Here is a 72,089-nt window from a genome sequence, read left to right as displayed (position 1 = left end):
ACTGCTTTTGCACATTGAAAAAGGAAGCCACACATTGTTGATAATTTAACTTTTTACTCAAAGCACATTCACATGTGCGTTTAAAAATTTTTTGTGGTGCCAATTTTGCCAATTTCAACAATCTCTCCTTCCTCCTCCTCCTCTGCTTCTGGTGTTGGTATTTCCCCTTCTTTGGGAGGTGTGGGATCCCTGGTGTCCTCAGACGTCCCGAGTCTTCTCTCCCCTATGAGAATGTAAAAAAGGAATACTTAGCATACAGAGGGCAGAAATAGGAATATGAAACATTGCTTGGAAGTGTCATAAAATTGTGTTCTTTGGCAGAGTTCAAAGGTGAAAACATTATTTTTGACACTTTCTAAAGCTGGAATACTTACCTGTAGTGTGAACAAATGTAGTCAAGTGCAAGTTGGCAAAACATCGTTTTTGGAGTGGGCTAACGAACAATGTTTATTACGAACGGTTGAACCCATGAACATGGAAGTGGCCATTTTAAACTGTACAACATTAAATTAAAGCACATAGAGCAGTATGCAAGCAATAATAATAATATGAACACACAACTACTTACTTTTTTTAAGAACTCGCTTCATCCTTCTGTGCTGATCGTGCTCCCTCAGTTTCAGGTCTGACCAGCATTTTCTCAGTTGAAACCCAAAATTCTTCTGAAGACTCTTCACAACTTTAGTCATGATCTTGGCCTTTCTGATATTTGGGTTTGGGTAAGGTCCATACTTCCCATCCTGGTCGTTCCTCTTCAATATGTCCACCATCTCCAACATCTCAACAAAAGACATATTTGAGGCCTTAAATCTTCTCCTCCGGGACGTTTCTGGCTTTGGGCATTCCTCGTCCTCCTCCTCGTTAGTGGAATTATTATTGCGCACCTGCTGTGTCTCCGCCATGTGCTCTCCCCACTGCGCCGAAAGAGAAGGGGCGGGGAATAGTCTAGAAAGAATGTCAGAATGTCAGGGGCGAGTGGAGTTTCACGCATGCGCACTAAATATAAAACGCAACACGCGTGTGTTGTATGTATGATCTGTGAGCAGAGTGAGGAGCTGACGCGCCGATCATGCAAACAAAGGTACAATTTTTAACTTGGTACATCACTAGTCTATACTGCTTAGATTAGGAGAGTTTAGCATGGCATTATTATTAGGGTTTGTCTTGTGTTGTGTCTTGCAGACAAGATGGACCACTTCCAAAAATCGCATTTTATGGGGCTATTCATTGATCTGCTCAGGGAGCTGTCCTGCCTATGGCAGATGAACAACCCCTTTTATAATGACCTAAGCAAGAGGAAGGCAGCGCTCGAGAAACTGCTTGGTTTTGTAAAGACCATGGTCCCCACGGCAGACATGACCTATGTGAAGGCCAAAGTTGGTGCATATCTCAGGGAGCTCAAGAAGTACCAGGATTCCCTGAGATCAGGAGATCCAGATGCCATTTATATCCCCAGAATGGTGTACTATGAGAGGCTACATTTTCTGGCAGACCAGGGGGAACCCAGGCCACCACTCTACAGTCTTCCTTCAAGGCTTACTTCACCCCCAGCTGAGGCTTCCAACATCCAACCTGGGCCTTCCAGGCAGCAACATGTGGAGGGGCCCAGCTTGAGATAGGTATAGCATTGTTGAACATATTTCTTGTTGTACATTTAATGATGTTAACTAGATGTTATTATTGATCAGTAAGTTGTGATTTAAAGTGGTTTACATATGAATATACAGTAGTGACCAAAAATGATTGGGACAAGAATGAAAAATGCTGGGCTCAGAATGTTAGTCTGTTCTATTTGGTAACATTCAATTTGCAACAGTCTTGAGCACAAAATTGTGTGATTGATGACCAAAAAACTAAAACTATGTCCCATTTTCATACACAGGAAGACCTCAGGCGGGAAGAGGCTGTGGCAAGCGGCAGCCCGGAGGTCGACCATCGCCCTCCTCCTCCTGCCACAACTATAGGAGCCGAGCCCCAGTCTGGAAGGAAGCCTGGAGGGAAGTGCCCAAGGAAGACCAAAGAGTGATGGCCTGGGTTCAGTCTGGTCTGACAGAAGATGCAGCCTCTTGTAGGACCACAGCCTGGGGACATAGATGGCATCTGCTCTTCCTGATCTCTTGAACTTCTGGACCAGACTGCTCTCCCTGAGATACATACTCCTCAGGCCACCAATTTAGCATTTTCAAATTAGTTCATGTCTGCCCTGGGGGTCAAAGGCTTCACCAAATTGACCAGTTTCTCCAGCGTTGTCTTCCTGTTTATTTGTTTGACACCTAAATCAAGTTTTTTTTTTAGTTGAAGAAATACTTGCGTATGTGTTTTACTTCAAAAAGGACAGTTTATTTGTGAGTAGGCAGGTACATTTCAAAAATACAAAGTCAAATTACGGTAATAACAAGGGGCACCAACACCAAACAAACTCCTCTAGATTAAAAAGGAAAACAATAAAATAAAAAGATAATAATGGTGGTAAGTTGACACACAAAACACAATAAAAAACCTGCGAAGATGATGAACAAACTGTCAAAAAACCAACCACCAAATAAAAAATAAAAAAATTATTGGGGAGATGTGACGAATTAAAATATTGTATTCATGAAATGAGTAAAAAGAATAAAGAAATAAGTTTGGGAGAAGTGTGTGTGAATATGAGCAGCAAAACAACTTAATGCTTGTAGCATTGTAAAGAAAAAGAGAATGCGCTGCATTAAAGAATTTTTAACATTGCAGCATGACGAATGTGCTATATCGATCACGAGCGGTAGTTTTACCTAACCGAGCGCTTCTATCTCAGAATTTTACTGTGAGCATGCATGGCACCTTGCCCGTCGGACTAGGCTACACACGATTGGAACTGACGCGATCGGATCATGTTGTTGGAAAATTTTATAGCCAAGTTCTCAAACTTAGTCCGTCGGATATTCCGACGGAAACAGTGCGATGGAGCCCACACACTGTTGGATTATCCGACAACACGGTCCGATCGAACATTTTCCATCGGAATATCCGACTGTGTGTACAAGGGCTAAGACATTTTACACATATTATTCCAGGCTATATAATATGCCAACATAGCAATGCTGTATGAATTTGGAAGAGAGTCTAAATAAAATACCTCAATATATTTAAGGAAATGGCATTGCCTGTTTTCCCAAGGTGGAAATAACAGAAGAATTGGAAAGAGATTTTTCATTAGTGGAAATACAAATGTTTATATCCACACTAGTCCCCGGCAAACGTTTTTTCAGTAAGCTCTGATTCCTATCCTTAATAGGATGTTTAATTCTATTTCTGCCTCTCAACCCTTTTCCCCACAAAGTATGGAAGCACATTTATCACATATTCCTAAATCTAAAAAAGATCATACGATATGTAATAACTATCAACCAATTTCTCTTAAAAACATAGATTTGCGTCTCTACTCAAAAATTGTGGCAAATAGCCTTACGCCCATTTTGCCAACATATATTCATTTAGATCAAGTTGGCTTTACAATGGGTTGGGAGGCAAGAGACAACACAATAAAGACATTTAAATTAATGGAATATGCCCAGAAGCCTTCCATCCAATCATGCTTTTTTTGGCATCTACTGATAAAAGACATTTGATAGAATGGGATGGTGCTTCCTTGAAGAAGCTCTGAAACAGTTGGGGGTGGGACCCCAAATTTTTCAGTGGCTTATGGCCTTGTATTCCAATCCAAAAACAAAAATATGTACACATGGAATGCTTTGATATCTTTATAGAATCCGAAACGGTACCTGACAAGGGTTTCCCTTGTTTCCTCTTTTATATAGTAGTAATGAAACATCTAATCACAGTTATTTGCAATAAGTTGGATATTGAAAGGATTCGAATCAAAGGAAAAGAATATACAATGTCAGTATATGCAGATGATTAATATAGCTTACCAACCCGATAGTGACACTACCAAATCGTAAGCCCCATACACACTATTATATTCCCTGCATATTTTTTTCTTCAGATTTAACAAAACCATATATTATGAGGTCAAACCTTAAGAGTTTCAATTTGTATGCAATCAGGCAGCCCTTCGCACTACATGGTTTTGATAACTCTAAAGACAAAAATCTGCAGAAAATATAATAGTGTGTATGGGGTCTTATACATGAATTTAAATGCTTTGGTGTAGTAAGACATTTTAAAGTTAATTATGATAAGTCAGAGGTGTTAAATATATCATTATCAAATAAAGGGAAAAAACTCTTCAAGAAAACTTTTCTTTCAAATGGTAAGAAATAACAATTAAATATTTGGGGGTATAAATTCCAAGGGGCAAATTACAATTAAAGTTAAATTATTCTCTGATAATACGTAATGTTATAAGATTACTTCAACGGTTAATCCAACGGATAGATCGGTTTACTCATGGATTGGGAGTAGGGATGAGCTTCGTGTTCGAGTCGAACATACGTTCGACTCGAACATCGGCTGTTCGCCCGTTCGGCGAATTCCGAACGTTATGGGCCGTTCACGCCAAATTCGTGTGGCGCTCACGGCCCACAATGCACTGCGATGGCGCAGTGCATTGCTGGCTCATGATTGGCCAAGCATGCACTGTGACCCCGCATGCCTGGCCAATCACAGCGCCGGCAGCGAGGAGAGCCATGATTGGCCACAGGCAGGATGCCTGTGGCCAATCATAGCTCAGGCTGTGTAGTACACGCCCCACACTATATAAGGCCGCCAGCTTGGCGGCCTTGTGTAGTGTGTTGGTGTCTGAAGCAGTTAGTGGGTGTTCTGTGTACCTTCAACACAGTATACACCGATCGTTATCGGCCGATTTTTCGATCTTGCTCTTCTGTAGTGGTTGTTGTCTGCGTGCCCTGACCGCAGTATACACCGCTATATTCACCTCACCTATATAGCTAGCGATATATCTATCTTTTATAATAGAGCTTGCAGTCAGTGTTAGGAGCTTGTGCGTGCTGTCTGCGTGCTCTGTACCCAGTACACACCGCTATATCCACCTACATAGCTCTTCTCTATTTGAGCCATCTGCCATCTGCAGGAGTTATTGGAAGTTGTGTGTGCCTCCAGCACAGCACAGTATACATCTGTATATACCCCTTTATTGCTGGTGTTCTATAATAAAGGCATCTCCAGGAGTTAGTGGGTGTTGTGTGCCTCCAGCACAATATACACCTGTATCTACCCTTTATTGCTGTTCTCTAATAGAGCCATCTGCAGGGCTTAGTGGGTGTTGTGTGCCTCCAGTACAGTATACCCCTTTATCTACCCTTTATTGCTGGTGTTCTATAATAAAGGCATCTGCAGGAGTTAGTGGGTGTTGTGTGCCTCCAGCACAATATACACTACCCAATTGCTGTTTTACCCAACTCCCTTCAGGCCATTACCATGTCTGGAAGGCCAGCAAGGAGAGGCAGACAGGCGCGAGCAGATAAAAGAGAGCAAGCAGGCTCTGTGTCTAGAGACAACAGTGCTGGTCGTGGACGCGGTGCATTGTTATCAGCACGTGGCCATGGGACACGCTTGTCCTTCTTTTCGGCAGCTGGACATGTTGAGCCGCAACATGCCAACGACTTGGTAGAGTGGATGACCAAGCCCTCTTCATCCTCCTCATCCTCTCTCACCCAGTCTCAGGGTACTAGCAAAGCAGCTGCCAACGCATCGTCTTCCCTCGTCTCAATGTCATCATCAGTGACTCCTTCCCTAGACCCACCACGTCCTCCTGAGGAGTCTCCTGAACTCTTTGAGCACAGTGTTGGGTACATGCTCCAGGAGGATGCCCAGTGTTTTGTAGGCTCTGATGATGACACTCAGCTAGAGGAAGGCAGTAGCATGAATGTAGAGAGAGGGGATGCTCAAGAAGGACAGCAATCTGGCAGTCATGTTCCACAAGCTGCAGCATACTGCCAGGTTTGCTACAGCGATGAAGAGGGAGGGGGATGATGAGGGCACGGACTCCACGTGGGTGCCTGGTAGGAGAGAGGAGGAGGAGGAGGAGGCACATGTCCAATGAGGCAGGATGCCCTCCGGGGGCCAGCTTAGGGGCAGCACACCAACTGAATCACACCGCAGAGCTCCGCCTGTGCAGGGCGCTGCCTCTGCGAGTTATTCTAAAAGTTCTTTGGTGTGGGCCTTTTTTGAGACGAGTGCATCAGATCGCACCGCTGCTATTTGCAACATATGTCTCAAGCGTATCTCGTGTGGCCAAAACATCAGCCGCTTGGGCACCACATGCTTGACCAGACATATGTTGACCTGCCATGCAACTCATTGGCAAGCGTACCTCAAAGACCCACACCAAAGAACAAAGCGGACCTCTCCTTGCTCCTCATCAGCTGGGATCTCCAACCCCACTAGACCTTCAGTCCTCTCTGAAACCTGTTCTGAGAGCAATGAAGGTGTAGAATTAGGTGTGTCACAGCCAAGTGCTTCCGGGCACTCTGCTAGCAGTACACCCACGTCCGATTATAGCAGGCAAATGTCCCTGCCCCAGCTGCTGGACCGGCGAAAGAAGTTTACTCCCAGCCATTCACATGTCCAGCGGTTGAATGCTAGCTTGGCTAAATTGCTAGCACTTCAACTGCTGCCTTTTCAGTTGGTAGACTCAGCCCCCTTCCGTGAGTTTGTACAATGTGTGGTTCCTCAGTGGCAGGTCCCCAAACGCCACTTTTTCTCAAGAAGGCGATTCCGGCTCTCTACCGGCATGTGGAAGGCAATGTCCTTGCCTCGCTGGACAGGGCGGTCAGCGGTAAGGTGCATATTACCAGACTAAGATTGGGGGGCGTGACCGGATGGTGATGGCGGCGGCGTGTGAGGAGTGAGTGTGAGAGAGATGTGTGCTCTCACTGCACGCTGACGGGAGCTGGTATCAGCGGCGCCTGTGACATCCCCGTTTGATCTCCCTAACGAGAAGGCTCTGGCTCGGTGTGCTGGGGAGACCTGTGGTGCCCAGCAGTGGTTGGTGACGGTCGGGAGAGGCAGAGTGTGGCGGAGCGGTGGGATCTTTTGAGCACCGGCGGTGTGTGGAGGAGGGTGAACGGAGATCTCTCAGCTCAGCCCCTGAAGGTGAAATCCCGTGAGATCCGCTCGAGAGAGGAGCCACATCACTGAGACTGGGGAGGAGGCACAGCCACTTCCAGGTAAAAGCCAGCTAAACCCAGCGAAGAAATTTAAAGGCATAGATATATTATATATTGTTATGCAGTGACTGTGGAGAGACGTTTTATTTCAAGCCAGATCCCCCCCATCATTGCCCCGTTTGAGTTGATTTAAAGGAGAAATAAGAGGGGAGTTGTTGTGAACGTTGTATTATCCTTGGGGAAAGTGTTGCAGTAAGAAAGAAATATATAAATACATATACTGGAAAAAATAGCTCCTGCTGCTGCTTTCCCTTTAAGAAATTAGTTCAAATCAAATCCACTCATGTTTAAAGTTCTGGACCGACTGCGGAGTAGCTGAAGCCGACCTCTCCTCCTTTTTTTGCCTTGGCCTAGGGAAATTTACCCCCCTTCAAAAAACGTTAATTTTTTTTTTTTTTTTTTTTTTTCTTCCCGGGGACACTTACGGATCTGAACGATGTCTGCAAGGAGGAGGGGGGAGGAGCATGTCAGGCAGGAAAATGTGGGGGCGCAATCTTTGAGATCTGCCAAAGAAAAAGATAAAGAAAAAGATCCCCAGTTCACTGCAACAACAGCTGGGATAGCTGCTGCGGCCAAGTTGGAAAAATATGCCCATGCTCATACTCCCGATAATACGCCAACCAAGGGGGGACAGGGGAGTCTAGTAAAACCTCCAACGGATAGAAAGAGTCAAGGGCAACTGTCACAAACAGGCGTAAAACAAATAAATAACAAAAATACGGGTGCAATTGGAAGATCAGAGTCAGATCCCATGCTGGTACACCCAATAAATGGTGAAGAAGAGCCGACGCTGAAGGAGGTCCTTGGGGCTGTTAACGTTTGCAAACAATCATTATTGGAGCTATGCGATCAAACAAGAAGTATTAAAGAAGAGCTGGCCTTTATACGGCAGGAACTTCAGTTAACGGTTGACAGATTAACAGCAGCAGAAGGTAGAATTTCTCAGATTGAAGATGAGGTGTATCCATTAAATCAAGAGGTCAAAGATTTAAAAATACAGATGGGCAAATATGAAGGGAAACTGGATGAATTGGAAAACAGACTCCGCAGGGACAATATAAGACTGGTAGGCCTCCCCGAGAAGTGTGAAGGCTCTGACACAGCTGAGTTTCTGGAAAAATGGCTTGTTGAAATGTTTGGCAGAGAGTCTTTCTCCCAACAATTTGCTATTGAAAGGGCACATAGAGTTCCGCCTAGAATTATGCATCGGGGGGGTCAGCCTAGATCTGTACTAATCAAATTTTTGAACTTCCGGGATAAGGTTGTTTTGCTTCGGAGGGCCAGGGAGATGGGGAGTGTCAGCTACAAGGGCGCTAAAATCTCGTTTTACTCTGACTTTTCCCCTGATTTGCAGAAGCGCAGAGCTGAGTTTATAGAAGTCAAGCGTAGACTCCAGAAATTGGACATTACATATGCTCTGCTCTATCCGTCAAGGTTACGGGTAGTAGCATTGGGAGAGACTTTATTTTTTGATACGCCGGCAAGGGTAGAAGCATGGATGCAGGAGAAGGGAGATCAGTTATTGAAGAAATGATGTGTTTTTCTTTTTTATATATGCATGTGTATGACCCCCTTTTCACTTCATTTTTCCTTTCTTTTCTTTTTTTTTCTTTTTTTTTTTTTTTTCCCTTTCCCCTCCCTCTTTTATCGGGAGAGGGGAAGATTAGCGAAGGGGGGATGTAATGGGTGCACTGTAAATGAAGTAAGGGAAGATGATACACTAAAGTCAGGGTGCAGAGAATGACACACAATATAGTAAGAATTTATGCTTGAGGAAGGGGAGGGTCAAAAGGGGGGGTTGTTGAGTATTGGGGGGGAGTGGGAGGTGGGTGGGGATGGAAGCATGAGAGAAGGAGTGGGGAGGGGGAGCATGAGGGTATGTGTGGGAGTGTAGTGGTCACGGTAAAAACCCCTAGGGGTAACCTAGATAGGTATGGAGAGGGTAGGGGGGAGGGAACAGGGAAGATGGAAGCATACAAAATTCAGGAAAAGGAAATAGGTAATACTTGCACAGTCATAGATGTTAATTTAAAAGTAATGAGTAAATACGGGGTAATGGTGTGTGTAGATAGAAGGTTTGGATCTCACGTTCACAAGAGGAAACTGAGAAGGGATGACACTAGGGAGTATAAAAGATGGTATAGCTTTATTAAAGTACTCACTAAGTGGGATTGCACTATTCTTTTTACATCCCCCCATTGCATTCGCCTCTTCGGCATGAACTATAGAGGGAGAAGCAGGGATTATTTCTGCTCAACGTCAGGGAATTCAAATGTTAATTTTGAGCCTTCAGGTTTTACTCTTTTCTCGCTCTTCTTTTTTCTTTTTCCACACTTCCTAGAGTTATGCAGTCCAGAGTTTTGAATATTGGCTCTTGGAATGTCCGAGGGCTGGGAGCCTCTGTAAAAAGAGCAGTAGTGTTCGACACCTTGGAAAAGTGTGGAGTAGGATTGATCTGCCTACAGGAGACACACCTAAGTAAAGAAACTATATTAAAAACTCAGAGTAGGAAATTTCAAGTCCAGTACCATTCAGTCCACACCTCTTACTCGAGGGGAGTGGCCGTGTTGGTAAGGAGAGAGGTGGCGTTCTCCTGTCGGCAGATCAATATAGATAAAGAAGGGCGGTTTATCTTTTTACACTGTGTAATTGAAAATCAGGAGTATGTTTTTGCAAATGTTTACATTCCCCCCCCATTTAAAATGGAAGTTTTATATTATTTGATGGAATTTATAGCGGACAAATCGGGGATTCCTGTTATAGTAATGGGAGACTTTAATGAGGTTATAAATAAAAGCCAGGATAGGTTTCCACCAGGAATATATATGCAAACGGAGGCTGAAACCCGGCTGTCTCGATTTTTGCTGGAGGGGGGCCTGTCTGATATATGGAGAAAGCGTAACCCGGACCAGTTACAATATTCATGTTTCTCAAGCTCATACTCCTCACTCTCAAGGATAGATTTAGTCCTTGGGAATGAGGAGGCAAGCCGTGTAGTAAAGGAAATAGTTTATCAACCTAGAGGGGTGTCAGATCACTCGCTAGTGACAGTTTCGGTAAATCTAGGAGGGATAAAGCCCCCAAGAGTATGGAATATGAATCCAGTGTGGTTTGAGCTAATTGGGGACCCCGAGAGGGTGCTGTCCAGTGTGGCAGAGTTTGTGGAGTTTAACAGCGGGTCTGCAGAGATTGGAGTAATATGGGATGCATTGAAGGCCTATCTTAGGGGTATTCTTATCCAACAGGTAGCGAATGTTAAGAAAACATCTAATGAATGGGAGAATAGGGTTGAAAGGGATCTAGTAATAGCAGAGAGAGCCTATATAGAAAACCCCACCCCAGAGAAAAAAAAAACATGGTTAGAGAAACAACGGGAACACAAGGCAGTGGTTATTAGGAAAATAGAGAATAAAAAACTGTTCCAGAAACAAGTGGAATATGGGGAAGGGGAAAAAGTAGGAAAGATGTTGGCACAGATTGTAAGAAGTAACTCCTCGCCATCCACTGTCCCAGTAATAAGGACTGAGAAAGGAGAAATATCAGCACAGAGCTCAGTGATTACTGATACCTTTAGGGTATTCTATGCCAAACTGTATTCTTCACGGGGGACAGAGGTTGGCGAGGATATGGATAGGTTCTTTTCGAATATCAAAATGCCTTCCCTAACAAAGGAGGAGAATGAGATAATGGAAGCCCCATTAACAATTGAGGAAATCCAGTGCGCAGTAGCAGCAATGGCCAATAAGAAATCCCCAGGGCCAGATGGTCTTCCTTTGGAAACCTATAAATATTACAGTAAAATATTGCTTCCAGAGCTCCTGAAAGTATTTAACTGGGCAAAAAAAGAGGGGAGATTGCCAACTTCAATGACTGAGGCAACAATAATAGTCTTACACAAGGAGGGGAAGGACCCATTGGAAACACAGTCCTATCGACCCATTTCCCTTCTCTGTGCGGATGCTAAAATATTAGCCAAAGTATTAGCCATTAGATTGAATAAAATTATTTCCAGGCTGATACATCCCGACCAAACAGGTTTCATCCCGGGCAGAACTACAAGCACAAACATAAGAAGACTATATCTTAATATGCAGGTACCTATAGAGAATGATGGCAACAAGGCAATAATGGCTTTAGATGTAATCAAAGCCTTCGATAGTTTAGAATGGCCCTATATCTGGCGGGTACTGAGGGAATTTGGGTTTGGCCCTAATCTTATTGCATGGGTAAAAACTCTGTATAACGGCCCTAGTGCTAGAATTAGGGTCAATAATGAATATTCAGATAGGATTTTTCTAGAGAGGGGGACAAGACAGGGGTGCCCTTTGTCACCCCTGATCTTTGCCCTAGCAATAGAACCATTAGCTATTGCAATTAGATCCAGTAGGAATATGGTCGGTTTTCAAAGGAGGACGAGGGAAGAGAGGATAGCGCTATATGCGGACGATATTCTCCTCTTTCTGGGGGACACAGAGCAGTCCCTCAGACAAGGGATGAAACTTATTTCAGATTTCGGGAGGTTCTCTGGCCTGGAGATAAACTGGGAAAAATCAGTTCTTATGCCATTGGATAAAAGTAGGGCCCAAAGCCCAGGGACAGGCGCGCAGCTGGAAGTTGTGGAGCGCATGAAATACCTGGGGATACACATACAAAAAGATCCTAATAAATATATAAATGATAATTTGGTTCCATTAATAGCTAAATTCAAGAAGAAAATCGAAATCTGGAAAAGACTCCCATTATCGAATGCAGGGAGATGTAACTTGATTAAAATGGTATGGATGCCTCAGTTGTTGTATGTGTTACATAACTCTCCGATTTGGGTAGACATAATGTGGTTTAGGAAAATAGAGGTACTATTCCGAGAACTTATATGGAAAGGGGGAGTATCCAGGATAGCTCTACAAACCTTGCAATTACCTACAAGAAAAGGTGGAATGGCAGTTCCACATCCAAGGAGCTATTTTTTAGCTGCGCAATTACAACACCTGGACATGAGTGAGGAGATGGGTGGAGGAATTAATAAGGCCTTAATATTAACGGAGACACCCCATAAGAATATGGTAGAAGCTCTGGAGGCAAATTCATTTCCCCAAAAAAAAATACCCACAATAAAACTAGTAGTAAAGGTGTGGAAGGCAGTTAAGGCGATTAAAGGCCTGGGAGGCTTAACTCAGTACACCCCATTGTGGGACAACCGGAACCTGCAGGAAATTGAAGAAATAGGGGTATATAAAGACTGGGAAGTTAAAGGGATAGATAGGTTGGCCCAGTTATATACAGGGAAAATATTAAAAACATTTAGTGCTTTAAGATCAGAGTTTGATATACCCAAACAATCATTTTATAAATACCTTCAAATCAGACACGCCCTAGGGAAACAATTTAATAGGCAAGGTCCTGTGTGGAATAGCTCCCCTATTTTTACCAGATTAAAGGCCCCAGTGAGGACAAAAGGATTTATAGCGGATGTATATCCAGTTATATGTGAAGGAAGTATAGGAAGCCCAGAAGGGTTTAAATGCAGAAGGAAATGGGAGGAGGAGTTGGGAACATTCACGGATGAACAGTGGAGGAAAATATTGGAGGATGGTTACTCAATCTCAGTTTCGCCCGCCCAGAAGATGTCACACTTAATGCTGCTGCATAGGGCCTATTATACGCCAAAAAGACTGTTCAGCTTTGGACGTAGAGCAGATGATAGGTGCCCTAGATGTCAAGAGTCTGGAGACCTAGCTCACATGTTCTGGCGATGCCCAAAATTGTTTCGTTACTGGTCAGAGATTGTTACCACCTTGAATGAAACATTTGGTGTAACGATCAGAGGTGATCCCAGGATATGTGTGCTGGGTCTGGGTGAAGCAATAGGGAGATCGCGACATACCAATAAAGCAATACTGAGATGTTTGTTTCAGGCAAGAAGATTGTTAGCTCAAAGGTGGCAAGCAAAAAATGCTCCTTCAGTAGTGGACTGGCAGACAGCAACTATGGAGACAATATGGAAAGAGAGGGTGATATATTTGAGAAGAGGAAATTTTAAAGAATTTAAAAAGATGTGGAAACCCTGGCTGGATAGAATGAGATACCCAGAATGAGGTATGGGAGAGGTGAAAGCTGGGTAGAGAGAGAGGAAGTAGGAGGGGAAGGAGGACTATATGAGCAACGAGCGAAAAGAGGGGTTAGATAGAAGAAATATTGACACATCATGGATAGGAATGTTTTCTAAAGGTTTTTTTTTTATTACTCACTAAAGTATTACTGTATTTGTAAAGGTGAAATAAGTGCTACACATGCTATAGAGAATGCTTTTTTTGCTTTTATTATGTAAAAGTATGTTGAAAATGAATAAAGATTATGAAATTAAAAAAAAAGGTGCATATTACCGCTGACTCAGGTAACGTTCGCCTCCAAAATGCTACTATTGTTTGTGACACACCTCTCTCCTCCACCCCCTCCTCTTCTTCTTCCTCCATGGCCTCTTCCAGTGCTCTGTCCTCAGAACCAGCGGTGCTCCGTAGGCGTTCCAGGGGCTATGCAAGTACGCAGGCAAAACGATGCCATGCCGTGCTTGCGCTGGTTTGTTTGGGGGACAGGAGCCACACTGGGGCGGATCTTTTGTCAGCTCTGCAGGGGCAGGCCGAGAGGTGGTTGACGCCACGCCAGCTTAAGCCAGGAATGGTGGTTTGCGACAATGGCACCAACCTCCTCTCCGCCCTCCGACAGGGACAACTGACCCATGTGCCCTGTGTAGCTCACGTCCTTAACCTGGTGGTGCAGCGGTTCTTGGGCAGGTACCCGGGCTTACAGGATGTCCTGAAGCAGGCCAGGAAAGTCTGTGTGCATTTCCGCCGATCATTTAATGCCTGTGCTCGGCTGGCTGAGCTCCAAAAGGAGTTGAACCTGCCCAAGAAACGCCTTATATGTGACATGCCCACCAGGTGGAACTCAACGTTGGCCATGCTGCAGCGGCTGCACACGCAGCAGAGGGCCATCAATGAGTACCTGTGCGACTACGGCACCAGGACAGGGTCAGGTGAGCTTGGTTTTTTCTCACCACGCCAGTGGGGCATGATCAGGGATGCATGCACTGTCCTGTCACTGTTTGAGGAGGCCACAAGGATGGTGAGCAGTGACAGTGCATGCATCAGTGACACTGTACCTCTTGTCCACCTCTTGGAGCATATGCTGCGTGGAATAATGGACAGGGCACTTGAGGCAGAACAGAGGCAGGAAGAGGAGGACTTCCTTGCCTCTCAAGGCCCCCTTTATCCAGACAGTGTTCCTGCTGTGCCACCCATCACACAGGAAGAGGATGAGGAGGAGGAAGAGGAGGAGGAGGATGATTGTGTGTCAGCATGGAGGTGGAGGCTGGCACTCAGGATCAGCAGCAGTCTTGTAGGGATGATTTACAGTCCCAAGAAACCCATGGACTTTTATGTGGCTGGGAGGAGGTAGCTGCGGATCATGTTGTCCTTAGTAACCCAGAGGACTCCGGACCGAATGCCTCAGCTAACCTACGCTGCATGGCCTCCCTGATCCTGCAAAGCCTGTGGAAGGATCCTCGTATTCTTCGGATAAAGGAGAGGGACCATTACTGGCTGGCCACTCTCCTTGATCCACGGTACAAGGGTAAGGTTGCCGACCTTATCTTGCCATCGCAGAGGGAGCAGAGGATGAGACATCTCCGGGAGGCCTTGCAGAAAGGTCTGTGCAACGCGTTCCCAGAGACTGGGAGGTTACAAACTCCTGGTCCTGGACAACGTGTTGCTGAGGCATCGGTCAGAAGGAGCGGTGGAGAAGGTGGCCGTCTGACTGATGCTTTCAGACAATTTTTTAGTCCGCAGCCCCAAGGTATGATCAGTTCCAGCAACCATCGCCAGCGTCTGATTTACATGGTGCAGGAATACCTAGGGGCAAGGTCAGACTTGGACACCTTTCCCACCGAAAATCCTCTGGCTTACTGGGTCTTGAGGATGGATCACTGGCCAGAGCTTGCACAGTATGCAATTGAGCTACTGAGCCTGTCCTGCATCCAGCGTTCTTTCGGAACGCACCTTCAGTGCTGCTGGTGGCTTTGTTACCAATCACAGGGTGCGCCTGTCCACCGAATCAGTTGATCGACTGACTTTCATCAAGATGAATCAGTCTTGGATCACCCACAGCTACCAAGCACCTGAAGCTGATGTAACCGAATAATTTTTTTTTTTCATCAGCCCAATTTTTCTGCCCCTGTTTAACAGGGGCGTTTAATTACAATTTTTGATGCAATGCTTTGCAGCAGGGCTAATTCCTGCAATAAAACTAGAGTATATGGGAGAGGTTGCAGTGTCGTGGCACCAGCACCAGTGCCTAAGGCCCAATTCTTCTGCCCCTGTTTAACAGGGGCGTTTAATTACAATTTTTGATGCAATGCTTTGCAGCAGGGCTAATTCCTGCAATAAAACTAGAGTATATGGGAGAGGTTGCAGTGTCGTGGCACCAGCACCAGTGCCTAAGGCCCAATTCTTCTGCCCCTGTTTAACAGGGGCGTTTAATTACAATTTTTGATGCAATGCTTTGCAACAGGGCTAATTCCTGCAATAAAACTAGAGTATACGGGAGAGGTTGCAGTGTCCTGGCACCAGCACCAGTGCCTAAGGCCCAATTTTTCTGCCCCTGTTTAACAGGGGCGTTTAATTACAATTTTTGATGCAATGCTTTGCAGCAGGGCTAATTCCTGCAATAAAACTAGAGTATATGGGAGAGGTTGCAGTGTCGTGGCACCAGCACCAGTGCCTAAGGCCCAATTCTTCTGCCCCTGTTTAACAGGGGCGTTTAATTACAATTTTTGATGCAATGCTTTGCAGCAGGGCTAATTCCTGCAATAAAACTAGAGTATATGGGAGAGGTTGCAGTGTCGTGGCACCAGCACCAGTGCCTAAGGCCCAATTCTTCTGCCCCTGTTTAACAGGGGCATTTAATTACAATTTTTGATGCAATGCTTTGCAGCAGGGCTAATTCCTGCAATAAAACTAGAGTATATGGGAGAGGTTGCAGTGTCGTGGCACCAGTGCCTAAGGCCCAATTTTTCTGCCCCTGTTTAACAGGGACATGTAATTACAATTCTTGATATAATATTTCACAGGAGGGCCAGTTCCTGTGCCCACCCAGAGTAACTGTGAGGACTTATAGTGTTGTGGCACCAGCACCACAACCACCAAAGGTCAATTTTTCTACCACTGTTAAACAATGGCATGTAATTACAATTCTTGATATAATCTTTCACAGCAGGGCGCTCCAGCGCCCACCAAGAGTCACTTTGAGGGCTTACAATGTTGTGGCAAAACCAACACCTTGTTCCACCATTTCTGCAGAGCATATAGGGCAGGCCCCTACTTTCAAACATCCAACTTACAAACATCTCCTACTTGCAAACGGAAGGAGACAACAGCAAGTGAGATGAAAAAAGATGTACGACAAAACAAATTATACAGGGGTGATAACCCTTCCCTATGTTTTCCAAAAAGCTTAAAAATAGTTTTTTTGACTGGAGCTACACTTTAAAAATGTACCAGTTGAAAATTACAAACAGATTCAACTTAACACAACAAACCTACACAGTCCCTGTCTTGTTTGCACCGCCTGTATACTGCTGTTCTGAGTATATAGGGCCTGGGGGCCACACACATTTCCTTTTTTTAATATGGGTAAGGGGTTCCCCTTAATATGCCTACAAGACCCAAAGGGGCTGGTAATGGGCAGGGAGGGCTACCCATGCCATTTTTCTCAATGATTTTCAACCATATTGCAGGAACCAGATATAACATTAAAACCGCAAGCAGTTTTAAATGATGTTATTTCCGTTTAATGTCATTTTGTGCAGGGACTGTTCTAAACACGGGAAACATGTGGTACTTCACAGGCATACTACAGACACCCCCCAGGCATGATATTTAAAGGAATATTTCACTTTTTTTCACTTTAATCATCATTAAAATCAGTGCTCCCACCAAAACGGCCATTTTTAAAAACATTTTAGGCATTGACCCATGTCCCCTGGGGCAGGAGCCAGGTCCCCAAACCCTTTTTAGGACAGTATCTTGCATATTAGCCGTTAAAATTAGCACTTTTCATTTCGAACGTTCGAGTCCCATAGACTTCAATGGGGTTCTAAAGTTCGTACGAATTTGGGGTCCGTTCGAAAGTTCTGGTGCAAACCGAACCGGGGGGTGTTCGGCTCATCCCTAATTGGGAGGATTAATATAGTAAAAATGGCTATATTACCAAAATTACTATATGTATTCAGAACAGTAGCATTGAGCCCTCCAATTAGTTTAATGGCTCAGCTATGTAAAGCTATAGTAAGGTTAATCTGGGCTCAGAAATCACCAGAAGTAAACAGAGAAATCCTAAATAGGACAAATAATAACAAAGGCCTTGCTCTCCTGGACCTTATATTATATTTGCGAGCAGCATCTATGATTGGTTTTATGGATTGGTTTCATAATGCAAAGCACAAACAGTGGATGACTTTAGAAGAGGATATTACCCATATGAAAAGTAAATCATTGCTATTAGTAAATCGGCAGTTTCGACCTGGGATGAAAGCGTTGCTGCTCATTGTTTCTTCAACGGGGAAGAATTTAGATTTGATATTAAAAAGAAAATGCCTTTTTACACAGATTGGGCCAATGACTCCTCTATTTTCTAACCCTGAATTCCCACCAGAATCAGAAGCTATGACCTTCATTAGGTGGCATAGTGATGAGGATACAAGAATAGTTCAGACTCTGGTGGATGGCAAACTTCCCCAGTTGTCTGAGCTTGGGCCTGAATATGAATCCAAATGAACGCAATATCAAAAGTTATACATATACATATATCGGATTTTTGTCATAAATGTATCTTTAACAAGCTTTGAGTAATTATTAACACAAAAGCAAAGACCAACACATAGTTAATCAATTATATATAAACATTTACTTCCTACTAGTTCCCTTGAATTGACATGTATGAAAAAATGGGAAGCTGAAAAAACTGGGAAGCTGAAATAGAGAGGTCAGGATCACCGTCACACTGGGAGAAGGCATTCTTTTGACACATAAACTATCATTAGCTGCTAGGGATGAGCCGAACACCACCCCCCCCCCCCCCCCCCCCGGTTCGGTTTGCACCAGAACTTTAGAACGGACCGAAAATTAGTACGAACTTTAGAACCCCATTGAATTCTATGGGACTTGAACGTTCAAATTTAAAAGTGATCATTTTAATGGCTAATATGCAAGATACTGTCCTAAAAAGGGTTTGGGGACCTGGCTCCTGCCCCAGGGGACATGGGTCAATGCCTAAAATGTTTTTAAAAATGGCCGTTTTGGCGGGAGCACTGATTTTAATGACGATTAAAGTGAAAAAAAAAGTAAAATATTCCTTTAAATATCGTGCCTCTGGGGTATCTATAGTATGCCTGTAAAGTGCCACGTGTTTCCCGTGTTTAGAAAAGTCCCTGCAAAAAATTACATTTAACGGAAATAACGTCATTTAAAACTGCTTGCGGTTTTAATGTTATATCTGGTTCCTGCAATATGGTTGAAAATCATTGAGAAAAATGGCATGGGTAGCCTCCCCTGCCTATTACCAACCCCTTTGAGTCTTGTACGGATATTAAGGGGAACCCCATACCCATATTAAAAAAAGGAAATACGTGTGGCCCCCAGGCCCTATATACTCAGAACAGCAGTATACAGGCGGTGCAAACAAGACAGGAACTGTGTAGGTGTGTTGTGTTAAGTAGAATCTGTTTGTAATTTTCAACTGGTACATTTTTAAAGTGTAGCTCCAGTCAAAAAATCAATTTTTAAGCTTTTTGGAAAACATATCACCCCTGTATAATTTGTTTTGCCATCCGTCTTTTTTTCATCTCACTTGCTGTTGTCTCCTTCCGTTTGCAAGTAGAAGACGTTTGTAAGTTGGATGTTTGAAAGTAGGGGCCTGCCCTATATGCTCTGCAGAAATGGTGGAACAAGGTGTTGGTGTTGCCACAACATTGTAAGCCCTCAAAGTGACTCTTGGTGGGCGCTGGAGCGCCCTGCTGTGAACGATTATATCAAGAATTGTAATTACATGCCATTGTTGAACAGTGGTAGAAAAATTTACTTTTGGTGGTTGTGGTGCTGGTGCCACAACACTATAAGTCCTTACAGTTACTCTGGGTGGGCACAGGAACGGGCCCTCCTGTGAACTATTATATCAAAAATTGTAATTACATGCCCCTGTAGGGGCTGAACAATTTGGCCTTAGGCACTGGTGCCACGACACTGCAACCTCTCCCATATTCTCTAGTTGTAGTGCAGGAATGAGCCCTGCTGCAAAGCATTGCATCAAAAATTGTAATTAAACGCCCCTGTTAAACAGGGGCAGAAAAATTGGGCTATAGGCACTGGTGCTGGTGCTACGACACTGCAACCTCTCCCATATACTCTAGTTGTGGTGCAGGAATGAGCCCTGCTGCAAAGCATTGCATCAAATATTGTAATCAAACGCCCCTGTTAAACAGGGGCAGAAAAATTGGGGATTAGGCACTGGTGCTGGTGCCACAACACTGCAACCTCTCCCTTATACTCTAGTTGTGGTGCAGGAATGAGCCCTGCTGCAAAGCATTGCATCAAAATTTTAATTAAACACCCCTGTTAAACAGGGGCTGAAAAACTGGGCTGGTGGCATCACTCAGAACCAAAAATGTTCTTACAACATATCAGCGGAGGAGGAAGAGGATAGACAATCAACAGAACAGGACAGTCACTCAGCATCAGCATAGGCAGTCTTGAAGGGATGTGATATTTAAAAAAATATATATATTCGGTTACATCAGCTTCAGGTGCTTGGTAGCTGTGGGTGATCCAAGACTGATTCATCTTGATGAAGGTCAGTCGATCAACTGAGTCGGTGGACAGGCGCACCCTGTGATCGGTAACAAAGCCACCAGCAGCACTGAAGGTGCGTTCCGAAAGAACACTGGAGGACAGGCCAGTAGCTCAATTGCATACTGTGCAAGCTCTGGCCAGTGATCCATCCTCAAGACCCAGTAAGCCAGAGGATTTTCGGTGGGAAAGGTGTCCAAGTCTGACCTTGCCCCTAGGCATTCCTACACCATGTAAATCAGACGCTGGCAATGGTTGCTGGAACCAATCATACCTTGGGGCTGCAGACTAAAAAATTGTCTGAACGCACCTTCTCCACCGCTCCTTCTGACCGATGCCTCAGCAAAACGTTGTCCAGTACCAGGAGTTTGTAACCTCCCAGTCTCTGGGAACGCGTTGCACAGACCTTTCTGCAAGGCCTCCCGGAGATGTCTCATCCTCTGCTCCCTCTGTGACGGCAAGATAAGGTCGGCAACCTTACCCTTGTACCGCGGATCAAGGAGAGTGGCCAGCCAGTAATGGTTCCTCTCCTTGATCCGAAGAATACGAGGATCCTTACGCAGGCTTTGCAGGATCAGGGAGGCCATGCAGCGTAGATTAGCTGAGGCATTCGGTCCGGAGTCCTCTGGGTCCCTAAGAACAACATGATCCGCAGCTACCTCCTCCCAGCCACGTACAAGTCCACGGGTTTCTTGGGACTGTAAATCATCCCCGCAAGACTGCTGCTGCTGCTGATGCTGAGTGCCAGCCTCCACCTCCATGCTGACACAATCATCCTCCTCCTCCTCCTCCTCCTCCTCTTTCTGTGTGATGGGTGGCACAGCAGGAACACTGTCTAGATAAAGGGGACCTTGAGAGGCAAGGAAGTCCTCCTCTGCCTGCCTCTGTTCTGCCTCAAGTGCCCTGTCCATTATTCCACGTAGCGTATGCTCCAAGAGGTGGACAAGACGTACAGTGTCACTGATGCATGCACTGTCACTGCTCACCATCCTTGTGGCCTCCTCAAACGGTGACAGGACAGTGCATGCATCCCTGATCATGCCCCACTGGCATGGTGAGAAAAAACCGAGCTCCCCTGACCCTGTCCTGGTGCCGTAGTTGCACAGGTACTCATTGATGGCCCTCTGCTGCGTGTGCAGCCGCTGCAGCATGGCCAACATTGAGTTCCACCTGGTGGGCATGTCACATATAAGGCGGTTCTTGGGCAGGTTCAGCTCCTTTTGGAGCTCAGCCAGCAGGGCACAGGCATTAAATGATCGGCGGAAATGCACACAGACTTTCCTGGCCTGCTTCAGGACATCCTGTAAGCCCAGGTACCTGCCCAAGAACCGCTGCACCACCAGGTTAAGGACGTGAGCCACACGGGGCACATGGGTCAGTTGTGCCTGTCGGAGGGCGGAGAGGAGGTTGGTGCCATTGTCGCAAACCACCATTCCTGGCTTAAGCTGGCGTGGTGTCAACCACCTCTCGGCCTGCCCCTGCAGAGCTGACAAAACATCTGCCCCAGTGTGGCTCCTGTCCCCCAAACAAACCAGCGCAAGCACGGCATGGCATCGTTTTGCCTGCATACTTGCGTAGCCCCTGGAATGCCTACGAAGCACCGCTGGTTCTGAGGACAGAGCACTGGAGGAGGCCATGGAGGAAAAAGAAGAGGAGGGGGTGGAGGAGAGAGGTGTGTCACAACCAATAGTAGCATTTTGGAGGCGTGGTGGCGGAACAACCTCCAACACTACTGCACCTTGTCCTGCATCCTTCCCAGCTGCCAGAAGAGTGACCCAATGGGCCGTGAAAGACAGGTAACGTCCCTGTCCATGCCTGCTGGACCATGAGTCAGAGGTAATATGCACCTTACCGCTGACCGCCCTGTCCATCGAGGCAAGGACATTGCCTTCCACATGCTGGTAGAGAGCTGGAATCGCCTTCCGTGAGAAAAAGTGGCGTTTGGGGACCTGCCACTGAGAAACCACATATTGTACAAACTCACGGGGGCCGAGTCTACCAACTGAAAAGGCAGTTGAAGTGCTAGCAAATTAGCCAAGCTAGCATTCAACTGCTGGGCATGTGAATGGCTCGGAGTGAACTTCTTTTGGCGGTCCAGCAGCTGGGGCAGGGACATTTGCCTACTATAATCGGACGTGGGTGTACTGCTAGCAGAGTGCCCGGAAGCACTTGGCTGTGACACACTTAATTCTACACCTTCATTCCTCTCAGAGCAGGTTTCAGAGAGGACTGAAGGTCTAGTGGGGTTGGAGATCCCAGCTGATGAGGAGCAAGAAGAGGTCCGCTTTGTTCTTTGGTGTGGGTCTTTGAGGTACACTTGCCAACGAGCTGCATGGCAGGTCAACATATGTCTGGTCAAGCATGTGGTGCCCAAGCGGCTGATGTTTTGGCCACGTGAGGTACGCTTGAGACATATGTTGCAAATAGCAGCGGTGCGATCTGATGCACTCGTCTCAAAAAAGGCCCACACCAAAGAACTTTTAGAATAAAGCGCAGAGGCAGCGCCCTGCACAGGCGGAGCTCTGCGGTGTGATTCGGTCGGTGTGCTGCCCCTAAGCTGGGTCCCGGAGGGCATCCTGCCTCGTTAGACATGTGCCTCCTCCTCCTCCTCCTCCTGTCTCCTACCAGGCACCCACATGGATTCAGTGCCCTCATCATCCCCTCCCTCTTCATCGCTGGAGCAAACCTGGCAGTATGCTGCAGCTTGTGGAACATGACTGCCAGATTGCTGTCCTTCTTGAGCATCCCCTCTCTCTGCGCTCACGCTACTGCCTTCCTCTAGTTGAGTATCATCATCAGAGCCTACAAAACACTGGGCATCCTCCTGGAGCATGTACCCAACACTGTGCTCAAAGAGTTCAGGAGACTCCTCAGGAGGACGTGGTGGGTCTAGGGAAGGAGTCACTGATGATGACATTGAGACGAGGGAAGACGATGCGTTGGCAGCTGCTTTGCTAGTACCCTGAGCCTGGGTGAGAGAGGATGAGGAGGATGAAGAGGGCTTGGTCATCCACTCTACCAAGTCTTCGGCATGTTGCGGCTCAACATGTCCAGCTGCCAAAAAGAAGGAAAAGCGTGTCCCATGGCCACGTGCTGATGATGACGATGCACCGCGTCCACGACCAGCACCTGGTCTCCACCAACCGTCTTTGGGCAGATTATCTCCCCAAAGACCAAAGCGAAGAGTCTCGGCGTTATTTTAGACGCACAAATGTCAATGGATGCTCAAATAGGATCTGTAGTCAGTGGATCTCACCATCTGCTACGCATGCTTCGCAGACTCATCACTTTTATCCCAAAGAATGACAAAGCAGTGGTAGTTGGAACAAACATTAATTCACGACTGGACTACGCAAACTCGCTTTACATAGGATTACCACAATATCAACTTGCGCGATTACAACTGATCCAAAACACGGCGGCAAGGCTGATAACAGGAAAAAAAGCCTGGGAATCCATCTCTCCTTCGCTGAGGAGCTTACATTGGCTAACCGTAAAAAATCGGATCACGTTCAAGACCCTTTGCCTCACCCACAAATGCGTGCATAGAGAAGCTCCGCAATACCTAATGGAGAAAATAAATCATTACACACCAAACCGCAGTCTTCGATCAGCCAACAAAAACCTCCTCCTCGTGCCCAAAGCCCGGTATAAATCCAAGGGGGATCGGAGATTCGCTGTCCAAGGGCCTCGGCTATGGAATGCTCTACCAATCAACATCCGCCTGGAAGAAAATCACCTGGCTTTTAGGAAAAAACTCAAGACCTTCCTCTTTTAGCAGATGATCAAAGCTCGCCACAGCGCCTAGAGGCGATTCAGTTCGCATTGTGCGCTATACAAGTATTTCATTCATTCATTCATTCATTCACTGTTGTCTCTAGACACAGAGCCTGCTTGCCCTCTTTTATCAGCTCGCGCCTGTCTGCCTCTCCTTGCTGGCCTTCCAGTAATGGTAATGGCCTGAAGGGAGATGGGAAAACCAGCAATTGGATAGCGTATATTGTGCTGGGAGGCACACACAACACCCACTAACTCCTGCAGATGGCAGATGGCAGCTGGCAGATGGCTCAATTAGAGAAGAGCTATGTAGGTGGATATAACGGTGTATACTGCGATCAGGGCATGCAGACATCATGCACAATCTCCTACAACTGACTGCAAGCTCTTTTTAAAAAGAGCAATATAGCTAGCTATGTAGGTGGATATAACAGTGTATACTTCGGTCAGGGCATGCAGACAGCACGCACAATCTCCTACAACTGACTGCAAGCTCTATTTAAAAAAGCGCGAGATAGATAGCTATATAGGTGGATATAGCAGTGTATACTGCGGTCAGGGCACGCAGACAGCATGCACAATCTCCTACAACTGACTGCAATCTCTATTAAAAAAGAGAAATATAGCTAGCTATATAGGTGGATATAATGGTGTATACTGCGGTCAGGGCATGCAGACAACAACCACTACAGAAGAGCAAGAATGCAAAATCGGCCAATAACGAACTGTGTATACTGTGTTGAAGGTACAGAACACCCACTAACTCCTACAGATGCCAACACACTACACAAGGCCGCAGCGCTGGTGGCCTTATATAGTGTGGGGCGTGTACTACAAAGCCTGAGCTATGATTGGCTACAGACATCCTGCCTGTGGCCAATCATGGCTCTCCTCACTGCCGGTGCTGTGATTGGCCAAGCATGCGAGGTCACAGTGCATGCTTGGCCAATCATGAGCCAGCAATGCACTGCGATGGCACAGTGCATTGTGGGCCATGAGCGCCACGCGAATTTGGCGCGAACGGCCCATAAAGTTTGGTATTCGCCGAACGGGCGAACAGCCGATGTTCGAGTCGAACGTATGTTCGACTCGAACACGAAGCTCATCCCTATTAGCTGCCAAACACCAAGAAAGAAATTACAAAATCATGACAAGGTGATATTGGAGCCCAGTGGATTTACATAATATAAATGGAGATAATTCGGAAATATATTGGAGATGTTTTAAGGAAAGGGTGGCACATATTTGGTATTATTGCCCAATGGTGTTAGATTTCTGGTCTAAGATATTTTGTATCTACCAGAAAATAATACAATCTAACATACAATTAAATATATGTACCTCAATACTATCAATTATTCCAGGATCAATTAAATCTATTAAGGGAGATATTCTACACCATATGATAAAAGCAGCATGGACAATATTAGCTTGAAACTGGCGAAAAGCTGAAAGCCCCACAATAGCAGAATGGGTATGTGAGATGAACGAGATTCAGTCCATGGAAAAATTGATTCTGTTTGAGCAGAATTCAAGTAAACAAACTAAAAAAATATGGCAACTATGGGAAGAGTTTCAAAATGCTGTAACGTTTACACAATATCTATGAGCATGATCATATCCCTTTCTCCTCTTTTCCCTTTTTTTCCCTTTTCTTTTCCCTACCCCCTTTTTTCCCTTCTCTGTGGGTGATAATGAATGATGATTTAATAGTTATATGTTAATGTGGAGTTTATTGTAGAGGTTGGATATGGAAAAGAGAAAGCCATGTACAATTATTAATAGATAATTAGAGATGGAACTTATGACTTTTGTAAGTTGGAGATCCTATAGGGGGGGGATGTGAATGTATAACATGAAAGGATTTAATGAACTAATATATTGGGTGTTATTTACGAAAGGCAAATCCACTTTGCACTGCAAGTGCATTTGGAAGTTGCTCTAAATCTAAGGGGTAGATCTGAAATGAGTGGAAGCTCTACTGATTCTATCATCCAATCATGTGCAAGCTAAAATGCTGTTTTTTATTTTCCTTGCATATCCCCCTCGGATCTACAGTGACTTTACTTCCAAGTGCACTTTCAGTGCAAAGTGTATTTTCCTTTATTAAATAACCCCCATTGTTTAGAACAGTTAAATTTGACCCAAGAGAGTAGGATCGGTCCAATGTTAAAACATGAATTTACAGTTTTTATAGGGTCCTTGGACCGGAGAGGGAAGTTGCTAGCATAGTTAGACGGACATATATCTTTAACATTGTAATTTTGTCTTGATAATTTACTATACTATACAACTCTACAAGTGATTAATGTATTTTATATGTTTTTGTCCATTTTTTTTTTTAAATCAATAAGAAAGAGATTCAAAATTTACTGGTGTCAGTGGATAAAAAATGTTGCCGAAGTCATTGATGTCAGTGAGAAAATGCGTCCCAATTACTTCTATCAGGGGTTAAAAATTATCCCCAAATTATTATTGTCAGGGGTTAAAAAATGAGCCCAAACTTAATGCTATTAGTGGGTAAAAATGAGCCCCAAATCATGAATGTCAGGGAAAATGAGAAATAAACCTAAGTTCAGCATTGGTGTTTATTGACTAACTTGCCTTATCACATCTCATGCTGCTCTGCCTCTTGCACCAGCTGGGCCTGAAATTTGTTTGGATGGTCAGGCAAGAGATTATTCTACCCGACCACAGTCCATCATAACTTGTGTGCTGGGTAATGGAATACAAATGGTGTTCCAGCACTGTTTGGAGTCAATCTAGCAATATCAGGAGAATACTGAGTTTCCTAGGAGACATAACAGCACTGTAGACAGAACGGGGCTGGGAGAGGCTGTCGGAAATCAGCAGCACTGAGAAACAAGCAAAAGAAGGGAAATGTATTTTATGAAAACAAAAACATGGCAGTTGTTAATGATATGGAGTATGTTGTGACCTGGCACAGCCAAATGGCAGGCCTTCATCCCTGATATAGGTTACAGGAGAGGAATTGGGACTTTAAATGACACCCACCATATTAAATAGAATGAGAATAGGTACATGCATGTATATATGAATGAGTTTATGTATTATTACAATCTAAAATTAATTCAAACTCTTAAAAAGACATTGTATCAAATAATTTGGTAGTCAGCTGACTTACACGTAAAGTGGTTGTAAACTCACCCAGATAACTTTTCCCCATTTAAATCAGTAATACGCACTGCAGACATTGCGTTGTATGAATGAGTTCTAACCTGCTTCGTTTGCTTGTAATATGCCTTTTTCATTTTCATGACATCAGCAGCACATGTGCATATTTCACCCAATTTACAGCATGTTACTTGTGCTGTCTGTCCATTCATTCATATTCATCTGCTCTCTGCGGCGCAGCTTCGAGATCTCGCAAGATTACAATGCTATTTACAAGTTCCTTAAACACCCCATGTGACATCAGCACTTTGCATGGGACACAAGAGCAAGGAGATCAGCTTCATCAAGTAGATTGTGTCAAAACATATTAAACAATCCCTAAATATGTGTTGCAAAGCTTGCTCACCTCTCTATGCTTCAATATGTGGGACAATATTGCTATACGAAATCGGGAATGAAAACAAGGCTTGGCTATAATATTACTGAGCATGTGCAAGGTCACAGCAGGGACAAAGAGAAACACAGTAAGGGCGGAAGTAAACTCTTCAGACTCATAAGACAGTAGCTAAGATGGCGCTGGCTGCAGCCAGGAAGTAGGAATTGCAAATCAACCGGAAAAAAAGTAAGAAACATCCTTAGAGGGGGAAGAATTATGCAGAATGTTATGGGAAACTTTATTACACTGGATTTATTAAGAAGGCACATTTGAGGAGCCGAGTTTACTTTCTCTTTAAATTATACTGCTCATAGCATACAATGCAATTAATGGGTTGACATGGTAGACATAAATAGTTGAATGGATACATAGAAAATATATACATATACACATACTAGAACCAGATATATCTTGGTATCAAATAGCACTCAACATGTTTCATGGCATTACAGGTACATATCAAGAGGATGGTATGACAGTAGACTATAAAGAAATATCAATTATTAGTAGTGCCTTCTAAAAAATGGAGTAAAGTAATTTTCCTAAAAATTTGTGACAGGTCAGACAGTGACTTAAAGCTCTGTCCCAAGGCTGGGCCCAACCTCTGCATTGGAACTTGTGGGGATCTCAGGTACGGTGTCTCCTCCCAGGGTTGAGGCAGGAAACCCCCCCAAGGACCAGGGAAGGCAGCCAAAGGAAGGCGTGTATCCATTCTACTATTTATGTCTATCATGTCAACTCATTAATTGTATTTTATGCTATGAGCAGTATAATTTAAGTGTAAGCCATGTAATTATCAAATTATTTGATACCATGTCTTTTAAAGACTTTGAATGAATTTTAGATTGTAATAATAAATAAAGTCATTTATATATACATGTATGTACCTATTCTCATTCTATTTGATATGGTGGGCCTCATTTAAAGTCCCAATTCCTCTCCTCTCCTGTAAGTTGTTAATGATACTGAATGTTTTAGCAAGCTAAAATGTCATCCATTCAGTACATAGCTATACTTTAACTATGGAGCCTTATGTTGATTTGATAGGAATTAATAAAGAGAAAATTAAACTGTAGACTGATTTTAACAGCATGCCACTCTCATTTCTAACAAAAAATGTTACACTGTTTATTGTGTATATACATTACAACTTTTTAAAAGCAAACAAAAAAGGTAAATGGGCAAAAGGTCAGGGACTTTAAATTCCACCTCACTAAATCCAAACGTTTGAAAAATAGCTTTGCTTTAAAGGTCATATCATGGGTATCGCAACTTGAATGTATATTGCTCATTTACTTGCTGTGTCAAAAATAAAAAAAAGGTAACTTGCAGATAACATTAATAGTTTACATCAAAAGTGACATATAACTGCCCTTTAGAGCTAAAGACTTATATTTTTTTTATGGAATCACAAAAGATAGACTTGCTTTAGTGGCATCATGATCCATATTGTATCTTTGATTTTTTTTCTCCTAAAAGGTTTGCATTTGGTGGAGACAGCATACATAAAATGTCTGAGTGAAATTCTACACTTGTTGAGAAAAAGAGTAATTAAAAACTTTCTGCCAGCTATTGCAAAAATCGGGGGCTTTTTTTAACTGATACATACTGTATTATTAAAAGGGGGCAGCACAGTGGATAACAGGTTATCTCTTCTGCCTGGCAGCACTAGGGTTGTTGGTTAAAATCCCAACTGCAACACCACCTGTGTGCTTATACATGCAAACTCTTTGCATGTTCTGGGTGTGCATTTGAGAGTTTCCTCCAAGTTCTTCCGGTTTCCTCCTACCCTCCAAAGACATGCTAATAGGTTGATTAGCATCAGTCTAAATTGGCCCTAGTATGTTTGTGTATGCATGTGAGTTAAGGACCTTAGATCCTAAGCTCCTTAGGGCAGAGACTGATGTGAATGCACAATTTATAAGTAAAGTACTGCATAAATTGTTGGTGATAGTGGTCATAGATGGTGGCAAGTAGGGTGTATTGATCTGAGGTCTACGGCAGAAAGCATCTATTCCCAAAGAAAATGTTTGCGTAGGAGTGGGGTGAGTGTGGAACACCAATACTCCTACAGAGGCACTATCTCTGAAGATATATTTAAAGCGGGGTTCCACCCTAAAGTGGAACTTCCGCTGATCGGAACCCTCCCCCCCTCCGGTGTCACAATTGGCACCTTACAGGGGGGAGGGGGGTGGAGATACCTGTCAAAGACAGGTATTTACACGTACTTCCGGGCATAGACTCCCGTGGGAGTCTATGTGATTTCCTGTTCTGCCGCGCTGTCTGCTGGGACACACACGGGTCCCAGTGACAGCGCGGACAATTCCTATTGAGCTGCGCGACTCACGCATGCGCAGTAGGGAACCGGGAAGTGAAGCTGATTCGCTTCACTTCCTGATTCCCTCACCTAGAATGGTGACGGCAGCAGCTGAGAGCCGAGCGATCGATCGGCCTCGGCTGCCGGCATCGCTGGAACCCGGGACAGGTGAGTGTCCATTTATTAAAAGTCAGCAGCTGTAGTATTTATAGCTGCTGGCTTTTAATATTTATTTTTTTTAGGTGGAATCCCTCTTTAAATATAAAAAAAAAAAAAAAAAAATGATAGAACAATTGTGCCTCAGAGGAGTACAAAAAATTGAAAGACAATATAATTATACAAAAATAAAAGCAACATGCTGCAAACCTGACAAGAGGAACATGTTGTGTATTATTTAATCTGTGTTCCTGGTCCTGCACTGATAGTAGTGACTGGTTAGTAGTGGTGGTTGGTGCTGAATATTTTGGGGGGTGGCAAACTCCCCCGGCAGGAGATTGACGGGAATGCAGCGATAACATCCCCCCCCCCCCCCCCCCCCCGTGGGAGACGGATGGACAGGAAGGCTGCAATCTGAGGCCTCCTTACCTTAGGAGGCAGATGACGAGTGTCATCCTGGCTGGGATGACACTCTGATCTCCCCTCCTCCTCCCTCCACTGTCTGAGCCAACGAGGGCTGGATGTAGCTGCAGGTGAGCCGTCCCTGGAGACCTCACTCCAGGGCCGTTGCTTCTCCTCTCAGCTGAACAAGAAGTGTGTCCTGAGATCCCTAGCCAATCGGGTCTCAGAACCCTCAGGAAGACAATAGTGAATATTAATTTGCTATTGCCACACAACTGGGTGAGCCCACCCTTTTTTTAAGCCAATTAGAGCCTCGGACTCTAATCACGTGCTTCAAAAAAAAAAAAAACGATTGGAATCCATGCTTCCAGCACCCTGCATGAAGATTAGGGGGCGGTGCTAATAAACTGGCCATAGACCTGCATAAGTTACTTATGCAATGCTGGCTTTTGGTGTTAAAGACAACAACCAAATAATAAAAAAGGTAGTTTATATACAGTAAATGTATGCTTGCATATATATATTTGTTATAATTTAAAGGAGAAGTGGAGGTTTAAAAAAAAAACACACATACTCACATCCCTGCTGCAGCATTGGTCTGATGCTGCAGCTGTCCCCCCCAGCTGTAAACTTGATAACTGAGCAATTACATGGCCACTGATGCTGAGCCAGCTGCTAATCAGGCATGTAGTTGGATTCCGACATTATTATCAATATAGGCATACCCCACTTTTAAGTACACAATGGGGTTTATTTACTAAAGCTGGAAAGTGCAAAATCAGGCTCACTTATCCATAGAAACCAATGAGCTTCCAGGTTTTATTATCAAAGCTTAATTGAACTGGCTGGGGTTAGAAGCTCATTGGTTTCTATGCAAGAAGTGAGCCTGATTTTGCACTTTTCATCTTTAGTAAATAAACCCCATTGTCTACTTAAAAGTGGGGTATGCCTGTATCCTTCCAGAATAACCAAGAGCGGAGTCACAAGTCATCGCAACACACGAGGTCCTGGAAACGTGTGTGTTTCGATTCTAATACCAGCCAGTATATTACTCTTTTATGGGGATGTTCTCCTTCTTTTTAAAGTAAATATATTACTCTTAATAAAAAAGTGTTGGATCTTATGCTATGTGAAGCATCCTCTTTTTTTCTAAGTGGGACATCCGGGAACACCCGCAAGTGAGGACAAGAGAGAAAGTGATTGCTGGATCCTGGTGTGCCGAGCAGAACTGCAGCTTAAAGTGGATGTAAACCCCAAAAACCACTCTTGCCACACAGATTAAATCCAGCTCTGAGAAATCGTCTTTTATTGTTCAGCTAGAGAAATCTTGACAAAGTCTTGAAAACTTTGTCAAAACCTCCCACTTGCTGTGAGTGACAGGTTATTTACATATCTCATGGACTAGCCTGAGACAGGCACATCCTGTGTAAAAAGTTCACAATTCACATCCCCCTCCCCTCCTCTCCCCTCCAGCTCTCCCAGGATTGGCTGCCTTTACTATGTTTTGACTGGATGTTTCTCATCATGGGATGTTATCCTCCTGTATGCTGCAGTGAACAGGGAGAAGAATATAGACAGACAAGTGATTTAGGGGACATGTATGTAGTCAGAGCTGGGCAGAGTAGAACATCCTGTGACCTGATGATTGTTATAGTGCAGTGTGTGTGTCTGATCACAGTTGCAACATTCCTTTTAGGATTTGTTATGTGGAGGAGGCCCGGCAAGAAGAACTGAAGAGGGGGACAAGACCCCCGAAGTCAGAAGAAGAGAAGAAGGAGGCGGCGACAGAAGACCGGGCCACCGCTAGTAAAAGAGCTATAAGAAGTTAGCGGAGGCCCGGCAAGAAGAACCGAAGAGGGGGACAAGACCCCCAAAGTCAGAAGAAGACACCTGTACGGTGGTGGTGATGAAGCAGAAAGCCAGGCCCCTCCGCTAGTAAAAGAGCTAGTAAAAGAGCAGAAGATAGCGGAGGAGTCCAGCAAGAAGACCCCCCCAAGACAGAAGACCACCGGAGCTGTCTAATAAATTATTTTAAAAACTTGTGTTGTATTTTTTTATTTGCACTTTTTTCCCCAGGTGAATGGGTAGGGGTACATGGTACCCCATACTCATTCACATAGGACGGGGGGCCGGTATCTGGGGGCCCCCTTATTAAAGGGGGCTCCCGGATTCTGATAAGCCCCCCGCCCACAGACCTCAACAACCAATGGCCAGGGTTGTCGGGAAGAGGCCCTTGTCCTCATCAACATGGGGACAAGGTGCTCTGGGGTGGTGGCCCCCCTTCCCCACAGCACCCCCCATGTTGAGGGCATGCGGCATAGTATGGCTCAGGAGGGGGGGGCACTCGCTCGTCCCCACCCCCTTTCCTGACCGGCCAGGCTACGTGCTCAGATAAGGATCTGATATGGACTTAAGGGGGACCCCCACGCCGGTATAGGGCTTCCCCTTTAAGTCCATACCAGGTGGTGGGGCTAGCGAGGTATCAATCTCGCTGATGAAGGTGGCGACATGGACTTCCTGTGCTAATCCCATCTACTGGAACCGCGTTCAAAATGAACAAACTTTTCTCCATGTGTGAGCAAGTCCTTTCATTTCAAAAGTCACAAACAATTCAGATGCTAGAAATATTTCAAATGCAACATATCACTTTAGAGATTGTCATCAGGCCGATCTTTCCTCATTCCACTTCAGAGGAATAGAACGGTTATCTCACTTGCCCAGAGAAGGTCATCGGGAGAGAAGGCTACTGGAGAGAGAAGCATGGTGGATTTTTAGATTAAAAACTAGATCGTCTCAGGTGTTAAACCTGAGATGGGATCTGAATTTGCACTTACATTAAGAATGCCTCTCCCCATAGCCACCTCTCTTTTTTCTTTCCTTTTCCCTTTCCCTCCTCTGGGCTCTTTTTTCACATACCTGGATTATTATCTTTATCTTTTTTTTATTTTTTTATGTTTTTAAATTGTATGGTGTGTTTCCTTATGCTTATGTCTATACGTGTATGAATGTATGCACGTGTGTGTACATGTGTGAGTGTGTGTGTGTACATACTAGTGCATAGTATCACCGCAAGGTGTGTAAAAATGGGTGGCACACACATGGATTACCCTATATGTATTGCAACTGATTCTTTTTTGGATAATTGCCTGCGGTCAATCAAGACAAATAATGGGTGGAGCCTGTGATCTTTAGAGCTACTATTTATTTTAAAATTTGATGTCTGTTATGTGGTTATGACTAAAGCCTTATAGGCTGAAACGCGTCAACTGACTTAATCTGTGTTTGTTCACTGTGGCTATTTAATAAAATGAAGAAATTTTAAGAGCAACAACCAGAGTGCGGATCATTTTTTTCAACATAGACTCCTAACAGAGAGCCTGGACCCTTTAATATGAGGGGTCAAACAGGGTTGATGTAATAATCTTTGCAGGGGTCATCAGCTGGAGATGTGTCCTCAGATCAAACAGGGCATAAGCAGGATATTCAAACCAAGCTCCATCCACCCCACGATCAGATTGATCATAAAATGAAAAAGATGCCAGATAGTGTAAAATCACGAAAGGTTTGTTTAACCATTTCCCATTTGAGTTCTATAATACAGTCATCTGCAGGAGTTAAAGTGGGTGAAGTGTGCCTCCTGCACAGTATACACTACCCAATTGCTGGTTTTCCCCAGGAAGGCCAACAAGGAGAGACAGAAAGTCATGAGCCAAAAAGAGGGCAAGCAGGCTCTGTGTCTAGAGACAACAGTGCTGGTCGTGGACGCGGTGCATCGTCATCAGCACGTGGCCATGGGACACGCTTGTCCTTATTTTCATCAGCTGGACGTGTTGAGCCGCATCATGCCGAAGCCCAGGTAGAGTAGATGATGAAGCCCATCCTCCTCATCCTCTCTCACCCAGGCTCAGGGTACTAGAAAAGCAGCTGCTAACGCGTCCTCTTCCCTCCTCTCAATGACATCAGTCACTCCTTCCCTAGACCCACCATGTCCTCCTGAGGAGTCCCCCGAACTGTTTGAGCACAGTGTTGGGTACATGCTCCAGGAGGATGCCCAGCTTTTGAAGCCTCTGATGATGATACCCAGCTAGAGGAAGGCAGTAGAGTGAGCACAGAGAGAGGGGATGCTCAAGAAGGATAGCAATCTGGCAGTCATGTTCCACCAGCTGCAGCATACTGCCAGGTTTGCTCCAGTGATGAAGAGGGAGGGGATGATGAAGTCACTGACTCCACGTGGGTGCCTATTAGGAGAAAGGAGGAGGCACATCTCCAATGAGGCAGGATGCCCTCCGGGGGGCAGCTTAGGGGCAGCACACTGACTGAATCACACCGAAGAGCTCTGCCTGTGCAGAGCACTGCCTCTGCACGTTATTCCTAAAGTTCTTTGGTGTGGGCCTTTTTTGAGACGTGTGCATCAGATCGCACCACTGCTATTTGCACCATATGTCTCAAGCGTATCTCACGTGGCCAAAACATCAGCCGCTTGGGCACCACATGCTTGACCAGACATATGTTGACCTGCCATGCAGCTCGTTGGCAAGCGTACCCTAAAGACCCACACCAAAGAACAAAGCAAACCTCTCCTTGCTCCTCATCAGCTGGGATCTCCAACCCCACTAGACCTTCAATCCTGTCTGAAACCTGCACTGAGAGGAATGAAGGTGTAGAAGTAGGTATGTCACAGCCAAGTACTTGCGGGCCCTCTGCTAGCAGAACACCCACATCTGATTGTAGCAGGCAAATTTCCCTGCCCCAGCTGCTGGACCATCGAAAGAAGTTCACTCCCAGTCATCCACATGCCCAGCGGTTGAATGCTAGCTTGGCTAAATTGCTAGCATTTCAACTGCTGTCTTTTCAGTTGGTAGACCTGGCCCCCTTCCGTGAGTTTGTGCAATGTGCGGTTCCTCAGGGGCAGGTCACAAAACGCCACTTTTTCTCATGGAAAGCGATTCTGGCTCTCTACCGGCATGTGGAAGGCAATGTCCATGCCTCGCTGGACAGGGCAGTCAGTGGTAATATGCATATTACCGCTGACTCATGGTCCAGCAGGCATGGACAGGAACGTTACCTATCCTTCACGGCCCATTGGGTTACACTTCTGGCAGCTGGGAAGGATGCAGGACAAGGTACAGTAGTGTTGGAGGTTGTTCCGCCACCACGCCTCCAAAATGCTACTACTGGTTGTGACACACCTCTCTCTTCCACACCCTCCTCTTCTTCTTCCTCCATGGCCTCTTCCAGTGCTTTGTCCTCAAAAACAGTGGTGCTCCATAGGCGTTCAAGGGGCTACGAAAGCACGCAGGCAAAAATATGGTTATGGTTTGTTTGGGGAACAGGAGCCACACTGGGGCAGCTATTTTGTCAGCTCTGCAGGGGCAGGCCGAGAGGTGGTTGACGCCATGCCAGCCCAAGCTAGGAATGGTGGTTTGGGACAATGGCACCAACTTCCTCTCCGCCCTCCGACAGGGACAACTGACCCCTGTGCCCTGTGTGGCTCATGTTCTTAACCTGGTGGCGCAGCGGTTCTTGGGCAGGTACCCAGGCTTACAGGATGTCCTGAGACAGGCCAGGAAAGTCTGTGTACATTTCCGCCGATCATTTAATGCCAGTGCTCGGCTGGCTGAGCTCCAAAAGGAGTTGAACCTGCCCAAGAACCACCTTATATGTGACATGCCCACGAGGTGGAACTCAACGTTAGCCATGCTGCAGTGGCTGGGCCATCAATGAGTACCTGTGCAACTACGGCACCAGGACAGGGTCAGGGGAGCTCGTTTTTTTTTCACCACGCCAGTGGGGCATGATCAGGGATGAATGCACTGTACTGTCACCATTTGAAGAGGCCACGAGGATGGTGAGCAGTGACAGTGCATGCATCAGTGACACTGTACCTCTTGTCCACCTGTTGGAGCACACACTGCGTGGAATAATGATCAGGGCACTTGAGGCAGAACAGAGGCAGGAAGAGGAGGACTTCCTTTCCTCTCAAGCCCCCCTTTATCCAGAAAGTGTTCCTGCTGTCCCACCCATCACACAGGAAGAGGAGGAGGAGGAGGAGGAGGAGGCTTGTGTCAGCATGGAGGCTGAGCCTGGCACTCAGCAACAGCAGTCTTTTAGGGGCGAGTTACAGTCCCAAGAAACCTTTGGACTTGTACGTGGCTGGGAGGAGGTGGCTGCGGATCATGTTTCCTTAGTGACCCAGAGGACTCCGGAACGAATGCCTCAGCTAACCTACGCTGCATGGCCTCCCTGATCCTGCAAAGCCTGCGGAAGGATTCTCGTATTCTTCGGATCAAGGAGAGGGATCATTACTGGCTGGCCACTCTCCTTGATCCACGGCACAAGGGTAAGGTTGCGGACCTTGTCTCATCATCTGCTCCCTCTGCGATGGCAAGATATCTCCGGGAGGCCTTGCAGAAATGTCTGTGCAACGCGTTCCCAGAGACTGTGAGGTTACAAACTCCTGGTCCTGGACAATGTGTTTCTCAGTCACAAAAGGAGCAGTGGAGAAGGTGGCTGTCTGACCGATGCATTCAGACAATTTTTTAGTACACAGCCCCAAGATATGATCGGTTTCAGCAACCATCGCCAGTGTCTGATTTACATGTTTGAGGGATACCTAGGGACAAGGTCAGACTTGGACACCTTTGCCACCAAAAATCCTCTGGCTTACTGGGTCTTGAGAATGGATCACTGGCCAGAGCTTGCACAGTATGCAGTTGAGCTACTGGCCTGTCCTGCATCCAGCGTTCTTTCAGAACGCACCTTCAGTGCTGCTGGAGGCTTTGTAACCGATCACAGGATGTGCCTGTCCACCGACTTGGTTGATCGATGGACCTTCATAAACATGAATCAGCCTTGGATCACCACAAGCTACCAAGCACCTGAAGCTTATATAACCGAATAATTTTTTTTAAATGTCATATCCCTTCAAGACTGCCTATGCTGATGCTGAGTGACTGTCCTGTTATGTTGACTGACTATCCTCTTCCTCCTCAATGATCCTGCTGATAGCTGGGAAGAACATTTTTGATTCTGGGTGACATCACCAGCCCAATTTTTCAGTCCCTGTTTAACAGGGGTGCGTAATTACAATTTTGGATGCAATGCTTTGCAGCAGGGCTCATTCCTGCACTCCAACTAAAGTATATGGGAGAGGTTGCAGTGTCATGGCACCAGCACCAGTGCCTAAGGCCCGATTTTTCAGCCCCTGTTTAACAGGGGCATGTAACTACAATTTTTGATGCAATGCTTGGCAGCAGGGCTCATTCCTGCACTCCAACTAGAGTATCTGGGAGAGGTTGCAGTGTTGTGGCACCAGCAAGCAGTTCCTAAGGCCCAATTTTTCAGCCCCTGTTTAACAGGGGCATGTAATTACAATTCTTGATATAATATTTCACAGCAGGGCCCGTTCCTGCACCCACCGAGAGTAACTGTGAGGACTTATAGTGTTGTAGCACCACCACAACCACCAAAGTCCCAGTTTTTCTACCACTGTTCAACAATGGCATGTAATTACACTTCTTGATATAATCGTTCACAGCAGGGCGCTCCAGCACCCACCAATAGTCACTTTGAGGGCTTACAGTGTTGTGGCAACACCAACACCTTAGGCCCATATTTCTGCAGAGCATATAGGGCAGGCCCCTACTTTCAAACATCCAACTTACAAATGTCTCCTACTTGCAAACGGAAGGAGACAACAGGAAGTGAGATGAAAAAAGACGGACGGCCCAAAAATTATACAGGGGTGATAACCCTTCCCTATGTTTTCCAAAAGGCTTTAAAATAGATTTTTTGACTGGAGCTACACTTTAAATATTACCAGTTCAAAATTACAAACAGATTCTACTTAACACAACAAACCTACACAGTCCCTGTCTTGTTTGCACCGCCTGTATACTGCTGTTCTGAGTATATAGGGCCTGGGAGCTCCACGGTTTTCCTTTTTTAAATTTAGGTACGGGGTTCCCCTTAATATCTGTACTAGACCCAAAGGGGCTAGTAATGGGCAGGGGGGGCTACCCATGCCATTTTTTTCTCAATGATTTTCATCCGTATTGCCGAAACCAGACATGCAAGCAGTTTTAAATGACTTTTTTTCCGCTAAATGTCATTTTGTACAGGGACTGTTCTAAACATGGGAAACACGTTCCGCTTCACAGGCATACTATAGACGCCCCCCAGGCACAATATTTAAAGGAATATTTTCACTTTAATCGTCATTAAAATCAGTGCTCCTGAAAAAAACTGCTAATTTGAATGGCTAATAAAAACTGCACTTTTTATTTCGAACGTTCGAGTCTCTTAGACTTCAATGGGGCTCTAAAGTTCACACAAATTTTTGGTCCATTCGAAAGTTCTGGTGCGAACTGAACCGGGGGTGTTCGGCTCATCCCTATTAAGGAGTGGGAGGATTGTAAGGGTAGAAAAGAGTAAATTACCCATCCTTCTGAATAGAGTCCAGAGTAACAAGGTCTTTCAAGATCCATAGGGCGAAAACATTAGGGTTGGGAAAAGCTGCGAGAAATGCGGGGTTCCCTATATAGGATGCCAGCCTGGCGTTGGGAGAGAGTAATGAGAATGTCTTCTTATATAAGGACCATAAGTGTAGGTATTGGCCCACTATAGCGTTTAATGTGGAGATATCCTTGGGGCATATTGTCTTGGCCCACAGTAGTAGGCCGGGGAGAAAATATGGGGCTATTGAAATCCGCTCAAAGCAGAGCCAGGGGATTCCGTGTGGGGGGGATCTGCCAATTGTAATAATCTGGCGGAAAGGTAATATAGCCAGAGGTTTGGTAGTCCCAGACTGACCATGACCCTAGGCCTATATATCACATGCTTGCCAAGTCAGGGTTTTTTATTATGCCAGATAAATTTGTTTACATTGTGTTGTATTTGTTCAATCGTTATGACACATAGTTTGGGAGGGCTCTGAAAAAAAACTTAAGTTTGGAGAGAGTAGACATTTTCACTGCCTGAATCCTGCCTAAGAAAGTGATGTGAAATGGGCTCCAGGTATGTAGCAGTTGTCTAATATGAGTAAATGCTGGCAAGTAGTTGGCGAAGTATAGTTTGTGAAGCGAAGGTGTTGACTTGATACCTAAATATGATAACGTCTGTCCATCTTTAGAAAAGCCAAAATTGTGTTGGATAGTGGAAGTAATATGTTGGGGTAAGTTTACTGAGAGGGCAGAGCATTTGGAGAGGTTAACCCCTAGACCCGATATATCTTGGAAAATACGTAGGATGGATATAAGATTGGGAATGGAGACTATAGGGTCCGACAAGAACATGAGAACATCATCCGCGTATAAACTTAGTTTGAACTCCTGGTCACCTTTTGTATATCCCTTGATGTTGGGGTCTAGGCTGATTGAGCGAGCCAGGGGTTTGATGGCCAGGGCAAATAAAAGTGGTGACAAGGGGCACCCTTGTCTTGTACCCCTGTGAAATATTCATAATTGCAGCTCGGGAGTCTAATCCGTCTGCGTGGATGATGGTAGAGTGCCCTGAATCTGTGGACCAAGTCCCCTGAGAAGCCAAACTTCTTTAGGGTAAGTTCAAGGTATAGCCATGGAACGCTATCTAAAGACTTGTGGATGTCGAGACTTAAGAGTAGTATTCGAGTGTGGGAATGTAATGTGCATCCTGGATGATGTTGGAAGTCAGTCTGATATTGACAGTGATTTGTCTGGTTGGGATAAGGAAGTAATGATGTTCGAGAGCCTGTCAGGTAAGATGTGACCAAATATCTTCAGATCTGTATTGATGACTGAAATTGGTCTGTAGTTTTGGGATTTGGGTCTTTGTTGGGTTTTGGGATCAGGGACATGTTCGCTAGAAGCATGCTGTCTGGAAAAACGTTGAATTTGAGAACGTGGTTAAAGAGAGATTTTAGGTATGGGAGTAAGTTACCTTGGAATTTCTTGAAGTATGGGGTTGAGTACCCGTCAGGACCTGGGGTTTTGAAGGGTTTTAAGGATTTGATAACCTTAATTATTTCATGGTCGGAGCAAGGGGCGTTCAACTCCTGCAGGTGTTCTTGTGTAAGGGTAAGGAGAGGTAGATCTTCTAACTATGTTTTAAAGGCAGGGTCGGGGGGCGAGGAAGGAGGGGAGAATAGTTCAGTATAAAATTTAGAAAATATCTGTAGTGTTTCAGATGGGTGAGAGACTAAGTTACCGTTTGGGATTTCTTAATTTATACTTGTGGGGGGGTTGGAGGCAGTGATTGAGCTTTCTTGCAAACATGGCCAAGGCCAAATTGCTGTGTAATAGGAATTTGGCTTTTGACCATCTCAGGGCCTTCTTTGTCTGTTCGGAAAGGATTTTGTCAAGTTCCAGTCTATGGTTTGTTGTTAATTTGTTGTAGTAGATCTGGGGCAGGATTCTGTGTGTGTAGGTGGTATAACCTATTCAGTTTGGTGGTGAGTCTGGTAAAATCAACCAGTCTCTGCTTTTTCCTTTCTACGGCTAATTGGATTAAGTGTCCCCTTATCACTACCTTATGAGTCACCCCTAGGACCGTAGGGGAGATGTCGTTCGTGTCATTAGTGGCAAAGTAGTCATCCATATGTTTAGAAATCTGGGATACGAGGATTGGGTCCGTGAGGAGGGACTCATTCAGTCTCCACCCAGCAATGGAAGATTTAAGGCCTATATGGGATATGTCCAGGGAGACCACCTGGTGGTCCGACCATGGGCAAGAATGGATAGCAGCTGTGGTAGAGTTTGCAAGGAGAATAGGGGAGCAAAACAGATAATCCAATCTGGAGTAGCTGTCATGGGGGTGGGAATAAAATGTGAACTCTCGGAGACCTACGTTATGTGCTCTCCATGTGTCCAACAGATTGTGTGCATGCAGCAATGTTTTCAGGGTTTTTGGGAAGGCGTTGGTGGTGCTACCAACCCTGCTTCTATCGAGGGCTGAGTGTGCCACCAAGTTAAAGCATCCTCCCAGCAATATGTGTGGGGAGTTGTACTCATCCAAAATCTGGAAAAAAGCCTTAAAGGTTTATTGGGAGTCATTGGGGGCATACACATTAGCTATTGTGACATTCTTCCCCTGCAAAAAGCCCTGTAGGATAATAAACCTGCTAGCTGGATCTTTGTAAGTGTTTTGAACATCAAACTATAAACCATTTAACAAATATTGCCACTCCTCTGGACCTGGACCCAAACAATGTATAGTGCCCTAGGTCATAAGATCTGTCAAAGTATGTGCGGTTATTATTTACGGAGAAGTGAGTCTCCCATAAAAGTATGATATCTGCCCATAGGCGTTTATAGGTTTTGAATGTTTTTTTCCACTTCTGGGGGGAATTAAACCCCCTGACATTATGGGAAATTTATTTAATACCCATTTTAAATTTGAATGGTCAGCTAGGCATACATGATTGAGGGAGGGTCTCAAGGAGTAGGCTTCCATTGTCCACCACCTTAGAGGGGTGGGGGATTCCGGATTGTCATATGAGAATATAAATCCCAACATGTGGCAATAACTAGGATAAATCCTAAGGTTAATAGTACGTAGTGCAGCATATTTAATGCTATCAAAAATAAAAAATATAAAAATAAGTGTAAACCATTGGGGTCAGGAGGGCAAAGACCATCCCGACAGTAGGATAATCAGTAATTTGTCAGGGATAAATCTTCCTGAACAATAGGACAGTAGTGTCCAACCTGTTGGGAGGCAAGAGAAAAAAAAAAAAAGAAAAATCCCAAAAGATGTGTCCAGGGAGAGAGAGTAAAAAAGTCTCTCTCTCTTCTCTTTCTTTTCATTTTCTTTCTCCTTTTACCTGTGGTGCTCAGCAAGAGTGGGGGTACAACAAAGCGAATGCCACTATATGTCTGCACTGTGAGGAGCAGTCAGGTAGATATATGGTGCACCAAGGTGTAATCGGACAGTGAGTGTCAATGGAACACCTTAACCGTCTGGAGGAGTCCCAGGTCCTATGTGCAAGTTAGGGTATTAAATCCAGAGTGAGAGAAAAGGGATGATTAATTAAATCCTGTGGCCCCTGAGTTTCTGCCTCTGTCTTCTATGGTCCCTCTGCGGTGAAGGGGTTGCCCAGATGGCTGAAGGGCAGGGGGTGGAAGGCATCCTAGGGAGATCCTCCTTAGCCATCAGGCCTAGCTTGCCTAGGAGCTCCTTCCCGTCCTGTACGGTGACCACCTGTCACGCACCTGGTGGTTTTGAGCCTGAATAGCAAAGTAGTCCCCTACGGCTCCCACTCGTGGCCCCCTGGAATGGGGACAGAGGGCACAGGAATAAGGAGTGATATGGGTGCCTGGCAGGATCAACAGTCAGTGTCAGAAGTCCGAGAAGCACTTGCAGAAGCAGAAGACTGGAACTGGCGAGCAGAACTAAGGTTCTGGGCTGGAAGCCGGGCAGCGCGCGGCAAGCTGGAACTGGAGTGCTGGACTGAAACCAGGAATCAGCAGCTGGCAGGATCACCCAAGAGAAGTCAGGCAGGCCAGTGATCAAGTGTCAGGTGGATGGCTGAGGTAGCAGGAATCAGGCAGGAGAATAGTCAGGCAGGCCGGTGGTCAAGTATCAAACGGACAGCAGAGGTACCAGGGATCAGGCAGGAAAGTAGTCAGGCAGGCCGATAGTCAGATGCAGGCGGATGGCAATAAGGGTCATAACAGGTAGCTGGGTCTTTAAACAGGTAACACAGGTCACATCAGGTTTAGGCACACAGAACACTGTAGAGCAGACAGCGGGGACCGTCTGTGACAGAAAGGCCCATATAGCCCGTCTGGCGCTGACGCATCGGCGCACACGGATGCATGCGACAGAGCCTAGGATGCAGATTTCTGGCAGGATCTTCATGACATCACCATATACATAGTTCAGTTATGTATGACTTGAAGTTTGAAGGGGAACCCCCATCTATAGTGGATACTTGCTTCTTGGAGTGGCGTAGTGATCTCCTTGAGCTTGCAGCGTTTATCTAACGTGGCTGGAGATATGTCAGGGTAAATTTGAATTCTTACACCATCCAGCAAGATGTTGGGGGTGTTTTCGGAGGCTCTGAGGATCTCCTCTTTTACAAGGTAGTCTTTGAGGCATAAAATTATATCTCTGGGTGGTTTATCATTGGATGGTTTGGGGCGAAGGGCTCTGTGTAGCCTATCGTATGCAAAAGCAGCCACAAAGTGGGCAGCAAAGACTGGAACACCTTGTATATGACCGGGCTTAAATCAGTGACCACTTCAGGAACCCCTCTGATTCTCAAATTGTTCTGTTTCTGTTGTCCAGGTCCTCTAAGTGGACCTAGAGCTGGGAGACAGATTCAGTGAGAGCTTTGTGATCTCTGCGGAGGTCGGTATAAGCAAGCTGCAGTTCATTGTGCTTCCTTTCTAGGAGATCCGTTCTGCCAACCCGAACAGCTATCTCCTGCTGCAGAGTATCGGTGGATTTGTGGAGTTCCATCTCGAACTTCTTCGCAATCTTATTGTACATGGCCGTTAGGCTTTCATCTAAGTCAGCCTTGGTGTGTTTTAATGTGTACTCACCTTCTCCAGACAAATGCACCGGAGAGGCCACAGGGCTGTGTGCAGGAGCTGGAGCGTGTTATGGCTCGACGCCATCTTTGGGCTTACCTGCCACCCCCAAGGAAATTGTTTGTTAGGGACCTTTGAGCTGGTATCCCATGATGGGACTTGGAGGACGGCATGCACCTTTCATTCTGCCAGGGGTGCAGGTCGTTTTTGAATCAGTTGGAAAAAATTTCCAGCCCCAGGAAAGGAGCTGTAATCCCCGCTGTGTCGGAGCTCTACTCAGAAGCGACCTTCCAGTTTCGCCCTGTGCTTTTTTTCCTAATATATCACCATGTTGCATAACCAGGGCCACTGATAGGGCAGTACAGCCAGCCCTCCTGTAGGGGGCCCGAGCTCTGTCACTTCAGAAGAGGGGCCCTGGGCACCTGCAGGGCAGGAGAGCTAGCTGTACTGCCTTGTGAAACCTGTGGATCACCTTGCAGTGCTGCCAGCTTTCTAACTCTGGTAGCTCTGCAGGGGGATCCATTCTACATACTGGCAGAGTGTCCCAATTTGAGGGACAGGGAGACAGCTGCAAAGTCTCTGCCTGTGCCTTCCTCAGGTCCTGAAGCTCCCCTTCTAACAGCTGGCTCAGTGTGATCAACAAGCAGGAAGTTTTCTCCACCTCCTCACTGAGTCCTGACCTCTGATCTACCTCCCTCCAGATCATGCTCTCTCTCACTGTGCTCTGTGTTCACAGTGAATAGGGATGGCCGAACTGTTCGCCCGGCGGTCGGTTTGCGGCGAATTTTGCATGTTCATGATTCGCCCGATCGGCGGACTGTTGCCGCTATTCGCCCGGTGGACATATGTGTTTACAGTGTGAAAGAACTTTGACCCATGATGACACATCCATCATGGGGTACAGGACAGCCAATTGAGACATTTCAGCACATGGACAATTGGACATTCCCCCTACCTTATAAATAGAATGTAAAATGGCCGCCAGATCAGGTCTGTCTTATGTCAGTGTAGGGAGAGGTTGCTGTGTGGAGCAGGGACAGACTGTAGTGACACAAATCGCTAGCTATTAGGTCCACAAAAGTACTTTTAAGGACTGGTATAGGTGTAGTACGGTATATAGGGTTCAGTGCACTGCTGTGCTGGTGATTGCAGCAGCCTGTCTTTTGTTAGTGTAGGGACAGGACGCTGTGTGCAGCAGAGACAGTCAGTTTAATCACTAGCTAGCTATTACTATTAGGTCCACAAAGGTCCTTTTAAGGACTGGTATAGGTGTACAATATATAGGGTGCTGGTGCATTGCTGTGCTGCAGATTACTGCTCGTTTCTGCAGCTGTCTTTTATCAGTGTAGGGACTGAGGGACAGTCTGCAAATCACTAGCTGCTAGACATGGGCGCCGTCAATAAATTTGTTTCGTTACGTTACGTTCCGGTTCGTATTCGAATTAATTCGTACTTCGTATTTCGTGTCCGAAATTCAATTTCAATTCGTATGAAATACGAATTGTCGTTAGGTTCGTTAACTTGTACGAACGTTCTTTAAGATGAATTTAAAGGAAAGAATATATACCTCAATATGACAATATGTCCAAATTTCGTTACTATGGAAACAACATGTGACTTGATTGACCAATCAGAGGTTTTCTTCTGCTGCTGGGGCCTACAGGGCAGGCCCAATCATGTGACTTCCCTTTGTGGGTTAGTTAGTGTAGTGGAGCAGATCATACGATTATTTGTCTGTGCATCTGAGCGAATATCTTTGCAATCCTTTGTTTTTCATTTCATTCATATTCATTTTAGTTTATATCTGTTGTAGTTTGCAAGTGTATCATCTTTTTTGTACATTTGGTGATTTTGGTGTTAGTTTGCTGCAATCAAAATCATATTTTTTTTGTCTACATTTTTCTAACTTTTAAAGGAAAAATGAGCAGCAAACAAGGCCAAAAAAGCAGTAAGAGCGCTGCTGGGAGAGGGAGAGCTATGAGCTGTGTACATGAGCAGCAGGTGGGACATTCTGTCTCTGCGCCCCCTGAGCTCAGCTCACCTCCCATAAAGCTGAAGCGACTGGGAGTGAAGACTGCTGGTGGTAAAGAGCCTGGCAAACAGCAGACATTTGCATGTCACCAGCTGTTCCAAGATTTACCTCCTAGAACCAGCAGCACAATTCATAGCAAAAGTGGCGCTACCACCTCTGCCACTGCTGCTGGTAACATGCTGCCCATTGGTACCTTTTATGGAAGAGGTCAGGCCAAAGGGGTTCCCAGTGCACATACATTTGTGCAGCCAAAGCTGGAGATCCTGGCCATGCAGCAGGAAACATGTCAGGAGGCCGAGGCTCATGATGATGTCACCACCACCATTGCTGCCAGTGCCATCACCATCAGCACTACAGGGAGCTTGGAAGTGGTCAGCAAGGAGACAGAGTTTACTGCTTCTAATGATCTGTGTTCCCTTGGCAATGTGAAAGAGGTGGAAGCAGGCTTTCCTGACATTGTTGTAGACAAATTTAATTTCCAGCCCTCTACCCATGTTGGCACCACCGACAGCCCAGAAAGTATCTCCCCTCAGTCCCCACTACTTTTTTCTCCTGAAAAGACCCCTGCCCAAGTGCTTTCTAGGCCTCCAGCATCAGAATGGGCCAATGCAACCATTAGACCTCAATCCATCACAGAACCCAAAATACCTGGGATGTTCAGGTCTCTTCCTACCGCTCCTGCCGAACCTCAGAAAGAGAGTGTGACCACTGCAGTGGAAGGTATTCCATCAGGCAGTGTCCGAGGTGGTGGCTGCCATTCCAGCATTTGGCAGCATTTTAAAAGAATTGGTGTCAGTCAGAAGGCCAAATGCAATCACTATGGCAGGGAGGTCAGCCGGGGCCGAGACATAGGGCATCTCAGTAATAGTGGCATGAACCAGCACATGCGTGTGCACCACCATGCAGTGCTATTAGGGGAGAAAAGTATTATGGCCACTCCTCCAAACACCAAAAGGGGAACCAATAGTGGCACCGCCACAGCCATCATGAGTGCCAGCACCACCAGCCAGTATAAGGCAGAAAAGAATGCTGTTACCATCCCGCATTCCAATCCATACCAGTCAGGCCACCCTGGAAGATTTTGGTGGCTTTCAGAGTAAGGGTATGTCTCGGGCGCAGGTGCATAAAATAACACGCCTGATTGGCCAGCTCATTGCAGTTGGAGGAGCACCTTTCAACATGGTGGAAGGTGAGCCCTCCAAGCAATTGATGCAGGCTGTTGCACCACAGTACCATGTGCCATCACGTAAGACCTTCAGCCAAACTGTGGTGCCAGCCTTATACAGGTCTTGTGTCGGGGTGCTCAGGGAGGAGATTGCAAGGGCAGGTGGACAGGCAGTGCACCTGACCACTGACCTGTGGAGTGCGTGTAGTGCCCAGCATGCCTTCCTGTCCCTGACGGCACATTGGTGGCAGGCCAAGGTGTCCCATGATGTAGTTGAAACATCTGGATCCTCGTCAGCAGTTGACAAACATGGGCACCGTTCCTTCTTCCTGCACGCTGAGGTGCTTGATGAAAAGCACACAGCGCGAAACATCCTGCAAGCCCTGCAGAAAATGTTGTTGCAGTGGTTTGGACAGGCAGACAGCAACTACCGGATTGGCAATGTTGTCACTGATGGAGGCAGCAACATGGTCAAGGCTGTAAGGGATGGCAGCTTTGTGGATGTGTGCTGCTCAGCCCACCTTCTCCACCAGGTGGTAACTGACAGTTTTCGGTTGGTGGAGACCATTTCTGGTGGCGATGGAAGGCTGTCCAAAGTGGTGGACTCTTGTCGGAAGATGGCTGGCCACTTCCATCGGAGTGTGAGGGACAGCCACCTCCTCAGGGTGGAACAGAGGAAGGCAGGCCTTCCAGAACACTGCCTAAAACAGGATGTGGGGACTAGGTGGAATTCAACCCTAGCAATGCTGGAACGCATCCTTGAGCAGCAGAAGGCTCTCCATGCCATGGCCTGTGATCATAACATTGGCATAGAGAGACCTTTAGGCAGGGAGGACTGGGCCATAATCGGGCAGATTGTGGCAGTCCTCAAACCTTTCCTCTCTGTCACAGAACACCTAAGCCGCGTGGATGCCAGCATTGGTCATGTGCTCCCACTCTTCAACCACCTTCAGAGCAAATCGGAGCCGTTCAAGTTGGCTGAGGAACCTTTGCTTGGTGGTGGCCCTCAACCTGATGTGTTGGCTCTGCTAAACACATTTCTGATGGAGTTCGGCAAGCGCACACAGGAGTTGACCGCCTCTTGCCCAGAACTGATGCTGGCTGCCATTGGTGACCCTCGCATCAAGGGCAAAATGGCTGTGCAGTGTAGTGCTCTAACAACATGGCGGGACAGACTAATCGACAGGGTGCGTCAGAGGGAAAGGCAGATGGTAAGTCTGGGAGACGAGGAAGAGGAGGAGGAAGATATTGAAGACCCCCTCTCCCATGCATCATCTACATCTAGTGAAGTGAGCAGAGCTCCTGCCAGCAGAGCATCTTCTGTCTTGGCTGAGGCACTTGACACCCTAATGGGAACCTCCAGCATAGTGCACCCCAAGAAACCCATATCAGCAAAGGAGGTTGTCATGTCCTATTTGTCAGCCCCACCAGTGCACCCCACCACAGATCCAATGTTTTTTTGGCAGGGGAAGAGCAAGGAGTGGCCTGCCCTCACAGATATTGCCAATGAGCTACTGTCCTGCCCTCCGACAAGTGTGCAGAGTGAGCGGGTGTTTTCTGTGACGGGAAACATCCTGTCACCCCAAAGATCCCAGTTGTCCCCCCAGCTAATGGAGCAGTTAGCATTTTTGAAAATCAATTTGCCAAAGCTGGGGTACCCCTCCCTCACTCTGAATATTCCTTGAACTGACTGTCTGCAGCAGAGATGGCCATTTGGTCTTAGTAGTTGGTCCCTGTCCCTCCACACAATCCCTCCCCTCGCTTCTCATCTACCCCATTTGCTTGTGACATCATCTGGGATGGACGAGAAGAGAGGAGGTGCCACCACGGAGGAGCGGAGAGTGAACTTATTATTACACATGCTTCCTGCGCTACTCTGCATGCTGGCTGGTAAACGCCGTGCCCTGATGTTCCCCAATGTGCTCCAATATGCCCTGATATGCCCCGATGTGCTCCAATGTGCCCTGATGTGCCCCGATGTGCCCTGATGCTCCCCAATGTGTCTCAATGTGCTCCAATATGCCCTGATGTGCCCCAATGTGCCCTGATGTGCCTTGATGTGCCCTGATGTTCCCCAATGTGTCCCAATGTGCTCCAATATGCCATGATGCGCCCTAATGTGCCCTGATGTGCCTTGATGTGCCCTGATGTTCCCCAATGTGTCCCAATGTGCTCCAATATGCCCTGATGTGCCCCAATATGCCCTGATGTGCCCCAATGTGCTCCAATATGCCCTGATGTGCCCAATATGCCCTGATGTGCTCCAATGTGCCCCGATGTGCTCCAATGTGCCCTGATGTGCCCCCACCATTCTTCTCATTTACACATATGACTGCTAGAACAGATAAAAAGACATTTAGGGAAATTGATCAAAATTGGAGCAAACAGAATCTACAGCAGTTGCCCATGGCAACCAATCAGCTTCTCTTCAGTTTGTTCTGTTACGATTTGAAAATAAAAGAGAGAAGCGGATTGTCTGCCATGCATCACTGGTCCAGTTTTCGCCTGATCACCCCACACTGTTTGGTGTTACCAAGCATGTGCTCTCCGCACATCCCCGGTGACCCCAAACAATCTCCAGTGACCCCGCACATCCCCGGTGACCCTGTACAGTGCGGGGGATCAAAACTGGAGCAGCTGTGCATGGCAGCCATGTGCTCATTATGAGGGGCTCCCACCATCCCTGTGCTGTGCTGACTTCCTCCTGGGGCTGTACCCCTGCTGTGATCAGTATGTCGGCACAGAAATGGTGGAAACCCCTCATAATGAGCACAGCAGGTACAGCCCCAGGAGGAAGTCAGCATAGCACAAGGATGGTGGGAGCCCCTCATAATAAGCAAAATGACTGAGTCGTCGATGCGACGACAACTGATCCGAAATTCGTAAACAAAAGTTTGTATTGCGTACAAAATTTGGACGCATGGCAATTCGTATTTCGGATCCTCCCGAACGTACGAATTTAGGGAAATTCGTACGAATTTGCGATTCGTACGAAACTAATCGCACATGTCTACTAGCTGCTAGGTCCACAAAGGTCCTTGTAAGGACTGGTATAGGTGTACAATATATAGGGTGCTGGTGCAGGGCTGTGCTGCAGATAACTGCTGGTTTCTGCAGCAATCTTTTATCAATGTAGGGACTGAGGGACAGTCTGCAAATCACTAGCTACTAGGTCCACAAAGGTCCTTGTAAGGACTGGTATAGGTGTACAACATATAGGGTTGTGGTGCACTGCTGCTGACTGCTGCCCTATTCTGCAGCAGTCTTTTATCAGTGTAGGGACTGAGGGACAGTCTCCAAATCACTAGTTACTAGGTCCACAAAGGTCCTTGTAAGGACTGGTATAGGTGTACAATATATAGGGTGCTGGTGCACTGCTGCTGACTGCTGCCCTATTCTGCAGCAATCTTTTATCAGTGTAGGGGCTGAGGGACAGTCTGCAAATCACTAGCTACTAGGTCCACAAAGGTCCTTGTAAGGACTGGTATAGGTGTACAATATATAGGGTGCTGGTGCACTGCTGCTGACTGCTGCCCTATTCTGCAGCAATCTTTTATCAGTGTAGGGACTGAGGGACAGTCTCCAAATCACTAGCTACTAGGTCCACACAGGTCCTTGTAAGGACTGGTATAGGTGTACAATATATAGGGTTGTGGTGCACTGCTGCTGACTGTCCCTTAGTCCCTACACTGATAAAAGACTGCTGCAGAATAGGGCAGCAGTCTCCAAATCACTAGCTACTAGGTCCACAAAGGTCCTTGTAAGGACTGGTATAGGTGTACAATATATAGGGTGCTGGTGCAGGGCTGTGCTGCAGATAACTGCTGGTTTCTGCAGCAATCTTTTATCAATGTAGGGACAGTCTGCAAATCACTAGCTACTAGGTCCACAAAGGTCCTTGTAAGGACTGGTATAGGTGTACAACATATAGGGTTGCGGTGCACTGCTGCTGACTGCTGCCCTATTCTGCAGCAGTTTTTTATCAGTGTAGGGACTGAGGGACAGTCTCCAAATCACTAGCTACTAGGTCCACAAAGGTCCTTGTAAGGACTGGTATAGGTGTACAATATATAGGGTGCTGGTGCAGGGCTGTGCTGCAGATTACTGCTGGTTTCTGCAGCAATGTTTTATCAGTGTAGGGACTGAGGGACAGTCTGCAAATCACTAGCTACTAGGTCCACAAAGGTCCTTGTAAGGACTGGTATAGGTGTACAATATATAGGGTGCTGGTGCACTGCTGCTGACTGCTGCCCTATTCTGCAGCAATCTTTTATCAGTGTAGGGACTGAGGGACAGTCTCCAAATCACTAGCTACTAGGTCCACAAAGGTCCTTGTAAGGACTGGTATAGGTGTACAATATATAGGTTGCTGGTGCATTGCTGTGCTGTAGATTACTGCTCATTTCTGCAGCTGTCTTTTATCAGTGTAGGGACTGATGGACAGTCTGCAAATCACTAGCTGCTAGGTCCACAAAGGCCCTTGTAAGGACTGGTATAAGCGTACAATATATAGGGTGCTGGTGCAGGGCTGTGCTGCAGATAACTGCTGGTTTCTGCAGCAGTCTTTTATCAGTGTAGGGACTGAGGGACAGTCTGCAAATCACTAGCTACTAGGTCCACAAAGGTCCTTTTAAGGACTGGTATAGGTGTACTATTTGGTGTGCAGTATATAGGTGTAATACATGTATAAAATACTTGCACATATAGAAAGCATAGTATAGTGCATTTCCACTGTGCAGCATTGTGACTGCTGAGCGGTTCTGCAGCGATAATACAAAGAGTGACAAACGCAATAAAAAAAAAGTATTATAACTGGTGTGATAGACCAGTGGCCCCCAAAAATGACTCTATATCTCGGTGCTGGTGTCAGTGCTCTATATTTCAGTGCTGGTGGCAGTGCTCTATATCTCGGTGCTGGTGTCAGTGCTCTTTATCATGGTGCTTGTGTCACTGCTCTATAACACGGTGCTGGCGCCAGTGCTCTATATCACGGTGCTGGCGTCAGTGCTCTATATCACGGTGCTGGTGTTAGTGCACTCTATCACGATGCTGGTGTCAGTGCACTCTATCACGGTGCTGGTGTCAGTGCACTCTATCACGGTGCTGGTGTCAGTGCACTCTATCACAGTGCTGGTGTCAGTGCACTCTATCACAGTGCTGGTGTTAGTGCTCTATATCTCGGTGCTGGTGTCAGTGCTCTTTATCATGGTGCTTGTGTCACTGCTCTATAACACTGTGCTGGCATCAGTGCTCTATATCACGGTGCTGGTGTTAGTGCACTCTATCACGGTGCTGGTGTTAGTGCACTCTATCACGGTGCTGGTGTCAGTGCACTCTATCACGGTGCTGGTGTTAGTGCTCTATATCTCAGTGCTGGTGTCAGTGCTCTCTATCACGGTGCTGATGTCAGTGAACTCTATCACGGTGCTAGTTTCAGTGCTCTCTATCTCGGTGCTGGTGTCAGTGCTCTATATCACAGTGCTGGTGTCAGTGCTCTATATCACAGTGCTGGTGTCAGTGCTCTATATCACAGTGCTGGTGTCAATGCTCTCTCTCTATCACGGTGCTGGTGTCAGTGCTCTCTATCACGGTGCTGGTGATCATCTCCTGCACCATCTTCATAGCCTACCCTGACCTTTCCTCTCCTCCATTGCCATCATGCGTTCCTGAGTCCTGTATTGTCAAAATTTCACAGATAAAAAAAAGAATGCTTGTAGTTGTTGATCCCAGATTCACTTCATACATGTGTTATGTCAGTGGCCATGTGGTGGGACTATGTGTGCACAGCTAGTAAGTATTTTGTGGCTGAAAATATGACCTGTAGGTTTTTTAGGTTCGCCTGCCATTGAAGTCAATGGGGCCCACTGCAAACTTTGCGGTTTGCAAACTTTTGGCCACGTTCGCCGTTCGCATTTGCGAAACGTCCCGTTGGAAGTTCGTAAATTTCTAACGGTGAACTCCAGTGTTTGGCTGAAGCAGTGCTTCTGCTGAAAGGGGTGACTGGGGGTGGGAGTGGGGTTGCTGCTGGAGTGAAGGGACAGTAATTTCAGGATTTTGGAGAGAAGTAAATATGGAGCCAGCCTAGAACTACAGATAGTTGCCACTGCAGTGCTGAGCTAGGAACCAGTGGACATATCTCTCTCTCCAGCAGACAGACATCTCTGCCCAGACATTTCTATATACCACCCCTAAGGCCCCCTTTATACTTTGCGTAGAGGGAACACACATTCCTCCACAATTTTTTTTATTTTTTTGCTTATTTTTCACATGTAGGGGAGCCCATTCACTTCAATGGGCTGCCGTGTGTGTAACAAACACATCACAGAGGCTCTAGAGCCTTTTAAAGCATGCAAATGTGCCACATGACGCAACGCAGGTCTGCTATTTGCATTTGGGGTGCCATCAACAATTACTGCCACCACAAGCGCTATGAGCATTTGCAGTGCATTTCCAAAATGCACTGAAAAACGCCCGTTACCTTTGCACTTTGTCCCACATTCAGGAAACATCAAATGTGAATACGGCCTAATGCCTAGTATACACTGCTAGTTTTTTTGCAAAAAAATTGTCAGAACACATGAAAAACGTTAAAGTCTATGGGACACGAACATGAAAAATCAAAAGTGCTAATTTTAAAGGCTTATATGCAAGTTATTGTCATAAAAAGTGTTTAGGGATCTGGGTCTTGCCCCAGGGGACATGCATCAATGCTATATATTTTTTTTAAAACATGATTTTTTTTTAATGCTTATAGTGAAACAATAAAAATTAAATATTCCTTTAAATGTCGTGTCTGTGGAGTGTCTATAGTATGCCTGTAAAGTGACACATTTTTCCCGTGTTTAGAACAGTACCACAGCAAGATTACATTTCTAAAGGAAAAATTGTCATTTAAAACTGATCGAGGCTGTAATGAATTGTCATGTCTCGGCAACATAGATACATATAATTGAAAAAAAGAGAATTGGATCCCCCCCGTCCATTACCAGGCCCCTTGGGTTTGGTATGAATATTAAGGGGAACCTTGAATCAAATTTTTTTTTAAAATTGTGTGGGGTCCCCCTAAAATTCATACCAGGCCCTTTGGGTCTGATATGGAATTTAAGGGGAACCCTGTGCCAGATTTAAAAAAAATGGTGTAGGGGTCCCCCAAAATCCATACCAGACCCTTATCCGAGCATGCAATCTGTCAGGCTGCAGGAAAAGAGGGGGGTGAAAGAGCACCCCCCCCCTCCTGAACCATACCAGGCCACATGCCCTCAACATAGGGAGGGTGCTTTGGGGTACCCCCAAAGCACCTTGTCCCCATGTTGATGGGGACAAGGGACTCATCCCCACAACCCTTGCCCAGTGGTTTTGGGTTTCTGTGGGTAGGGGCTTATCAGAAACTGGAAACCCACTTTAACAAGGGGACCCTCAGATCCCAACATCCCCCTGTGTGAATTGGTAACGGGGTACAAATGTACCGCTACCATTTCACAAAAAAAGTGTCAAAATGGTAAAAAAGACAAGACACAGCTTAAAAAATAAAAGAATAAAAATGTCCCACAAAGTAAGTTCACGTCGCCCGACAGACAGCAAAAGAAAAAAAAAAGCTGTGACCAACTCGCCTCCATGGGAGGCTCCCATCTTCTGACGCGTTTTATATAACTGAGGGTGGGGCCACCCGGTGACATAATCGGGTGACCCCACCCCCTCTGATGCCAAAGGGACTTCCCCATGGCTTCACTGGGGTGTCAGAGGGGACGGGGCCACCCAGTGACGTAACCGGTTGACACCGCCCCCTCTGATGCCACGGGGAAGTCCATGTGGTATCATAGGGGGGCAAGGACACCCAGTTACATCACCAGGTGGCCCCGCCCCCAGTTATATAAGAGCTGTCACAACGAAGACATGAGCCTCCCATGGAGGCAGGTCAGTCACAGCTTTTTTGTTCTTTTTCAGTCCGTCGGCGTGAACTTACTTTGTGGGACTTTTTTTTTTTAATAAAGACGTGTCTCAAGCTGTGTCTGTACCCCATTACCAATTCACACAGTGGGGGGAGGCCAGCATATGAGGGCCCCTTGTTTAAGCCCACAGCCCCGAAGGGCCTGGTATGGATTTTAGGGGGACCCCAACGCAATTTTCTATTCAATTTTGATTCGAGGTTCCCCTTAATATTCATACCAGACACAAAGGGCCTGGTAATGGATGGGGGGTCCCACACTCTTTTTTTTCAATTATCTGTATCTATGTTGCCGAGACCCGACAATTCATTGCAGCCTCAATCAGTTTTAAATGACAATTTTTCCTTTAGAAATGTAATTTTGCTGTGGTACTGTTCTATACATGGGAAAAATGTGCCACTTTACAGACATACTATAGACACCCCCCAGGCACGATATTTAAAGGAATATTTCATTTTTATTCTTCCACTTTAAGCATTAAAAAAAATTACTGCTCCCGAAAAACTGTTCGTTTAAAAAAAAAAATGTCCCCTGGGGCAGGACCCAGGTCCCCAAACACTTGCATATAAGCCTTTAACATTAGCACTTTTGATTTTTCATGTAAGTATACCACAATCTTTAATGGTGTTCCGACAGATTTTGAATTTTCCGCGAACACGTATATTGTTCGCTGTTTGGGCGAACAGGCGAACACTCGATGTTCAAGTTGAACTTATAGTAAAAGGAAAGAGGAGGGAGTAAAGTCGTGCTATGGAGCAGTTTAGTGTAATTTTGGTATGAGCGGCCTCTATTCAATTTCCACCCAGTGTGGGTGAAAACAATAAAGTGAAATGAGGAGGGGAAATAGACTTGGCGCTATACCGTTTTGGTTTGAAAAATTAATAATTGGTTATGGTTTATGTCGATTTTCCAGCTTGCTGGTAAATGATAAAATAAAATAAAATAAACCTAAATCAAAGTAAAAACTATCTGTTCATACCCAACAGTAATCTCCAATAATTATTTATACATATATGTTTTTATGCTTCCTTGTAAATATTAATAAACCATAAATAAACATGCGATACCTCTATTTAAGTATTAAAGTGCAAGTGCCAGTGAAAAAACATGTGCAAGTGTTGAAATACACAATTACAACTCCAAAATAAATAAATAAATATATGATAAATTAACAATTTTGTATATTATATCTCAATTAGTGCTCACATAAAATACCATGTGACGAATGGCCCGTGAAAGGATAAAAATAAAAATTAAAAATTAAAATTAAAATTAAAATTGAAGAGGTGAGTGGCCTAGAAAATTATAAAAATAGTAGTAATGACTAGCCCATATAAAAGTGAAAATTAAAAGTTAGATATTGGAAAAACAAACAAAAATTGTTTTTTTTAAAAATAATAATAATAATAATAATAATAATACACAGTGAAAAAACTGTGGAAAAAATAGTGAAAAAAATGGTGAAAAAATCTGTTATGAGTGTCTTGAAAAGGAGAAGGAGGAGGGTGACTGCAATTGCTGCTGGCTGTGCTCGGTGACTGCTAATGTGATTGCTCTCACCAGAGGTAGAACCCCGTCCGGGGTGAATCAGCCTTCACAGTGTAAGCCACTGTGTTGCTCTCTGGCTTGTCTCTGCTGTGGTCCTGGGGGTCCCTCGTTCCTCCGTTCATGTAGCGTGCCTCGTTATATGCAACAAGTAAGAGGCATATCCATTGTGCAGTATGTTTGTAAAATGGATTTTATTAATATAAAGGTAAAACTACTCACAAACATTCGATTTGAAAAAACGTTTTCTTGAAATGCTCTATTTGAAAATCCCACCCGGCTGTGCCGCCATCTAAGCAAGAGGTGTACGCTGCCTGGCCACGCCCTATGCGTTTCGTCATTCAGACGTCATCTGGAGCGCCCATCTGCATACACCTTTTCCTTTATATAGGGTGTAGTGTGCCAACACGCATGTGCGGAACATCGCCGCCATTTTTATTGAGGGAATGCCCTCTATTTACATTAAATGTTAATCACGCAAGGCTGGACGGTTGGATACTTAATGCACCGAACGTGTTATCTATTATAAAAGAAGGGTTGGACACTACTCCCATATATATATTTTATATGTCGGGGAATATGTTACAAATCAATTTATAATACATGAAATCACAGTGAATCATAGAAAAAATAAATAATAAAATATGTATAAAAAAAGGGGGATTTAAAATTATAGTTTTAATTTAATTGTAGTTAAATGCTCATGTCTATGTCTAAACTGAATTTGGGTACACAGGAAATCTTTTTTATTATAGAGGAGTACAGGAGATTTTAGAATATTAGGCTTTGGGGTATGCAAGGATAAGGTCTATCTTTGTCCTAATTTAATATTCTAATTATTTTTTTATATATATATTATATCTGGAAAGAGGTTTATTAAAATACAGAAAAAATATAAGGTATAAATGCATATAAGGATTGAATTAAACATGAGATTAAGAAATAAAAAAAAAAAATGTAAAAATGTAAAAAATAATTTTTACATGAAAAAAATAGAATAAAAATAAAATAAAAAGTCCAATTAACAAGGTTTAAAATAGGTAACATCTCTGATGTAAGTTAAAATCAGTACATCTCAAAAGAAAATTAGTATTTTTAGTGGTTTCATAGTGTTCTATTTTTGGAATAATTATTGTTTTTTAGGGAATTTCTGGTGCTAAAATGGCATTTGCTTCCATCTGTCGTATTGTTGTTAAAAGAAAATTATTTATTATTTATCTCTTAGGGACTGTGAATAGATTACGTTCGACCCTTTTGTACTTTGCAAGAAAAGATGAGGGGGGGGGAGTGGCTTGGGGTAAAGTTTGATTAACTCCCATAGTTCTACCCCAATAAATAGAGTAAAATAAAAAGAATTTAATAAGTGACATTATAAGTTGATAGTAAAAGGAAATATATATTGGCTTGTGAATATTCCTTTTCTAATGAATGTATTACATTCGACCTATGTATATTCCCAAAGTATGTGTTTTGTTTCCCAATGGAAATCTATATCAACTTATGCATGTTCCTTTTATGTTACATTCGACCTTTGTGTAGGCTCAAAATGTGTATTTTGTTCTTTTGTGGGTTTTGTTTTAAAATCTAAAAATTGAATATCAAAAATTAGTTAAAAAACAATTGAGATCCAGGTCTATGTTCATTCCCGCGGGATGTAAAGTTTCTAAGTAAAAAATCCATCTAGTCTCATTCTGTGAGACTTTTATGGTCTTGTCCTCTCCTCTCCAATGACCTTTGATTTTATCGATCGCATAGAATGTCATTTGTTTTGGGTCCTGGTTGTGGAAATCTCTGAAGTGTCGTGAGACACTATGTTTATCATATCCATTTTTTATGTTTTTGATATGTTCCCTGATTCTTTCATGCAGTTCTCGTGTGGTCCTACCCACGTATTTTTTCTGAAAGGGGCATTCTATGACATATGTGGCATAGGTACTTTTGCAGGAGATGAGTTCCTTAATAATAAATTTTCTTCCATTGGTGGTTGAGGTAAAAGTGGTTGTTTTTCTACAGTTTTTTTTGCTTTGACGACAGGGAAGGCATTGACCGCATTTATAGAATCCTTTTAAGTGTTTGGCAATCTTAATATCTCGTGGGGGATCGATTGTGTTCTTGACCAGCTTGTTCCTTAAGTTGGGGGCCTTCCTATAGATGAAAGAGGGGTTGTTCGGTAGGAGTTGTTTTAGTGTGTCGTCTGTTTTGAGAATGGGCCAATGTTTTTTTATAATTCTTTTTATTTCTTAATGCTGTCTATTAAAGCCCGTGAAAAAGGCAGTTTCTATGTTCTTCTTGGAGGTTTCTCTATTGTCAAGCAATTTTTTCCTCTCCATTTTTATTACATTTTCTTTAAGGACTCGTAGATGTGACTCTTTATATCCTTTCTTTATAAAACATCCAATAATAACTTCTGCCTGTTTATTAAAGTCCTCTTTATTGGTACAGTTTCTGTGTACCCTCAGAAGTTGCCCTTTGGGTATGTTGCCTATCCATCGTGGGTGGTGGCAGCTTGAAGTGGGTATGTACCCATTACGGTCCGTGGCTTTGAAAAAGGTTCTTGTGCCTAAGGTCCCCTCAGATTTGAATATCTGTAGGTCCAGGTAATCTATGCTCTGGTCATCCCAACTTCCTGTAAATGTGATTCCATATATATTCCATATATATTATGGTTAATCTCATCTAAAAAGGACTGTAATTCTAGATGTGTGCCCCCCCCCCCCCCCCAGATTATTATAATGTCGTCTATGTACCGTTTGTACATCTTGAGGTTCTTCCTAGGCACTCCATAAATCTGTTCTTCTTCCCAATGGTGCAAAAAAAGGGGTTTGCCACACTGGGTGCATATTTTGCCCCCATGGCTACCCCTTTTGTTTGGACATAATATTTGCCTTTATACCAGAAGTGGTTATGGCTCATTGCCAAATCCAAACCCTCCACTATATAGTCAATTTGTTCTTGTTTGAATTTGGACTTATTGTGGAGGGCCCACTTTACCCCATTCAATCCATCTTTCTGTTTAATATTTGTATATAGGGAGTTTACATCTATCGTTACTAATATGTCATTCTCTCCTATGTTAATGTCTTGAAGTTCTTTCAGAGGTTGTCTGCTATCTTTCAGGTATGATTTACCTTCAGCCACCAACGGTTGTAGAAATTTTATTTATTTTATTTTTATTCTATTTTTTTCATGTAAACATTTTTTTTTTAATTTTTAATTTTTTTATTTTTATTTCTTAATCTCATGTTTAATTCAATCCTTATATGCATTTATACCTTATATTTTTTCTGTATTTTATAAACCTCTTTCCAAATATAATATATATATAAAAAATAATTAGAATATTAAATTAGGACAAAGATAAATAAATAAAGTAAGTAAATAATAAAATAAAATATCCTTGCATACCCCAAAGCCTAATATTCTAAAATCTCCTGTACTCCTCTATAATAAAAAAGATTTCCTGTGTACCCAAATTCAGTTTAGACATAGAGATGAGCATTTAAATACAATTTAATTAAAACTATAATTTTAAATCCCCCTTTTTTTATACATATTTTATTATTTATTTTTTCTATGATTCGCTGTGATTTCATGTATTATAAATTGATTTGTAACATATTCCCTGACATATAGAATATATATATGGGAGTAGTGTCCAACCCTTCTTTTATAATAGATAACACGTTCGGCGCATTAAGTATCCAACCGTCCAGCCTTGCGTGATTAACATTTAATGTAAATAGAGGGCATTCCCTCAATAAAAATGGCGGTGAAGTTCCGCGTTGGCACACTACACCCTATATAAAAGGAAAAGGTGTATGCAGATGGCCGCTCCAGATGACGTCTGAATGACGAAACGCGTAGGACGTGGCCAGGCAGTGTACACCTCTTACTTAGACGGCAGCACAGCCGGGCGGGATTTTCAAATAGAGCATTTCAAGAAAACGTTTTTTCAAATCGAATGTTTGTGAGTAGTTTTAACTTTATATTAATAAAATCCATTTTACAAACATACTGCACAATGGATATGCCTCTTACTTGTTGTATAACGAGGCACGCTACATGAACGGAGGAACGAGGGACCCCCAGGACCACAGCAGAGACAAGCCAGAGAGCAACACAGTGGCTTACACTGTGAAGGCTGATTCACCCCGGACGGGGTTCTACCTCTGGTGAGAGCAATCACATTAGCAGTCACCGAGCACAGCCAGCAGAAATTGCAGTCATCCTCCTCCTTCTCCTTTTCAAGACACTCATAACAGATTTTTTCACAATTTTTTTCACTATTTTTTCCACAGTTTTTTCACTGTGTATTATTATTATTATTTAAAAAAAAAAACAATTTTTGTTTGTTTTTCCAATATCTAACTTTTAATTTTCACTTTTATATGGGCTAGTCATTACTACTATTTTTATAATTTTCTAGGCCACTCGCCTCTTCAATTTTAATTTTAATTTTTAATTTTTATTTTTATCCTTTCGTCACATGGTATTTTATGTGAGCACTAATTGAGATATAATATACAAAATTGTTAATTTATCATATATTTACTTATTTATTTTGGAGTTGTAATTGTGTATTTCAACACTTGCACATGTTTTTTCACTGGCACTTGCACTTTAATACTTAAATAGAGGTATCGCATGTTTATTTATGGTTTATTAATATTTACAAGGAAGCATAAAAACATATATGTATAAATAATTATTGGAGATTACTGTTGGGTATGAACAGATAGTTTTTACTTTGATTTAGGTTTATTTTATTTTATTTTATTATTTACCAGCAAGCTGGAAAATCTACATAAACCATAACCAATTATTAATTTTTCAAACCAAAACGGTATAGCGCCAAGTCTATTTCCCCTCCTCATGTCAAGTCAAACTTATGTTCGACTCGAACATCAGGCTCATCCCTAGTTGACAGACCTTTTTTTCATTATGCCCCTACAACAGAAGCCAACTGTCATATAGTCAGACAGGGCTGTATACATGGCATTGCTGCAATGCTTTAATTCAGAGCTGCAGCATTTTTAGAGCAGGCTGCAGAGTTTGACAGGCAGCACCTCCTGTCAAACCTCTCATCGAGTTTAATGGGGCTGCTTTGTACCTTGAAGCCAAATAATTGTGTTACAGTTGCAATGCGGTCTCACAATGTAAAATTGCCATTCAGTAATTTAACCACTTCCCGACCAGCGCACGACGATGTACGTCGACAGAATGGCACGGGCAGGCATATTGGTGTACATGTACGTCCAATCTTCAATGCCACCCTGCCATCGGGATTGCGCCGACAGCGACGCGCTCCCGCGCTGGTTGGGACCCCCGTGAGTCCAGTCGCGGGACCCGCGGACTCGATTGCCACGGGTATACCCGCGATCGTCTCACGGGACGGCTAAATGGAGGAAATGCCGTGTAAACAGCATTTCTCCATTCTGCCTAGCAACTAGTGACGCTGATCTCTGCTTCATGTGATTGGAGCAGAGATCAGTGTTCACTAAATGAAAGCCCAACCCCCCCACAGTTAGTAACACACCCCTAGGAACACTTAACCCCTACACCGCCACCCACTGGTTAACCCTTTCACTGCAAGTGTCATTTACACAGGAATCACTGCATTTATATAGCAGTGATTACTGTATAAATGACAATGGTCCCAAAAATGTGTCAAAAATGTCCGATTGGTCCCCCACAATGTTGCAGTCACAATAAAAATAATAAAAAATTATTAATAAAAATGCTATACAACTATTCCTATTTTGTAAACGCTATAACTTTTCCGCAAACCAATCAATAATCGGTTATTGCGATTTTTTTTACCAAAAATATGTAGAAGAATACGTATCGGCCTAAACTGAGGGAAAAAATTTTTTTTTTATATATTTTTGGGGATATTTATTATAACAAAAAGTAAAAAAGAATGCGTTTTTTTCAAAATTGTCGCTCTATTTTTGTTTATAGCGCAAAAAATAAAAACCGCAGGGGTGATCAAATACCACCAAAAGAAAGCTCTATTTGTGGGAAAAAAAGGACGTCAATTTTGTTTGGGAGCCATTTCGCACGACCGCGCAATTGTCAGTTAAAGCGACGCAGTGCCGAATCGCAAAAAGTGGTCTGGTCTTTGACCAGCAAAATGGTCCGGTCTGAAAGTGGTTAAAAAAGTAAAAAAAAAAAAGCAAACAGCTGTCATGAGGTGGCTGTAGCATGGCTCTAATTTCTGCCATGGCTGCAAAGCATACCATGGCATCCATGGCATTTTAGCAACTTGATATTTCCGGGGGGATTTTCCGGGGGGAACCCTAGGTCTCTTCTCCTTCTCTCCTCTTTGTTGACTCTACCTTTCTTTCATTCTTCTCCTCCTTTGTTTCTTTAAAGTGATTGTAAAGTCTTGTTTTTTCCTATAAAAATAACAAACTTATTATACTTACCTGCTCTGTTGCAGTGGATTTGCACAGAGCAGCCCGGATCCTTCTATTCTCGGGTCCCTCTTCAGTGCTCCTGGACCCTCCCTCCTGTTCAGTGCCCCCACAGCAAGCAGCTTGCTATGGGGGGAACTGAACAACTGGACAGCTCCCTGTGTCCATTCAGAAAAGGAGCCCTGCCCCTGCCCCACTCTTCCCTGATTGGCCAGCTGACTTTGATTGACAGCAGCAGGAGCCAATGATGCTGTTGGTGTGTCTCAGCCAATCAGGAAGGAGAATCAGGAAGGAGAATCTTGGACCACTGAGACACTCGTGGACATCCTTGGACCTCAGATAAGTGTTAGGGGGGCTGAGGGGGGTTTCTGCACATAGAAGGCTTTTTATCTTAGCACATAGAATGCATTAAGATAAAAAAACGTCTGCCTTAACAACGCCTTTAATAATACTCCAGTGCTTACCCTTTTGGAACACTTTATCAGTGAGGGGAAAGCCCAGTTGTCCAAGCACACTACCCGGCCGGCCAGGAAAGGGGGGGACGAGCGAGCGGGCCCCCTCCTGAGCCGTACCAGGCCGCGTGCCCTCAACATGGGGGGTGCCTTGGGGAAGGGGGGCCGCGCGGCCCCCCCACCCCAAAGCACCTTGTCCCCATGTTGATGAGGACAAGGGCCTCTTCCCGACAACCCTGGCCGTTGGTTGTCGGGGTCTGCGGGCGGGGGGCTTATCGGAATCCGGGAGCCTTTATTAATAAGGGGGCCCCCGGATACCGGCCCCCCACCCTATGTGAATGAGTATGGGGTACAATGTACCCCTATCCATTCACCTGTAAAATAAAGTAAAAAAAAACACAACACACAAGATAAAATTGTTTATTGCACAGCTCCGGGGGTCTTTCGTCTTCGGGGGTCTTCTCGCCGGACTCCTCCGCTATCTTCTTCTAGCTCTTTTGCTAGCGGAGGAGCCCGGCTTTCTTCCTTGCCGCGGCCTCTTCTTCCGACTTCGGGGGTCTTGTCCCCCTCTTCGGTTCTTCTGCCGGGCCACAGCGCTTTCTTATAGTTCTTTTACAGTCGGTGGCCCGGTCTTCTGTCACCGCCGCCGCTGCCTTCCGTTCTTCTTCTTCTTCTTCTCCTGGAGATGTTGACTCGACGCTCTCTCCGGCCGCTCCAGCCCCAACACTGATGTGGCTAATTTTAAGATGGTATTGGATTATAGCATCCAGCATAAGAAGTTTGAGAAGATGGTTGCAAAAAATGTATTCATCTTGAGACAGGATCGTGTATTTGGGCCACTTTTACCTCAACGTCCTTCCTTTTTAGACAAAAAAGCTCCCTCGCTGCGAGATCAATTAGCTCCTGGTGTTGTTGACCCCCCAGTACAGGCAGAGAGTAGGTTATTCTAATTTCTATCAGGTTTTTATGCATGTGGATGGTGCACAGCATGTAGACATTCTAAATGTAACATTAAAAAGAGGAAGACCTTTGTAGCCGCAACTAATAACAAAGAATATAAAATTGATCAGTTAATTATGTGCACAACAGTTGGGGTTGTGTATATGCTTCAGTGTGGCTGTGGCCTCCAGTATATAGGTAGGACCTCCAGGCCCCTTCATGTCAGACTTGGGGAACATGTCAATAATATAAAAAAGGGCCTTAAAACACATAATGTGTCTCGGCACTTTAAATTAGTTCATGGGCAAAGTCCGAAAAGCCTGAGTTTCTGGGGTATAGAAAGAGTTATTAAACATTGGCGTGCAGCGAACTTTATACGCCAATTGAGTCAAAGAGAATCCTATTGGATTCTTGAAACTAAAGTTTTGGCCCCTGGGGGCCTTAACGTAGAATTCGATCTTAATTGTTTCATTTCTGATAGGTGATATATATATATATATATATATATATATATATATATATATATATATATATATATATATATATATGTATCATTTTTTTTTCCTGATGTATATTTTGTATATATTTTTCTATTTTTTTGCTGTATATATATATATAATTTTTCATGCATGGATCAGAGTTGCTGTGGGTGATGTCATTAGTTATTGTTTCATTTTTTAAAATGAGGTCTGTCCCCATGGGACTATCTATATGCCATATGAGGAATATTGGTTTTCCCCTATTGGATATTTTAGTTGATTTTTATATGGAAATCCATATGGAAATTGTATATTTGCTTATTTTGGGAAAGTTGATACTTTCATGAATTTTCATTGAATTTTTTAGGAAATTCATTATTATTTATATATTTTTTGTAATTAAAGTTGATTTTTTTTGCAATTAAATTAAGTTTTATATTGATATTGGATATGTTTGAAGCACCGCTACTATCTGAGGTTGTTTTTGCCCCTTCTCCTTAACATATATATTGTGACAGTGGTGTTGTGAGCGGTGCTTTATATTATATTATACTTTATTAATTCTGTTTAGGTGATTTTAGTATTTTTTATCCTCTCTCTCTTTTCCTCGCCTGGACGCATGAGTATTTCATGTTTCCAGAGTCACGTCGATCTTATTTCCTGTTTGTGCTCTTTGTTGCTAATAAATTTGGGCACAGCTTTTATAATTAAAATTGTCATGCTGATGGTTAATTTTACGGTTGTCATCTACAATCTCTTAATTTTTAATGAGTGTAATAAAAATTGGCCAGTGGCTGTACAGTTTTGCATCAACAAGAAGTGAAATAGCCTCTGCAATCTATTGGCCAATTTGTATCTCCCAGTCAAAGCAGGCCTATTACCACATGATGGAAATACTATTATTATTATTATTATTATACACAATTTATATAGCACTTTACAATGTAGAGGGGGGACAACACAATTACAGTACAGTTCAATACAGAAGGGACAGGAGGGCCCCGCTCATAGAGCTTGCATTCTAAAGGGAGGGGGTGATGGTACAAAAGGTAATAGATGCAGGAAATGATTTTATGGGGGTAGCTCGGGGACAGTTATTAGGTGGGTGTGGGATAGGCTTCCCCGAATGAGTGAGTTTTCAGGGATCTCCTAACAGTGGACAGGTTAGGGTCTAATTGGATATACCGAAGCAGGGAGTTCCAGAGGATGAGAGAGACTCTGGAGAAGTCCTGAAGGCGAGCATGAGAGGAGGTAACAAGGGAGCTAGAGAGTAGTGATGGACGAACTTCCGACGGGACGTTTCGCGAACGCGAAACGCGAACGGACACAAACGTTCGCGAAAACGACCGTTCGCCGCGGGCTCCATTGACTTCAATGGGAGGCGAATTTCGCAAACCTTTAGGTCGAATTTGCGGCCACGGGGTAATTATTAGGGGGTAGCACGTAGTCCCACCACCTGGACAATAGCATAATACATGTATGAGGTGAATTTGGGATCGATAACTACAAGCATTTTTTTTTTATTTGGGAAATTGTTCTGACAATTCAGGACTATGGAGCTAATGAAGGCAATGGAGGAGAGGGAAGGTCAGGGACCAGGGTAGGCAAACAAGAGGGTGCAGGAGATACAGAGCACTGACAGCAGCACCGTAATACAGAGCACTGACATCAGCACCGTGACATACAGCGCTGACAGCAGCTCCGTGACATACAGCGCTGACAGCAGCTCCGTGACATACAGCGCTGACAGCAGCTCCGTGACATACAGCGCTGACAGCAGCTCCGTGACATACAGCGCTGACAGCAGCTCCGTGACATACAGCGCTGACAGCAGCACCGTGACATACAGCGCTGACAGCAGCTCCGTGACATACAGCGCTGACAGCAGCTCCGTGACATACAGCGCTGACAGCAGCTCCGTGACATACAGCGCTGACAGCAGCTCCGTGACATACAGCGCTGACAGCAGCTCCGTGACATACAGCGCTGACAGCAGCACCGTGACATACAGCGCTGACAGCAGCTCCGTGACATACAGCGCTGACAGCAGCTCCGTGACATACAGCGCTGACAGCAGCTCCGTGACATACAGCGCTGACAGCAGCTCCGTGACATACAGCGCTGACAGCAGCTCCGTGACATACAGCGCTGACAGCAGCTCCGTGACATACAGCGCTGACAGCAGCTCCGTGACATACAGCGCTGACAGCAGCTCCGTGACATACAGCGCTGACAGCAGCTCCGTGACATACAGCGCTGACAGCAGCTCCGTGACATACAGCGCTGACAGCAGCTCCGTGACATACAGCGCTGACAGCAGCACCGTAAGCAGCCCCAGGAGGAAGTCAGCACAGCACAGGGATGGTGTGATCCCCTCATAATAAGAACCCCCAGGAGGAAGTCAGCACAGCACAGGGATGGTGGGAGCCCCTCATAATAAGAACACCCAGGAGGAAGTCAGCACAGCACAGGGATGGTGGGAACCCCTCATAATAAGCAGCCCCAGTAGAAATATGACACCGCTCAACCTCTTCAAAGAGGAGGGTAGGGGCATATAGTACGGTGTGCTTTTTTGGGTCAGGGAAGTGAGCCAAATGAATTAAGAAGGTCTGTGTGCTTGATTCCAAAAATTGTTTATAGACATATACATGGTCTACTGATCACATGTGTTGAATTCCTCCGAGATCCATGCCTCATTCATTTTTAGAAATGTGAGGTAGTTAACACTGTGGTGAGCTAGGCGAGTACGCTTATCGGTCACAATCCCCCCTGCTGCGCTGAACGTCCTTTCGGACAGGACACTGGATGAGGGGCAAGCCAACAGTTCGATTGCAAATTGGGCAAGCTCTGGCCAGAGGTCAAGCCTGCCCACCCAGTAGTCTAGGGGTTCATCACTCCTCAGAGCGTCCACATCGGCCGTTAACCCAATGTAGTCGGACACCTGACGGTCTAGGCGTTCCCTGATGCTGGATCCGGATGACACCTGTCGATGGGTCGGCTGAAAGAATGACCTCATATCCGAAGTCACCAACACATCTTCAAACCGGCCTCTTCTTGCAGGCGCTGTTGGATTGGTACCCGCAAATCCTTCTCTGGGAGTGGGAATTGCTCCTCTGCCAGCGCACGCAAAAGCAGAATGCAGCATTTCTCGAAGCAAGGCCTGGAAGTGCTGCATTCTGACAGCCCTCTGCGACGGCGGTAACATTTCCGCCATTTTGTGTTTGTACCGGGGGTCTAAGTACGTTGCCACCCAGTACTGGTCCTTGACCCTCATGCTTTTTATACGGGGGTCCCTATTAAAACACTGGAGCATGAAGGCCCCCATTTGCACTAAAGTGGAAGCGGTGTGGTGGCCTGGCTCCTGCTCATCATCCAGGATAATGTCGTCCTCTTCATTCTCCTCTCCCCATCCTCGCACAACAGGGATCCCAGAAAGGTTTAAAGCATGCTCTTCTTGCTCCTGCTCATCCGCCCCGGCACCATCCTCCTCTGACTCCTCATCAGACTCCTGTTGTTGACTTGTCTCAGATAGAGTAGCCCCCCCTGGGAATTCATCCAGCATTGCGACTTCCTCATCTTCCCGCTCCTGCTCCTCCACAGCCTGATCAATGACACGACGCAATGCACGCTCCAGAAAGAAGGCATAAGGTACCATGTCACTGATGGCGCCATGGCTGCGACTGACCAGTTTGGTGATCTCCTCAAATGGCCGCAGAAGTCTGCATGTGTCGCGCATGAGCAGCCACTGGCGCGGTGAAAAAAAACCCAGCTCCCCAGAACCGTTTCTTTCGCAGAGTTCATACAGGTAGACGTTAACTGCACGTTTCTGCTGGAGCAGCCTATCAAGCATATAGAAGGTTGAGTTCCATCGCGTCGGGCAATCGCAAATAAGACGTCTGACCGGCAGATGGTGTCGCCGCTGAATGTCAGCAAGGCGAGCCATGGCCGTGTAAGATCTTCTGAAATGGGCCGAGATTTTCCTTGCCTGCCGCAAGATGTCCTGGACCCCAGGGTATTTGACAAGGAATCGCTGCACGACCAAGTTTAAGACGTGTGCCATGCACGGCACGTGCGTGATTTTGCCCTGTTTCAATGCGCTAAGCAGATTGGCACCGTTGTCACACACCACTTTACCAACTGTCAAATTGAGCGGTGTTAGCCACTCATCTGCCTGTGAACGCAAAGCTGAAAGGAGTGCCGGGCCAGTGTGGCTCTTTGCTTCCAGGCACAACAGACGCAGCACGGCATGGCAACGTCTCACCTGGCATGTGGAATAGGTTCTGGGGAGCTTGGGCGGTGCAGTGGAAGAGACGCTAGCAGCGGAAAAGGAGGAGGCAGCTGAGGAGGAGAGGGAGGAGGATGGAGTAGGAGGAGGAGAAGAAGAGTCAGGCCTGCATGCAATCCGTGGCGGTAAAACCAAATCTACACGGGTGCCACGGGTTACATGCTTGACGGCCGTCAGAAGGTTCACCCAGTGGGCAGTAAAACTGATATACCTTCCCTGCCCGTGTTTGCTAGACCACGTGTCTGTGGTCAGATGTATCTTGGCACCGACACTGTGTGCCAGAGATACATTCACTTGCCGCTGAACATGGCCATATAGCTCTGGGATGCCCTTCTCTGAGAAATACTTCCTTCCTGGGACCTTCCATTGTGGTGTTCCAATGGCCACAAATTTGCGAAAGGCCTCCGAGTCCACCAGTTTATATGGCAGTAGTTGGCGGGCTATGAGTTCTGACAAGCCAGCCGCCAACCGTTGGGCAAGAGGGTTATCCGGCGTCATCATTTTTTTACGCTCAAACATTAGGCCCACGGAAGCCTGCCTTTTTGCAGAAAAATGTGAGCTTGGCGTGATGGAAGGTGGAGTGGAGGACAATTGTGAGGAGAGAGGAGAAGGAGAAGTAGAAGACGAGGCTGGACGGTGAGAGCCTGCAGTGTGGCTTTGTGTGTTCCGTTGCTCCCACTGGGCTCGGTGATGGCTGCTCATGTGCCTTCTTAAGGCGGTCGTCCCTAGGTGAGTATTGGGCTTACCGCGACTAACGCGTTGACTGCAAAGATTGCAGATGGCAACGCTATTGTCAGCAGCGGACACGTTAAAAAAAGCCCACACTGCGGAGCCATGTGCCGGTGTCCTGGGAGCGCCAGATGTGACCGTACATGGTCGATGACTCGCTCCTGATACATTTGCAGTCTGCTTTGTCCCTGCTGTGCAATGTAAGTCATTGCTGCTTCTCCTCCCTATCTGCTGGTCCATATCTCCCTCTGAACTCCCCTCCTCTTCCTCTCTTGTGGGCACCCACGTGACATCACTAGACACGTCATCATCAACGTCACCTTCCCCACCGCTATAAGTAGAGTAGGCAGCAACACCGGGGACCAACCTCCTCCTTGGGCTGATCTGGGTACTGGCGTCAGACTGCTGAGTAGCGCTTGTTGCTACCTCCTCTTCCTGATCCAATACCAAGAGTGGCTGCGCATCAGAAATGTCCTCTTGATATGGATCGGAAAATAATTCCAGTGACTCAAGCGGAAGGTATGTGGTGGTGGTGGTGGTGGTCGTGTTGTTGGTGGTAGTGTCTTTGGGGGTGCACATAGCAGAGAGTGAAGAAGAGGGTGCAGATCGAGAGGATGAGGAGGGTGCAGAAGAGTAAGGCTGAGCGAGCCACTCAACCAAGTCTGGTGCATCCTTTAAAGTAATTGAACGCACCTTCTGCAACTTCCCACTTTGGCTCAAGCCTGTTGCTCCTGCCCTACCCCTACCACCCCTGCGGAAGGGCCTGCCTCTTCCTCTGCATGTCATTTTTTAAATGACCCTGTGACAAAACTCTTAGTCCCTATACCGCTGAAGGACTGCTGCAGTATAGGTGAGCGGTCAGCAGTGGTGCACGTCAACCCTATCTATTGTGGACCTATAGCGGTCCTTACAGAACAGCAGACTGTACCGCACTCAAGCCTATGTACCGTAGCACCCTATACCAAGTTACCAGTCCTTATAAGAACTTTTGTGGACCAAGCAGGTTGTGTATTAGTGTTTAGCAGACTGTACGTCAGTCCCTATACCGCTGAAGGACTGCTGCAGTATAGGGCAGCGGTCAGCAGTGGTGCACGTCAACCCTATCTATTGTGGACCGATAGCGGTCCTTACAGAACAGCAGACTGTACCGCACTCAAGCCTATGTACCGTAGCACCCTATACCAAGTTACCAGTCCTTATAAGAACTTTTGTGGACCAAGCAGGTTGTGTATTAGTGTTTAGCAGACTGTACGTCAGTCCCTATACCGCTGAAGGACTGCTGCAGTATAGGGCAGCGGTCAGCAGTGGTGCACGTCAACCCTATCTATTGTGGACCGATAGCGGTCCTTACAGAACAGCAGACTGTATCGCACTCAAGCCTATGTACCGTAGCACCCTATACCAAGTTACCAGTCCTTATAAGAACTTTTGTGGACCAAGCAGGTTGTGTATTAGTGTTTAGCAGACTGTACGTCAGTCCCTATACCGCTGAAGGACTGCTGCAGTATAGGGCAGCGGTCAGCAGTGGTGCACGTCAACCCTATCTATTGTGGACCGATAGCGGTCCTTACAGAACAGCAGACTGTACCGCACTCAAGCCTATGTACCGTAGCACCCTATACCAAGTTACCAGTCCTTATAAGAACTTTTGTGGAACAAGCAGGTTGTGTGTTAGTGATTAGCAGACTGTACGTCAGTCCCTATACCGCTGAAGGACTGCTGCAGTATAGGTGAGCGGTCAGCAGTGGTGCACGTCAACCCTATCTATTGTGGACCGATAGCGGTCCTTACAGAACAGCAGACTGTACCGCACTCAAGCCTATGTACCGTAGCACCCTATACCAAGTTACCAGTCCTTATAAGAACTTTTGTGGACCAAGCAGGTTGTGTATTAGTGTTTAGCAGACTGTACGTCAGTCCCTATACCGCTGAAGGACTGCTGCAGTATAGGGCAGCGGTCAGCAGTGGTGCACGTCAACCCTATCTATTGTGGACCGATAGCGGTCCTTACAGAACAGCAGACTGTACCGCACTCAAGCCTATGTACCGTAGCACCCTATACCAAGTTACCAGTCCTTATAAGAACTTTTGTGGACCAAGCAGGTTGTGTATTAGTGTTTAGCAGACTGTACGTCAGTCCCTATACCGCTGAAGGACTGCTGCAGTATAGGGCAGCGGTCAGCAGTGGTGCACGTCAACCCTATCTATTGTGGACCGATAGCGGTCCTTACAGAACAGCAGACTGTACCGCACTCAAGCCTATGTACCGTAGCACCCTATACCAAGTTACCAGTCCTTATAAGAACTTTTGTGGAACAAGCAGGTTGTGTGTTAGTGATTAGCA

The sequence above is a fragment of the Lithobates pipiens genome, unplaced genomic scaffold, assembly GCF_037356315.1.
Source record: "Lithobates pipiens isolate NorthernLeopardFrog02 unplaced genomic scaffold, aLitPip1_a1.2 Scaffold_18, whole genome shotgun sequence".
NCBI lineage: Eukaryota > Metazoa > Chordata > Amphibia > Anura > Ranidae > Lithobates > Lithobates pipiens.
This window is presented reverse-complemented; position numbering follows the sequence as displayed.